The sequence below is a fragment of the Suncus etruscus genome, chromosome 14 (genome assembly GCF_024139225.1).
Source record: "Suncus etruscus isolate mSunEtr1 chromosome 14, mSunEtr1.pri.cur, whole genome shotgun sequence".
NCBI lineage: Eukaryota > Metazoa > Chordata > Mammalia > Eulipotyphla > Soricidae > Suncus > Suncus etruscus.
Window position 1 is genome coordinate 97,566,689 of NC_064861.1, and position 71,006 is coordinate 97,637,694.

Below are 71,006 nucleotides of genomic sequence, written 5' to 3' on the forward strand. Positions count from 1 at the left end.
TTTTAATTGATTCAGCTGAATTCTCTTTTGCTCTATTTTGGATCCTTTCCAACAAATATTTTTTAGTATGAGTGAGTGTTATGGCCATATTTTTTGTGAAGTCTGTGTATGTATGTCTTGTTTAGTGTCTGTCTGTTCTGCATATTTTGTATATAGTTTCCTTTTTCCTAACTTTATCTTCCCCAAATTAGTCTTCCTTATCATTCCTTCTCTCTTCCTAGTCCTTAACATTTTAATTTTCAGGATTTCACATGTGCAACCCATCTCCTTCACCCACAACTACAAGCTTCCTGATCTCGGCGGGAAGAAGAAATCCATGACTGTTGGAGTTTTACACCATATATGCTGCAAACTTGTTGGAAATGAAGCCACCTGGGATTTGTGTCACAATGTAACACCAGAGAAAAGATCCATGGACAAGACCCACAGTCTCTGGATCCCAGTTAAACTGTGCTATCTGAATTTCTGGTTTTCCATCCACATACAAAATGCTATTGTTGACCGTTTCTACAATGGCTACCCCAAGATTGCACCGATCCCAAAGGAAATACAGAAGCCCAACCAACTTATGATGTAATGATGTAACGCTTGGGGATGCCCCAACACATGGATGACTGTACTGGCCTTCCTTCTTCATTCAGCTTGATGTTATCTCCTGTACAAGGCTTCAACCGGCTTTTCCAGACCCATCAAGTGTCTTCTGCCGGTCTTTTTGGAGTTCCAGACCCCTCATATTTACACATTGGTATTGAACTCTGTAGAAATTACATCTGTTGTTTTTCCTATAACTGTAATCCTTTGAAGTTATGTTTGGTACTTCGCTTCTTTTGACTATCGTAATTAATGTTTTTTTATTTTAGTTTTTAATATTAGGAATCGATGTTGTATTACATTAAGGTTTTGCTTTCTTGACTTTAGGTTTGTGAGTTATATATTATTGTCTATAATTTCCCAAATGATATTTTTGTCTGTTCTCAGGGTTTTTTGCGTGGGCGCATCATAGGCAAAATACTAGGTTTATAGAAGGTTCCATCCATTTTGGATGGGCCCTCAAGTTGTTTATTTACACAGGGAGGGTCTCTGCCTTAAACATTTTGTTTTGGTTTGTGACTTAAGCTCCCATCTATAAATAGTCGACATCAATTTCAGACATCTTATGGACTTCAGACCGGATTAAGAACTTGGACTAAGTTCAGATACCTATTGATCATCATTGCAGTGGCTCCCCACTGTGCAGAGGGTGTATGTGCCACTTCTTCCGAAATAAAGGCCTAGTTCAATGCCCTCAAAGATGGGCTTTCTGGTCTACCTGAACTTGAATAAAAATGGAGCTGGAGAGATAGCATGGAGGCGAGGCGTTGGCCTTTCATGCAGAAGGTCATTGGTTCAAATGCCGGTATCTGCCAGGAGCGATTTCTGAACGTGGAGTCAGGAGTAACTCCTGAGCACTGCCAGGTGTGACCCAAAAACGACCACCACCACCACCTACAACAACAACAAATAAAGAAAAGGTGCTTCTTCTTGCCTGCTACACAACCTTTCTGGTGTCTCTTCGAAAGATCTATGTACGTCTTAGATTTATCTTCTCAGGAGCTTGTAGTTGATTCCTTGATACATGTTTCTGGTTTTAGACACCCTGTGCTTAGGTTAGAAGTTTTTCTTTACATTTTCCTGTGATGCGCTTATGCAAACAGCCGCTCTTTTATTATTGACTAATTTTTCTTTTAATAATTGTAGACAATATTGTTTGTTTACTAAAAACAAAAGGGGGAATTGTTGTGTATGTAAATATTTTGGGGGATTACTATGTTGCTCACCCTAATCTGATTAGGTGATTGTGCCCTACCCTAGGGTGTGACCTGGCATTCTGCCCCCACCCTAGGGTAGGACCTGATTCTGCTTCCACCATTGGTTGGTATCTGATCCCACCATTGGGTGGGACCTGACTCTGGACTATAAGAGCAAGGGTCTGTGGAAGGCGAGAGGCTTTTGGCTGGCTGGAACTGAATCGGAGTCTTTGGACTTCAGTTTTGTCCATCCGAATAAAGCAAATATTTCCACGAGCCTGATTGTCTGCGAGCTGTTTACCCGCCGTTTCACCTCAGAACCGTGGGCTAGACAGGGTGGCAGACACGTGCTACGAGCTGGAAGAAAAGGGCCTCATTCTCCATCCCTCCATCAGTCAACCTCTTCAGGGGCTGTCCTGCTACAAGCCCATAGCCAAGAGTAACCCCGGAGTGTCACAGAGTGTGGCCAAAAAGGAAAAAAAGAAACAACAGCTGAAAACTACTGCTCCAGAATGTTCCTTTTCATGTGCTGGGGGATTAAAATCTAGGATCTGGCACATGTAGGGCATGTACTCGAATGAGCTCCTTCCCCCTAGTCCCTAGAAAGAAAATATTGTGGAATTACCTGTTAGTTTTTTTTTTGGGGGGGGGGGCCCACACCCGGCGGTGCTCAGGGGTCACTCCTGGCTGTCTGCTCAGAAATAGCTCCTGGCAGGCACGGGGGACCATATGGGACACCGGGATTCGAACCAACCACCTTTGGTCCTGGATCGGCTGCTTGCAAGGCAAACGCCGCTGTGCTATCTCTCCGGGCCCACCTGTTAGTTTTTTTATAAGAGAAAGTGTTGAACTATTTTTTCAGGGTCCTCTCCCAGTTTATTGAAATTTCTGAGGCCAGAGAGATAGCATGGAGGTAAGGCATTTGCCTTGCATGCAGAAGGATGGTGGTTCGAATCCCAGCATCCCATATGGTCCCCCAAGCCTGCCAGGAGTGGTTTATGAGCATAGAGCCAGGGGTAACCCCTGAGCGCTGCTAGGTGTGACCCAAAAACAAAACTTTCTAGCTTATTAGTTTTGTTTTTGGTATTACTTCTTGTTATTCTTTTCTTCCAAGTGGTTACATTTCTTTTTTTTGGTTTTTGGGTCACACCCAGCAGCACTCAAGGGTCACTCCTGGCTCTATGCTCAGAAATCGCTCCTTGCAGGCTCAGGGGACCACATGGGATGCCAGGATTCGAACCACCGTCTTTCTGTATGCAAAGCAAATGCCCTACCTTCATGCTATCTCTCAGGCCTCCCAAATGGTTACATTTCTTTTTTTTTTTTTTTTTTTTTTTTTTGGTTTTTTGGGCCACACCCGTTTGACGCTCAGGGGTTACTCCTGGCTATGTGCTCAGAAATTGCCCCTGGCTTGGGGGGACCATATGGGACGCCGGGGGATCGAACCTCGGTCCTTCCTTGGCTAGCGCTTGCAAGGCAGACACCTTACCTCCAGCGCCACCTACCCGGCCCCCACCAAATGGTTACATTTCAATCAGGCTATTCTCACTTCTAAATGCCACTGATCTGAGTTCCTCACAATAATACTGTATGCCTTTATATTGTGGCCACTTGGCATAAAATCTCTGCATTCATATTTCCTACCAGTGGCATAGTAAAGGGCAACCTCTTTACCCTAAAATCTGTTTTTTTCTTAATCTTGATCTATAACTCAAGAGAGATGAACTTGGTACTACGGAAATCTTTACATACTGGCACTTAATAGAATTAAATGCTAAATCCTTTAACTATATTATATTATTATATTATATTATATTAGTGGCCAGAGAGTATAGCAGGTAGGTGTTTGCCTTGCAGGCAGCCAACCCTGATTCTATCTCCAGCATCCCATGTCTTCAAGCTCTCCAGCAGTCATTTTTTTTTTTGGGGGGGGGGTGAAGGGTTAGGTCATACCGACACTCAGGGGTTATTCCTGGCTCTGCACTCAGAAATCACTCCTGGCAGACTAAAGGGACCATATGAGATGCCAAGAATTAAACCCGGATCTGTCACCGGTCGGTTGCATCCAAGGCAAATGCCCTACCACTGCGCTATCACTCCAGCACTCTGGCAGTAATTCTTGAGTGCAGAGCTAGAAGCCCTGAGCACCACCAGATAGTCCACAAACACACACACACAAACACACCCATGTGAAATGGCTGTGACTGGGACTATAATAGACCATAAACTGAAAAAAGCAGTTTTTAGAAACCTAAATCTACCCAACCTGGTGGTATAGGGTTGAGGCATATGAAATAACAATATTATTAACTCTCAAGTATGAAGTCGTTGATGATGAGCAAGATGTACACTTTGCCTGAAGGCTTTCCCACAATCTTTACATTCATAGGGTCTTTCTCCAGTATGAATTCTCTTATGGAGCGTCAGATGTGCAATCTGGCTGAAGGCTTTGCTGCATTCCTTACACTTGTAAGGTTTCTCGCCAGTATGAATTCGTTGATGTAAAGTAAGGGATTTACGATAGCCAAAGGCTTTCCAACAAACATTGCATTCATAAGGTTTCAAACCTGTATGACACCTTTGATGACAGATAAGGGAAGCCCTCTGTCTGAATGCTTTTCCACATTCAAGACAATCATATGGTCTTCTGCCAGTGTGAAGTCTCTGATGTTGAACAAGATATGAACCATCACTAAATGCCTTCCCACATTCAATGCATTCATAAGGCTTTTCTCCAGTATGAACTCTTTGGTGTTGAACAAGGTGTGCAATTTGACTGAAGGCCTTGCCACATTCCTTACATTCATAAGGTTTCTCTCCAGTATGTATTTTCTGATGTTGGATAAGGTGTGCATTCTGGCTGAAGGTTTTTCTACAATCCTTACATTCATAAGGTTTCTCTCCAGTATGAATTCGTTGATGATAAGCAAGGTGTGTGCTCTGCCGAAACGCTTTCCCACACTCATTACATTCATAGGGCTTCTCTCCAGTGTGAACTCTTTGATGCAGGGTGAGTGAGCCACGATGACTAAAGGCTTTCTCACAGATACCACATTCATAAGGTTTCTCTCCTGTGTGAATTCTCTGATGTACAGTCAGAGATGAGCCATGGCTAAAAGCCTTTTCACACACACTACACTTGTAAGGTCTCTCTCCAGTATGAATTCTCTTATGCTGAATAAGCCCTATGTGATCTGTGAAAGCTTTCCCACAATCAATACAATCAAAGGGTTTCTCTCCAGTATGATAGTACCTGCGATGACGTATAAGAGAGGCATTCTGTCTGAAAGCTTTCCCACATTCAATACACTCAAAAGGTCTTTTCCCAGTGTGAATTCTTCGATGATGAGCTAGGGATGAACAATCACTAAAAGCCTTCCTACATTCATTACATTCATAGGGTTTCTCTCCAGTATGAACTCTTTGATGTTGAGACAAATGTGCAAGTTGGCTGAAGGCTTTATTACACTGCTTACACTGATAAGGTTTTTCTCCAGAATGAACTCTCTGATGTTGAATAAGGTGTGCATTCTGGCTGAAGGTTTTCCCACATTCAGTACACTCAAAGGGTTTTTCTCCCGTATGTATTCTTTGATGTTGAGCTAGGTGGGCACTCTGGCTAAAGGCTTTCCCACATTCAATACATTCATAGGGTTTCTCTCCAGTATGAACTCTTTGGTGGAGAGTAAGTGTGGAGATTTTGCTAAAAGTTTTCTCACAGTTATTACATTTCAAAAGTTTCTTTTCTCCAAAAACGGTCCTATCTTTTTTAGAAAATGAATGGGTTTTTAAGCCTTTCTTATCTGCATCAAAATTATATAAACTCTCTTCCATCGGCAATATCTGTTTTATATAAGATAATGAGTTCATTATGTCTCTTTCCTCAATAGGAGTATTTTTTTGAGTGAGAGTCTCTTGCTTAAAATGTGTCATATGACTTACCCTCTCCCTCTCAAACCAGTCTTCACATTTCCAATCTCCTAATGTAAAACATTCAAGATCATAGCCTGACAGTCTTCCCATAATACCAACATGAGGTAGCTTTTCTTCATAAACATTTTTGTTTGAAGATAGTTCTTTGAACATTTGGACGTACTCCAAATCTGAAAAATAACAGTAAAGCATGCTGCTTTTATTGAATTCCAAAAACCCAGAAACTTCCAAAATAAAGCCATATGAATTAAAGTTGCCAAAACCTTCATGGATTCTTCTGACAGTTCTCTTTGGTTTGGAGGCCACACCCAGAGATGCTCAGGGGTTTCTCCTGGCTCTACACTCAGGAATCACTCATGACAGGCTAGAGAACCATATGGGAGGCTAAAGATCAAACCCAGGTCAGCTGCATGCAAAGCAAATGCACTATCCACTGTACTCTTACTCTGGTCCCAGTTCTTTTGACAGTTCTTAGATGAAGCAGGCATTAGTACAATCATTCTTGCACTTCTTTAATAAACCCAAGTTTTCTATGACTTCTTAGAGGTATGCACCCATACTTAAAGTTTAGATTTGTGAAGACATTGATAGTACAGCTGGCAGGGTGGCTGCCTAGTATATGGCCAACCTGGGTTCAATTTCTGTCATTAAAGATGGTCCTCCAAGTCTTCCAAAAGTGGTCACTAAGCATTGAGCCATCCTGAGCACCAATGAGTGTGAACCAAAACCAAAAATAAAGAAAATTATCATTTTAATCTTAGAGTATAAATATAAATATAAAATATAAATTTTGGTTTCTCTTGAATTTATCTTGTTCTTTTCTAGCAGTTTGACTGGATACTTAGTTCATTAAACTTTTTTTGTTAGTCTTCATTTAGTATATCTTAAGACTACAGGTGAAGTTCTAACAATCATCTTCTTGAAACTGAGAACAAAAGCAGGAAAAGGGCCCACACCAGGTAACAAAACAAGCTCTAACCAACTAACTTGAGCCTTGTTTCACTATCATATGTATGCACGGGTGTAGGTTTCTGGTGCCAGGCACCCCGATGAGGCTGATGCAAGGGTGGGTAAGGGTCTCTTCTAGCCAATAGCCTCGGAGGCTAGGCTGAGGAAAAGAAGGGAAGACTACGAGCCACAGACAGCTCTCAGGGAAGCTTTGTCAGAGCAATGGGCTTCGTTTATTAAAGGTAGGAACAAGGCTTTTTTTTTTTTTTTTTTTTTGGTTTTTGGGTCACACCTGGCAGTGCTCAGGGGTTATTCCTGGCTCCAGGCTCAGAAATTGCTCCTGGCAGGCACAGGGGACCACATGGGGCGCCGGGATTCGAACCGATGACCTCCTGCATGAAAGGCAAACGCCTTACCTCCATGCTATCTCTCCGGCCCCAAGGAACAAGGCTTTTAAGGGTAAACTTTAGGCAGGAAACAGAATATGGGTAATATAGTTTAGACATTACAGCAATAAGATAGTATGCAGCAGAGATAAGTCACAAGATACATGGCATCATTGATTTAGATAGTATGCAAAGATAGCGGTTACAATGCCCATGGCATCATTAAATCAGGAGTCATGTAAAGATATCGAAGCAATGCTCATGACATCATTAAATCAGGAAGTATGTAAATATAGTGACTGCAATGCTTATGGCACTATTAGCCTAGACAGGCTGTTTTTTTTTTTTTTTTTTTTTTTTGTTGTTGTTGTTATGGGGCCACACCCGGTGGTGCTCAGGGGTTACTCCTGGCTGTCTGCTCAGAAATAGCTCCTGGCAGGCACGGGGGACCATATGGGACACCGGGATTCGAACCAACCACCTTTGGTCCTGGATCTGCTGCTTGCAAGGCAAACACCGCTGTGCTATATCTCCGGGCCCTAGACAGGCTGTTTTACCTGATGACTTTCTCATGCACTCATAACAGCAGGGACACAAATCTCTAAACAGAGACTTTCTTTTATATCCAAGGCCAGCTTGCAGAAATCCCCTTATTTCCCAGCCTCTCCCCCACACATAGGCTCTTGGCTAGATTATCAAACCAAAAATAAAAAACAAAAAACACCCTCCAACAATACAGGGGAAAAATACAAACATAAATTTGAAGAAAATAAATCAGACCAGTAATCCCAATAATAATTAAGTAAGTTATGGGGAATAAAGGAGAGGTTAAAACATTTTACTTTTTTGGTTTCTGGGCCACATTCAGCTGTATTCAGGACTTAACTCTGGGCTCTCTATTCAGAGATCACATCTGGTGCTCAAGGTACTATGTTTCACCATATCTGCTGTACTACTACTCCAGGCCCAACAGAGGAAAATTTTTTGAGTTAATTTGTTTTTTACTTGGCACCAAAAGATGATATTTTAAATTTTAAGTGAGTAAACCTGCTTTTCTTTTGTGAAGGGGGATGGAGGGTGAGGGGACATACTTGGCAGTGCTCAGGGGTTATTCCTGGCTCTTGCAAAAAGGAACTACTCCTGGCAGTACTTAAGGGACCATATGCGATGATGGAGAGCGAACCTGGGTTAGCTGCATGCAAGGCAAGAACCCTACCAGCTTGTACTATTATTGCTCTGGCCTCCTCAAGAGGATAAATTTTAAAATGCAGATTAGAAGATAACAACATCTTCTAATATTTTTCTTCTAGAAAAAAAGTAACATAAACAAAGCAAGAATAAATAACAGCAGCAACAAAAGGAGAAAGATATTACAGTTAATTTCAATTTGAGAAAAGCCTTGTTTAAAAAAGGAAACTATTTAAATCATTAAAAATTAATACCACAGTGGTAGGGCGTTTGCTTTGCATGTGGCCAAAACTGGACAAACCCCAGTTTGATTTCTGGCATCCCATATGGTCCCCAAGCCTGCTAGGAGTGATTTCTGAGCACAGAGCCAGGAGTAACCCCCGAGCACCGCCAAGTGTAATCCAATCCCCCCCCCCAATTAATACATAGCTGGAGCGATTGTACAGTGGGGTAGGAAGTCTGCCTTGAACATAGCCTACCTGGGTTTGATCCCCAACATCCCATATGATCCTCCAACCCGCCAAGAGTGATTTCAAGCTCAGAGCCAAGAGTAACAACACAAAATTTCTTTTTTTTTTTTTTTTGGTGGTTTTTGGGTCACACCCGGCAGTGCTCAGGGGTTACTTCTGGCTCCATGTTCAGAAATTGCTCCTGGCAGGCACGGGGGACCATATGGGACGCTGGGATTCGAACCGATGACCTCTTGCATGAAAGGCAAACGCCTTACCTCCATGCTATCTCTCCAGCCCCAACACAAAATTTCTTAAGTAAGTCAGGTACTGTTGAATCTCAAGGATGACTATAAAAATACAGTACTTGAGTATAACTAAGTAGGTTTCTATAGAACAAAATAAAATTCAGAAACTAGTATTTGTGGAATTAGAAAAATTAAAGGTAGCAAAAAAGACCAGTAGAGAAGAACCATTAAAATATACGGATCTTCCAAGTTTAAATTTGAAATGAATTTTAAATTTCTAACAAGCATCAGAGAGGGAACAGTCTAAAAATAATTTTTCCAGGGGCTGGAGTGGTGGCACAAGCCTGCACTAGCCTAGGACAGTCGATCCCCCAGCGTCCCATATGGTCTCCCAAGCCAGAGTGACTTCTGAGCGCATAGCCAGGAGTGACCCCTGAGCATCAATGGGTGTGCCCCCCCTCAAAAAAATTGCCAGACCTAATTATCCTGAATTTATTGGGGGCACAGACCTCTTATTATCTCTCCTTTCATCGTCCATGGTGCTTTACCTTGCTCCAGTAAGGAAATCACATCAGGTTTTGAAATGCAAAGACCTGTGTATAAAAAAAAAAATTAGTTATACTGTGAAAATTCCAGAGTTATGACCCAGTTCAAAGGGTATTTAGGGAAGAGGGACATTGTAGAAAATTGTTAAAGAGGCAGAAAAACTCTTGCAAAGGCAAAATGAACAAGATATTCTTACCCACAGAAACCAGGTTCCTGTAGTTCTCCAACATCACCTTCTTATACAAAGTCTTTTGTGAAAAATTCAGCCGTTCCCATTCATCTTGAGAGAAGTTTATAACCACATCAGTAAAAGATAACAATTCCTGAATGACACAAACACAATTTTGATCAATCACTTTTCAAATCCCCATTTAGCTAGCCCTTAACTGAAAAGTTATGCCATTCAGACTTTCAGACAAAAACACTAAGTCGGGCAAAGCGATACCACAGTGGTAGGGTGTTTGCCTTGCACGTGGCTGACCCAGGACTGACCTGGGTTCGATTCCTGGCATCCCACATAGTACCCTGAGCCTGTCAGGAGTGATTTCTGAGTGTAGTCAGTAGTAACCCCTGAGCACTACCAGGTATGGCCCCAAAACCAAAATAAAGAAATACTGTCTTAAAAAATTAACTACACTGAAATCTAAATATGACCCAAGCCAGGCAGCTCTTGGGCTTTTCTGCTGATTTAATTTGTATATATTAAAAGAAAAATAAAAAGGAGATACTTCATGTTCTTTGAGAATTTACAATTCACATTCTGAGAATATATTTTCTTATGAAAAAAATTTTATTGCATTTAAATAGGGCTGATATCAGCAAGTAGCAAAGCACCTTAGGATAGGATCCTTCTATATATGCAAAAATTAGGACTCTAGGACTATAAGGTAAAGATGCAAAGGATGCGAAAGGATGCTGAAGAACATGATTTCAAATTCTACAACATATTCTATAAAATCTTAGTTTCCTTGGGTCCGGATAGGGGTCAAAGAGAGAGTACAGCAATACAGAATGCAGGGTAGTTGCCTTGCATGAGGCTGATCTCAGGCACCCCAAATAGGGAGGGACACATACACAGAGTCAAAATCATTGATAAGTGAAAAAAATAAAAAACAGTTAATTACAAGAATGATTACCACAACACTCTATTCGCAACAGTTCATCTGCTGACCAAGACACTAATGAAGTTATAGTGTTATCTTCCCAAAAAAAGGATGCAAAAACATTCCTTTGCATTTTAAGGTGCAACATCTTTCCCACGGTGAAGTGAGAAACTTCTATACTCTGGTCAAATGGCTCATACCTCATCTGGGCTGCCTCTCGCCACTTCCTTCCTTCCTTACACACTTACTCAGTGAGATCCACTCTTTTCCTCCAGCAATAAGAATACGATAGTGCAGATTATATTGTGCACAAAGTTCTCTCACAGAGGAAAGAAAAAGAAGCTAAAAGAAAAAAAAAACCTTCTTGCCAGATTGTCTGGCCTGTCAGAGATGACCAGTACAGAAAAAAGAGTGTCTTTTTCTAATTCCCCAATGGAATGAGGATGAATGGCCCACCCCGTCCACTCCAAAAGAAGACTACTATCCTTGCACCGGTGGGCCAGAGAGATCCTCAATGGCTGAGTACATGCTCTGCCCCAGATTCTATATCTGGCAAGGCACGGCCCCCTGAGCACTGCAGGAGTGGGCTCTAAGCACCACAACGTGAGCCAACCCACCCCCACCAAGAAAGGGAAAACAAAAATTTAGAAATTTTGGCTGCTATTTCACTTGCCCAGACAATAAGCTCACTGAGAACCAGAACTGGCAACAAAGGACTTGCCAGATAGTAGCTTTCACATCTTCTGAAAAGAGTACGTTTCTGGGCATTTTTTCACACCATGGATTCCCCCTTGAACATATTTTTCTTTTATTTGGGGGGGGTGAGCCACACCCATTTGATGCTCGGGGGTTACTCCTGGCTAAGCGCTGAGAAATCGCCCCTTGGGGGGACCATATGGGACGCCAGGGGATCGAACCACAGTCCTTCCTTGGCTAGCGCTCTTAGCACCACCTCTCCGGCCCCGAACAAATTTTTCTCTCTCTCCATCGCATCCTCAACTCCGAAGACCTTCCTCTTTGTCTAATACTTGTTTTGCTTCACTTAAAAAATGTGGCTGATGGGGCCAGAGCAGAAGCACAGCGGTAGGGCTTGCACGCAGCTGACCCAGGACGGGCATGGGTTCGATCCCCAGCATCCCATAGGGTCCCCCTAGCCAGGTGCCATTTCAGAGCACAAAACCAGGAGTAACTCCTGAGTGCCGCTGGGTGTGGGCCTAAAACCAAAAAGAAAAAAGAAAAAAAAAGTTCCTGTACTATAGATGTTTATTTTAAAAAATATATAGGTCGGGGCCGGGCGGTGGCGCTGGAGGTAAGGTGCCTGCCTTGCCAGCGCTAGCCTTGGACGGACCGCGGTTCGATCCCCCGGCGTCCCATATGGTCCCCCAAGCCAGGAGCGACTTCTGAGCACATAGCCAGGAGTAACCCCTGAGCGTCACCGGGTGTGGCCCAAAAACCAAAAAAAAAAAAAAATATATATATATATATATATATACATATATATATATAATATATATGTATATATATATATATATATATAGGCACAAGAGATGAGCTCAAACTGGATCAGCTTTTTAAAATAAAGAATAGGGACTCGCAGCCTCGTACAGCTAGTAGGGCATTTGCCTCGCATCCGGCTGCCCCAGGTTCGATCCTCGGGACCCCAGACGGGAGAAATTCCTGAGTGCAGAGCAGCCCGACCGCCACCCCCGCCGGAAAGCCGAGCAGCAGCTCCAAGCCGGCTGTGGGAATCTCTCCCGTCCATCGTCCGCCGTCCGTCCGTCCGTTCGCGAGGCCCCGGACGGCAGGAAGAACGCGGCACGTTCAGAAAGGCCCCGACGGCCCCACGGAAACGCGCCTGCGGGCAGGACGGAGACGACTCACCCGGGACATGGCTTTCGGGCGCCCGCTTCCCGTCGCCGGGCCCTCTCGCGGGCGCCTCACTCGGGGGCTTCAAAGGCTCCTTCTCGCTCCCTTCGAGTTCTAGCCGGAACTGCGGGGCGGAGGGGGAAAGGGAAGCCAAGCGCCTTCTCCCTTCGGGCCCTCGGCTCTCACGGCTCGAGAAGACGAGCACAGCCCCTCCTTCCTTCCTTCCTCCCGACCGTGGCGCCACGGCCGTCGAGCGCCCAGGAGCGCTTCACGCCTCACGCATCGCACTCGCCGCTCGCCTCGGCTCGGGCTTCGGAGCGAGGGGCCCAAGACCGGAGGCGCCTCTCGAGGGCCGCGGCCCGGCTCGCACACCCAACGGCGACGGGCGGGCCGTGCTTCTCCGCCCGGGCTCGCGCTGCCCGGGCCGGGCCGGGCCGGGCCGGGCGACGGGCAGCTTTCCGGGCGACGGCCGGGCCCAGGGAGCGGCCGACGCGCTCGAGCGCCGCAGACGCCCGCCGGGCCGGGGCCCTCTCGGGAGACGCGGGCCCGAACCCGCGCGGGGCCCGGACGGCGACAACGGCCCAAGAGCGTCGGAGCCCGCTCGCGCGCACCCGGCGCCACCCGGCGACGCCCTCGGCCGCGCCCGCCCAGCGCCCTCCCGGAAGTGCCGCGGCCCTCGGCGGAGGGCCCGCCCCGGAAGTGCCGCCGCCGCAACGCCCCCTGGGAAATGCAGTCCCGGGCCGCGGCAGCCCTCGACTCGCCGGCCCCTCTCGCTCGCCTGCCCGCCTCCGCGCGCCTCGGCGCCCCCAGCCAGGGACCCAGCGCCCTTCTGCTCGGGCCGACCCGTCCCAGAGCCGGAGAGGGCGCTCGGGGCACCGGAGGGCCTGACAGCCCCTGCTCAGACCTTGGCATGCAGGAGTCCGGCTCACACCCCTTGCCTGTCTGCGCTTCACGGTTTCTTGGCGGCCCGCCGTCTAGTCCACGTCAGCCCACGAAACAGGCCTGCGAGCCCGAGGCAGGGCCGTGTCCTCACTGCACAAGTTCGGCACTTGGTAGGGTCTCCGTCGAGCCGGACCGGTGATGCCAGGGATCGCTCCGGGGCTGCTGGGGGGCCCTGTGGGGTGCCAAGGATCAAACCCCAGTCGGCTGCTTACAAGGCAAGTCGTTGAGTGTGTCCTCTCTGTGGCCCCAAGGGTGTCAACACTTCTTAGAGACTTGGATTTTTTGTCCGGGGAACCATAGGAGGGACCGCGTGGGATGCCAGGGACGCCTGCAAGACGAAAGCCCCACCTGAAGCACTCTCTTTCCGGGCCCTTCACTTAACTCTTAAAGCTTTGCTTCTCTAGATCTTCATAACCAATTCTCTAACGCCAGCTTCGACCACCAGCTAACATCCTGCAGATGGAAAGATGGCTCACATAAATTTGGAAGTTTACATTTTGAAAAACAAGATACTGCACACTTTTAAGGAATGGAACAAAAGTAGGATGTGAAAAAAAGGTTGCTTTAATGGATCAGCAAAAAGCAGAAATGGAGAAATGGATTTCAAATACTTGCAACTCAGGCATGAAATTCCACATGTCACCTGGCAGGAGAATCCCTATCAATCAAAATAATTCTGACTGGAAGAAAACCTTTGACCACACTCAACAATAGCCCTTCTGTTGGTCCCCCGTGCCTGCCAGGAGCTATTTCTGAGCACACAGCCAGGAGTAACCCCTGAGCACTGCTGGGTGTGGCCCAAAAACCAAAAAAAAAAAAAAAAAAAAAAAAAAGAATAGCCCTTCTGTATCTCCAATTCTTTTATTTTTATTGATTTTGGGGCCACACCCGGTGACGCTCAGGGGTTACTCCTGGCTATGCGCTCAGAAATCGTTCCTGGCTTGGAGGAACCATATGAGGCTCCGGGGATCATCCTGGTGGACAGCGTGCAAGGCAAACGCCCTACCACTGCGCTATTGCTCCGGCCCCTATAGCTCCAATCTTTTTCTCTCTCTCTTTTTTTTTTTTTTTTTGGTTTTTGGGCCACACCCATTTGACGCTCAGGGGCTACTCCTGGCTAAGCGCTCAGAAATCGCCCCTGGCTTGGGGGGAACCATATGGGACGCCGGGGGATCGGATCGCTGCTGTCCGTCCTACGCTAGCGCTTGCAAGGCAGACACCTTACCTCTAGCGCCACCTTCCCGGCCCCTATAGTTCCAATTCTTACGGGCATTATTATATATGAGTTACATGTGAATGGCAGTTTACCAGACCCAATATAAAAGTGTTAAAGACAAAAACATTTCAAATACTGAAAATATATATACAAGTTCATGTACACGTACATATAAACGTACCATATGTAGTATGTACATATAAACATACCAAATAAACATGTACATATAAACATACCAAATAGGTTTACTATCTAATGACTATGAGATCACTATACACATAAGGCTCTGCAAGTTACATATCTGATACTGTAGAATATCAACTCAGTTTAGGAATACTTGGAGCATAACCTCTACTAACTGGACAATAATACAGTATTGGATTGTCATGTTAGTTAATCCATCTGCTTGGCAGAAGACCAAAAATCCTATTGTCATGATTAAAACAAATTTCCAGCAAACATTTATTTACATCCATTTGTTCTGGTGGGATACAATTCCTAGAACTAGAATCAGTTTTTTTTTTAATCATACATGTATAATGTTGACAGACCATACCATAGGAAATAAACTGCTAAATAGCAACTACGTATGTAGGCAGCATCCACAACAGGTACCATCCAGTTTAACTTTGAACCCATCTGAGGACCGTGGAATTCAATTGCACTTTTGTTTTACAAACTTAAGACTCAGGTTTTATTCATCTGTATATGCCATCAGTGCCATGACTCAATACGCATGGTTTAATTTTTGTCTCAATGTTTTAAATGAGTGATATTCAGCATACACTGCAAAAGTGCTACCAATGGTTTACAAACTTTTGGGGGGGCCCCACACCCAGCAGTGCTCAGGGATTACTCCTGGCTCTGCACTCACAAATCGCTCCTGGCAGGCTCAGGGGACCATATGGGATGCCAGGAATTGAACCTGGGTCTGTCCCAGGTCAGCTGCATGCAAGGCAAATACCCTACCACTGTACTATCTCTCCTGCTCCTGGTCTACAAACTTGACCTCTCACTTTCTTCTTTGTGTCTTCTAGGACTGATGTGTTTTTTTGGTTTGGTTTTGGGGCCACATTCAGTAATGCTCAGGGGTTACTCCTGGCTCTGCACTCAGGGATCATTCCTGAGCTGTCAATGCTCTGGAGACCATATGGGATGCTGAGAATCAAACCTGGGTCAGCCACATGCAAGGCAAATGCCGTACCTGCTGTGCTATCCACCCTGAGTCCAGGACTCCATGTTTTATTTAACAAAGCTTTTCTTTTTTGCTTCCCCCTCACATTTTCATTCATGGTCATAAATATTAAATACAGCTGTGTTAAGTTTCTCTGTTAAGTTATAAGGGTGCTTCTAATTTGAGGAGGAACAGTAAATTACAAATGTTCCAAAACATTATTGCAAACACAAAATGACAATTATATACCAAAATCTGTGCGGGGCCAGAAAGATAGTATAGCAGGTAAGATACTTAACTTGCAAGTGGCTGACTAGGATTTGATTCCCAGCATTTCATATAGTCTCCTGAGCAAGCCAGGAGTGATTCTTAAGTGCAGAGCCATAAATAAGTCCTGAGCACTACTGGTGTGGCAAGAAAATAGCAAAATCATGTAACATATCATAAAAAATAGTGGAAATTCAACTGTGAGCTATACATTACTGATTCCCATTGAGTTCCTTAACTGTATTACAGAATTCCTAAGCCCAGAAGAAGTGAAGCATAATATCTCAGTAGATTTCCTGACTTCCGCCTGTTCAAACACTACATATATTCTTTTTTTTTCCATTGTTTTGGAGCTTTTATTCTAAGCAGCCTAGTGAAGTGCTCTCTAGATCTATTGTCAAATATATATCCAAAAAAGCCAACTTTCTCACTAACAAGGCCATATTACCATACTTTTACACAGATAAAATGGAAAGTCATAATTCAACTTAAAACTAATTTTAAACCAACATAGGGAACATATACTTGATTTTTTTTCAGCTCCTGATTTATAATCTGGTTTCACTTACCCTTATTCCATGAATCACTTTTATTCTAAACACAGTATGTTAACACATCAGTAACTAAAATGTTTTTAAAATGCTATATTACTGGGGCTGGAGAGATAGCATGGAAGTAAGGCGTTTGCCTTTCATGCAGGTCATCGGCTCAAATCCCAGCGTCCCATATGGTCCCCCGTGCCTGCCAGGAGCAATTTCTGAGCCTGAAGCCAGGAATAACTCCTGAGCACTGCTGGGTGTGACCCAAAAACCACAAAAAAAATGCTATATTACTGAACACTTAGAATAGACCAGGCACTATGCTATGCGTGTCTTACGTGTTAATCAATTATAAGATTTCAATGTAAGTTTGACATGGATAAATAGCATTTAGACCAAAAGAAACCTGACAATGGAAGAACGAGCATGTTAACACAACAGAGAAGAGCCCCCTTTTCAGACAACTGCAGAGTTCTGGCTGAAATGTGTAATTCAAACTAGGGTGATGGGAGAGAGAAATTTAGGAAACAAACCTACTGGGTTTGATGTGGGTGGTAAGGAGGGGTGGGCGGATGACTCTCCAGTATGGATTCTTTGATGAGCAAAGTGTGAGGATTGCCTAAAAATTTTTCTGCCTTTCTTGTAATTGTAGGATCTCTCTCCTGTATGGACTTGTTTGTGTTGATTAAGGTGTCCAATCTGGATGAAGGTTTTCCTACATTCCTTGCATTCATATGGTTTCTTCCCAGAATGAATTCTCTGATGGACACTGAGAGACTGACGATGGCTGAACGCTTTGCCACACACACTACATTCGTATGGTTTCTCCCCAGTATGACTTCTGTGGTGACAGATGAGAGACGACTTTGTCTTGAATGCCTTCCCACAGTCAATACACTCATAAGGTCGTTGGCCTGTGTGCAGCCTCTGATGCTGCATACAGGAAGAGTTGTCGCCAAAGGCCTTGCCACACTCAGCACACTTATAGGGCTTCTCCCCAGTGTGAACCCGCTGGTGCTGAATGAGGTGTGTGGTCTGGCTAAAGGCCTTCCCACATTCTCTGCACTCGTATGGTTTCTCTCCCGTATGTGTTTTCTGGTGTTGTGCCAGGTGGGCTTTCTGCGTGAAGGCCTTACTACACACCTTACACTTGTACGGCTTCTCTCCAGTGTGGATTCTCTGGTGCGTGGCCAGCTGAGAGCTAATGCTAAAGGACTTCCCACACTCACCACACTCAAAGGGTTTCTCTCCAGTATGAATCCTTAGATGACTGGCAAGATGGATATTCTGCCGAAAAGCTTTCCCACATTCCTGACACTTGAACGGCTTTTCTCCAGAATGTACTCTCTGATGCTGAGTAAGTGAGGCATGATGGCTGAAGGCTTTCCTACATATATCACATTCATACGGCTTCTCTCCGGTGTGAATCCTCTGGTGCACAGTAAGGGAAGAGCCATACCTGAAGGATTTGTCACAGACGTCACATTTGTAGGGCTTCTCCCCTGTGTGAATTCTCCTGTGTTGATTAAGTCCTATGTGGTCACTAAAGGCCTTCCCACAATCAGTGCAATCAAAGGGTTTCTCCCCTGTGTGGTAGTACCGCCAGTGACGAATAAGGGACGTGTTCTGTATGAAGGCTTTCCCGCACTCAACACACTCGTAAGGCTTCTTGCCAGTGTGACATCTTTGATGACGAGCAAAGGATGAGCCATCACTAAAGGCCTTTCCACATTCCTTACACTTATAGGGTTTTTCTCCTGTATGAATTCTCTGATGGACTGTAAGGGAGGAGCTCTGAGTGAAAGTTTTCTTACATTCATTACATTTGAAAAGCTTTTTTCCTGCATAGATTCCTGTATGTTTTATAGCCATTGAATTTTTTGAAAAAGTTCTCTTAAGGTTATCATGATTATGAATGCTCTCTTCTGAGCCCTCTAGATTGAGCCATCTTCCAGGTTTGTTATAGAAACACTCTCTTTCCCTAGTGAAGGATTTGTTATGAATGAATGTCCCCTGCTGGAATGCTATGTCCTCACTTACCAGTGTCCTTTCAAAGGAACCCAAGGAAGAAAAATTTGCTCTAAATGTAGAAGATTCCACAATAGTACTTGAAGTTTTGTCTGTTACTTCATCAAATACATTCTGCTTAGGACATAATTCCTGGATCTCATATATAGACTGTTGGCCTGAAAAGATATTAAGGAAACAAATATTTACTTTATCATTTGCTAGAACAAAAGGAACCTAACAGGAACACCGTGGTTGGCACTCATCTATTGGTAAATTAAACTATAAAATTATTTGCCTTTATAGGCGTCTCCACTTGGGCCAGAAAGATGGTTCAAAGACTCTGCATGTGGGAGCCCCAATTTCCATCTCCAGCACCACTGGAACTCACCCCAACAACCTGGGCACTATGGGTGTGTCTCCCCTCCCTCAAAGTAAAGACTATTATATTTGAGCACAGTCTTCAACGTGTGTAAAGAAGATCCACATAGAAGTCTCACAGGAACCTTTGCAAGGTGAGTAGAATAAAACATGTAAGTTAGTGGATACAAATTCCAAGCAAGAAGTCAGAATCGGGCCGGGAAGGTAGCACTAGAGGTAAGGTGTCTGCCTTACAAGCGCTAGCGTAGGATGGACCGTGGTTTGATCCCCCAGCGTCCCATATGGTCCCCCCAAGCCAGGGGCGATTTCTGAGCGCATAACCAGGAGTAACCCCTGAGCGTCAAACGGGTGTGGCCCAAAAACTAAAAACCAAAAAAAAAAAAAAAAAGTCAGAATCAGAGCAGTGAGGGACATGCTCCCAATGACTACCTCTCAGAAGACCAGTGCTGACCCTATCAGCCTCCCTCTCATTTTGTCTGCTGTGCTTGGAAAGGCAGAATCATTCCTAGAATTGCATCAAACACAAAAAAGACAAGATCTAGGGTACTCTTTAAATTTATCTCATGACTCTGGTTCAAATCACTGACACCTCATATCATCCATTCCTCAAGCTCTCTTAGGAGTGATTTGTGGGCACAGAGCCTGAGCATGACTAGATGTGACCTAAAACTCAAAACCCAAAATCATCATCTATCTATGAGAAAAATACTAGAGCTCATACATTTCTTGATGAAAACTCTTGCAGGCTACACACAAAAGTCAGCTATAATTCTATACAATAGGAATTATTCCGAAAACGTAGTTATAAAAAATATTCCATAGGGGCCGGAGAGATAGCATGGAGGTAAGGCGTTTGCCTTTCATGCAGGAGGTCATTGGTTCAAATCCCGGCGCCCCATATGGTCCCCCGTGCCTGCCAGGAGCAATTTCTGAGCCTGGAGCCAGGAATAATCCCTGAGCACTGCCGGGTGTGACCCAAAAACCAAAAAAAAAAATAAATAAATAAAAAAAATAAAAAATTCCATAAAAAATGACTTTAGAGGCCAGAGAGATGGCATGGAGGCAGGGTGCTTGCCTTGCAATCTGAAGGACAGTGGTTCGAATCCCGGAATTCCATATGGTCCCCCAAGCCTGCCAGGAGCTATTTCTGAGTGTAGAGCCAGGAGTAACCCCTGAGTGCTGCCAGTGTGAACCAAAAACAAACAAACAAAAAAAATGACTTTAAAAATAAATTATAAAATAATTAAATTAAAAATAAATAAATAAATTACTTGGGGCCAGAGCAGTCATGCAAGCAGTAAGGCATCTGCCTTGCCCGCACTAGCCTAGGACGAACCATGGTTCAATCCCCTGGCATCCCATATGGTCCCCCAAGCCAGGAGCGATTTCTGAGCGCATAGCCAGGAATAAACCAAGTGTCACCCCAAAAAGATTAAAAAAAGAAAGAAAGAAATGACTTGAGCAGCATGGGGTTCGGCAGGCCTCCGCCATGCCAGAGGCCTCCTTAACCAGGCCTAGGGGGAGTGCGGGACTTGGGAACCCCAGCACCCCTCTACCGCCTTGCTCCAGATCTCCAGGGTTTCCCCGGGCCACATGCCTGGGCAAGCCAGCGAGTTGGGTCTCTTGGTGGAGCTTCAAGGTACCCTAGGCTTTCCCCCATTCGGCTCCTTGGGGGGGGTCTGGGTGAGGCTCTGAACTTCTGGCCTCCCAGCTTCTTGGGAAGTCACTGGTAATCTATTTCCAGTCTATATTTCCAAAATCGCTCGGGGGCATTAGCACCAGATGCACCAGATAATGCACCAGATGCATTAATAGTACTTACTATCATTGAATTATGTTTTTATGTATGCAGAATATCCATTTTGTACTCTGCCCTTTCGCACACCCCTACAAAAGATCATTTTTCTTTTTAACTCTCTTAACCCCTATCATCATTATTCCTTATTTACCCTTTTTAACTTAAGTACTGTAGAGTCCTAAGTCACAGACCAAAGTGGTGCCCTGGAGTTAACACCCACCCAACTATTCCAAAAGGCATAGAAAGGACATGTATGTCTTTTCAACATTTTATGTGTGTTTTTTTGATGGCTATAACTTTTGCTGAATATTCTCTTATACAGTGACAATCCCCCCCTTTTTTTTATCTTCTCTTTGTGAACTGTTCAATATGGAATTTGGTGTGAAAGAATCCCTCAGTTTAATGCTTATGTTTGAACCAAGTCATGGATATTGTTGGACGTGTTCTTATGCCCCCATATACTCTGATAATGCCACGTGGCTTTATTTCTTGTTTGCTTAGGCACACTAAAACGGGAAAATACTATACATACAAATAAGTTCTTATCTAATAGAGATGGGAACACACAAATCTTGTAGTGCAATGGAACCTTACACCCTGAACATGACATAAAGACCTGACACAGGCCTCAGAAGAATGGGCATTCTCCATTCACCCCTGATCTAGAGAAGACATCTACGAAACATCCAAGGTTGTCTATAACATCCCCTGGAGGCAATTCTCTACCAGGGAAAATCCTACCACTGCTCTGACATCGACCTACTCAAAAGAGACTTCCCTTAACACTGAGAAGACTTAACAACAACAATGACCTGCTTACTGGACAGGGCTTTCTGTATTGCCCCTTAATTGTGAGGTGAAACTAGAGGATACTCCACACCAGCCTGACTTCAATGTAGGATGTGCAGATTCCAGGATCCTCAATACAGAAACCTGATGCCAACAATAGGACTGCGTGAAAAATAAAACTGTATTGGCACTATAGACAATGACTTGGATTGAATAAACTAGTTTGCCTGGAGCCTAGAGTTGGTCTTATGCCAGGAAACTTCAGGGGTAGGAGTCTCCTTGTATTTAGACCAAGGCTTTTCCTTTCCATGTCCCCCATATTTTGGTGGGCCTATGCAAACAATATTTGCCACTCTAACACCGTTTTTACTGTGCCCTTTTGACTCACCCTTAAAAAAAAAAACTCTTAAACTTTTGATGTTAACTTAAACTAATATGTATGTGCATGAAAATATAAAAAAATACTATGCCTTCAATGTTTAAGGAGTCACATAAATCTCATAGCTTTAGGTTGCTTTGTATACTGCTAAGAAATGTTATAATGTACTACAATCTGGGGACTTGTGGACAAAGTAATTGTACATGGGTTCTGCCTTCTTAATGTTCTTTGACTGTAAGTTCAATATTTAGGCATCAGCAAGGGGATTTCTTCTGAGAACTCTGTTTATGGGTGATTAATGTTCTTTGACTGTAAGTTCAATATTTAGGCATCAGCAAGGGGATTTCTTCTGAGAACTCTGTTTATGGGTGATTATCCTTTCTTTTTTTTGTTTGTTTTTTGGTTTTTGGGCCACACCCAGCATTGCTCAGGGGTTACTCCTGGCTGTCTGCTCAGAAATAGCTCCTGGCAGGCATGGGGGACCATATGGGACACCGGGATTCGAACCAACCACCTTTGGTCCTGGATCGGCTGCTTGCAAGGCAAAAGCCGCTGTGCTATCTCTCCGGGCCCCAGGGTGATTATCCTTTCACTGTAACTTTACCTTGCCCTCTTTGCATCATTTTTCTCATAATTAAAAATTAAAAATTAGGGCCCGGAGAGATAGCACAGCTGCGTTTGCCTTGCAAGCAGCCGATCCAGGACCAAAAGGTGGTTGGTTCGAATCCCGGTGTCCCATATAGTCTCCCGTGCCTGCCAGGAGTTATTTCTGAGCGGACAGCCAGGAATAACCGCTGAGCATGCCGGGTGTGGCCCAAAAACAAAACAAAACAAAACAAAACAAAATTAAAAATTAAAAAAAAAATAAAAACAAACAAAAAACCATCATTGTCCATTAATGGTATATTGAATAAAAGCACTCTGTGCATATCTTAGAATATTGTTAAAAAAAAAAAAAAGGAAAGAAATGACTTAGAAATAAGTTTACCCCAGAGGAGGAAAGAATATAGGCTGAAACTGCAGAGGCCTAAACAAATAAGATGGCATTCTAGTTGTTAGCTGTTACAATGCTGATACAATCAATCACAGTGATAGTCTAAAGAGTCACTTAGATTTGATGTGTCCATTCAGAATCTTGGGGTCTTCCACACTCAGAAATTAAAACCATCCTAACGCAAGGAGTTCAATTAGCCAAAACAATCTGGAATACAAGAGCAAAGCTTGAAGGACTTTACTTCCTGTTTTCCACCTCTATCACAAAGGTACTGTAAGTAAATCCATGAGGAAATGGCCTGAGGTCAGATACACAGATGATAGAATAGATGTCAAAGGTCAATATATTTTTTAAATAAATCCCAATTTCACTGTTTTTATTGAGAATGTTATTAAGCTGATCCCACTTAAAATTCATTAACGTTCTGTCCATAGGTTTTTTTTTCCCATGAGGGTGACAAGAGTAGTCAATGGGAAACCAATAGTCACTTCAATAAATGGCACTGGGAATACTGGATATGCATAGGCAAAAGAACAAAAGTATATATCTCACAACTTTAGCAAAATTCAACTCAAATGGATCAAATACCTACCTACCTACATGAGCTAAAACACTTAAAAACACTCAGTTAGGGCTGGAACAATAGTATAACAGATAGGATGCTTGCCTTGCACACAGCCAACCTGGGTTCAATTCCCAATTCCATATGGTCTCCTAAGCCTATCAGGAGTGATCCCTGAGCACAGAGTCAAGAATAAGCCCTGAGCCTCTGCTGGGTATAGCCCAAAAATCAAACACCCCCCCCACAAATCCACACAGGTATAGCTCTTTATCACTCCTGATATGGCAATAGATTCTCTGATATAATACCAAAAGCATTAGCAAAATAATAAACTAAATAAAAACAATTCATGGGGATCAGAGCAATAGGGAAGCAGGTAGGGCACTTGCATTGCATGTAGCTGACCTGAGTTTGATACCCAGCATGCCATATGGTTCCCCACAAATACAGAGCAAGGAGTAAAAGTATGACAACCAAAAAAATTGCAAATGTATGTATCTGGGGCAGAGGAGATAGCTCAAAGAGCTCATAATTATACTCTGTATATAGGAGGCTCAGATCAGATACCTGATACCACCTGCCATCACCCCAACACTTTACCAGGAGTAACCCAGAGCACCCAGTGGTGGTCCATAACAAAAAACTCAAGAACCCAGGAAATAAGAGATGAGATACCCCTCCCCCAAAATATACAGAGATAATCAATACAGCCACAGAGCATAAAAAAGCATTTGCAATTCAGGTATATATATATATATATATATATATATATATATATATATATATATATATATATATATATATATGACAAAAGAGTATTTTCTAAGAATATGTAAGTGCCCTTGTATCTCAACAATAAAAAGATAAACTGAACTGAAAAATAAAAAACTTGAAAAAGACGTTTCTACAAAGCAAATGATCACCACGTATGTGAAAGATGCTTATTGCCATTAGTCATTAGGGAAATGCAATGAAGAGGGAAATCAGACTTTACACATGCCATGGCCAGAGTTCAAAACAAAACAAAACAAAACAAAACAAAACAAGTTAACCAGGAGTTGACAAGGATGTGGGCAAACTGTTCAGGTGCAGCTGCCAATGAAATGGTACATCCTTAAGTTGGAAATACCAGGATTCTTTGGTGCACAGCACAAATTACAATGGACATTGTAGCAGAGCCCAGCACATATGCTCACAGCAGCACTACTGTCATGACTCCAAAGGTGGGAAGAAAGCCAATGTCCATCAAAGGAAGGATGCATGGAAAAATAAAATGTGGCCTGTGAATAAAGCCACAGGCTCCAAAATCAGGGGTTAAGAATGGGTTTAGGAATTCCAATACCCAAGCCTTTTGCTCCTAAGAAGGAAGGCAGCTTACTGGAGGAAGACTGGAGAATGAATGCCCTGCCTTCCTGAACCCCATTTTTTTTTTCATTTTATTAGAAAGAATCAGACTACACCCTAGGGTGAAGAATGAATACTGAGTAGAGAGGGACTCAGTAATCTAACACCAGATCACTCCCTGGGATGGAGAATGAATGAATACTGAGTAGTGTAGGACTCAGTAATACAACAGTGGCCCATCTGTAGAGAGATCACTCGATCATTAAAAGGAATCACATGGGTGAAAGGTGGAAAACAACAGCAGCACAGCGGGTCAGTTCAAGGTCACATAAGGACACAGACACCAGAGCCTGAAGCTGGCCACACTGTGAGAATTCCAGAGAAAGGTGTGGAGTAGGAGGAAAAGCTGGACTCAATTCTCTCTCCAGACCTGGCAGACTTATTGGCACTTCCTTGTGTTGATCAAGTACTAGATTCCTGGGGTGAAAACATGACTCTAAGCTGCAGTGGCCTGTCTGCAACAGCCTGCCAGACTCACCTGAGAGCAGTCCTCCTGTCAGCATTCTTTTCACCATCCAGGGATCCTTCTTCCCTTGCTCCAGTAGAGAGATGAGGTCTGGCTTAGAAACACAACCTAAAAAAAAAGAAAAGAAAAAAAAGAAAAAGAAAAGAAAAAAGAAATACAACCTATATGTGGAAAAATGGGAGGGGAGGGGGAAATCGTCATACTCTTGTGGGGAGAGGGGGCCCTCAGGACTCACTTCTGACTTAGTGCTGAGTCACGCTGGGAGGTGCTTGGAGGACAACATGTGTGGGGAGAAACCTAGATATACAACATGCAAAGAAAGTGCCTTCCCCACTGTGCTATCCAGGCCTGCTTTTGGGCTTCTTAAATTCACAATCGTACCTTATTTGTTTAGGTTTTTTTTTTTTAACAGGAAGGAAGATGAGTAAAAAGGCACATGTCAGAAAGATGTTTTTAGTAGTATAAAGAAGAAACCAACTTTCACCTACAAATGTTGCCCAAATTCACCCCCAACTCTTGGGAAGACCCTAAGTGCCTCTTCCACAATTCAAAACTGGGAAATAAAAAAGGAACTCATGTAGATGAATTCACAGTTGGGATTTTGTTTGCAGTTTTTTCGTTTTTTACTTTGGGGTAGGGGGTAAGGGTGGAGGTCAGAGGTGTTAGCAAGCCCAGTGGTACTCAGGAATCAAACTATTGTTAGCTGCATACAAGGCAAGTGCCTTAATGCTTTGCCTATGTCTCAGGCCCAACTCCAATCTGGGAGAGATGCTTCCTTACCAGCTGTCACCAGATCACCACGGCTGTCACACAGCATACTCTTATAGCAAGTTCTTTGGGCTGGGGCACGCTTCTCCAAAAACTTACTGGTAATGGTCACCATGCCCTAAAAGGATGACAAGTATGTTTTCCTATGAAACCCACCTTTGGATCCTAGGGATCACCACACATTTGATAATGGTGACTGGGTCCTTCCTATATTCAACACGCGTGATTCTATAAGTCTAGAAGTTCTTTCTTCCCTTATATAAAACATGACAAAAACGAGTAGCTCAGTGATAAGCACTTTTAAGTCCCCTTCGCACACATACTCACATACTTGCCTACTCATCCCCACTCACATTCATATTTTCACACACACATATTCATATAACTGCCCCAGGTTTCTGTATATGTACTACTTCTGGGGAGACCACATTCTGCTTCTAAGAACCATCATCTCTTTTGTCTTGGGGTCACACGCAGTTGTTCTCAAAGCTTACTCTTGGCAATCTGGGGATGAGGAAAAACCATATGAGGTGCCAGGGATGGAGAATCCAAGAAGCATCACATTCAAATGGGAATTTCTGAATTTATTGTAGTCATAGCCTCTATCCTCAAGGGTATCCTTACAAAGTGGATCTATTTCCTAGCTTACCAGCTGCCTCTCCAACAGAACATCGTAAGCCCAGTGCTCCCTTAAGCTGGAGCAATCCGAACTTGAGTCAGAGAGTCTCTCCATCACTGCCTGTGCCAGCTGGTCTTCATGGAAGTCCTTCTTCTTCCACATCAACTCCTCCGTCTCCTGCACAACCTTCAAGTCTGAAAATGTGTGTTAAGAAAGTCAATCCAGGGCCAGAGAGATAGCATGGAGGTAAGGCGTTTGCTTTCCATGCAGAAGGTTGGTTGTTCGAATCCCATATGGTCCCCTGAGCCTGCCAGGAGCGATTACTGAGCATAGAACCAGGAGTAACCCCTGAGTGCTGCCGGGTGTGACCAAAAAAAAAAAAAAGAAAGAAAGAAAGAAAGTCAATTCTAGGGCCAAAATGATATCACAGTAGGTAAGACTTTTGCCTTGCAGCATGCAGTCAACCTGGGTTTGATCCCCAGCATCTCATCTGGTCCCCAGAGTACTACTACAGGTGATTCTTGAGTGCAGAGCCAGGAGTACCTCTGAAAACTGCTGGGTGTGGTTCAAAACAGAAACAAAAAAAGCAAATCTCTCGTTTATTATGGATTTGATGAAGAACACTCCAAAAGGGTAACTGGATGACTTAAAATCTCTAAAAATAATGAGCCATAACAATAATACAGAAGAGAGGGGTATTTGCCTTGCATGTGACTGACCTGGGTTTCAATTCCCGGAATCCCATATGGTCCCCCAAGCACTGCCAGGAGTAATTCTTGAGCACAGAGCAAGAGGTAATTCCTGGGCACCACTGGTGTGGCCCCAAAATAAAAATAAAGAAATCTCCAAAAAAAAATCTCCAAAACAACATATTGACCCAAGCAACCTCATATTCCCAAGCATTTCCAGCTAAATCTCTAAAAGGGGAACTAGAGAGATGATACTGGGGTGATGCCAGTGGTCTTGCACACAGGTGACTCGGGTTCCATCTAGCACCCCAGAGGGTTCCAAGTCCCACCAGGAGTGATCCCTGAGCACTGTTGGATATGGCCCCCAAACAAAAAGCAATCATCTAAGTTGTATACATGTCTCATTACCTCATGAGCTGGTCCATTTTAGAGGCTGGGTATGGCAGTTGGACTTAGACATGCCCCTTGGATACCCCCACTGTAATGACTGTTGAACCTGGACACACACCTTGGATATGCCCCCTTGCCATGCCGGTATAAAAAGAAAAACTTGGGGGGCCAGAGAGATAGCATGGAGGTAGGGTGTTTGCCTTGCATGCAGAAGAACGGTAGCTTGAATCCCGGCATCCCGTTAGATCCCCTGAGGCTGCCAGGAGCGATTTCTGATGGTAGAGCCAGGAGTAACCCCTGAGTGCTGCTGGGTGTGACCCAAACCCCCACCAAAAAAGAGAGAAACTTGGGACTGGTGGGGGGTCCATAATAGTGAACAGAGCAGTATCTGCTGGCTCGTGGGGGGCCAGAGATAAAGCATCGGAAAACTGCTGCCTGCTTTGCATCAATTTGCTTTTCTATCTTTTTTGAACTTGGGCCTCCCTTGGCAACCTCTGGCTGGTGAATTTCCATCTAACTCTCTCTCTCTCTCACTCTCTGGAACCCCTGGGCAGGGTGGCAGGCCTCAGACACCAGGAAGAATAAAACATATACTTAGTTTCTTCTCTCTCTCCTCTCTCTCTCCTGGGTGGGAAGTCACTACAGTTGGGCACTTCCCAAGCAGTGCTCAGGAGGTCAAGGGGCCCCCACCAGTAATTCCAGGTCCAGCAGGTGGGGCAAAGCATGGGGCATACTGTGCAGCTTGGGTCCTGCTGTGCCAAGCATCACTAGGCCACCCAATAGTGTTTAGGATCTTCAGGGTTGCACCTAGCTGATGTTGACAATGACCCTGGGTCCAACACACACAACCCTGTTGCTGTCTTTGTCTCCTGGCCCTAGAGAGATGCTCAACTACCAACTAGTAGCTGATAGCCTGACTCATCTATTTAACCAAAGTTGATGAAAGTGACACTGGTCTGTGACCTGACCCTGGTTTGGGTTATGTGTATCAGAACATATAGCTATGGAGAGAGTAGGAACAAGGATATGGCTCTGGGAGAAGAGAGATGTACAGTACAGGGGTTCAGCAGCCTTCCGCCGCACCCCCAGCTCCAGGCCAAGTGTAGAAAGAACCCACAGAGGCTGCAGAGTTGCTGGGCTCAAAAGCCACACTCACCAGGGGCCTTGCCACAGGCCACCATCCACGGCTCCTTCCGCTGTTCCAGCAAGGATATCATAGTGGGCTTTGAAACGCAGAGTCCTGAGCATGGAAACAGGGTGGTCAGGCAGTGGGCTAGCATGCCGGGCAGCAGTGTGGGACAGGACACTCACAAGAGTGGGGGGGACAGAATATGCATGGGGATAGAGGGCACAGGGAGTACTTGGGGACAGAGGGGTACAGGACATGCAGTGTCTGTGAGGCAAGCTCACCCAGAGAAGCCAGGCTCCTGTAGTTGTCGAGCATCACCTTCCGGTGGAGACGCCTTTGTGCAGGGCCCAGCTGCTCCCACTCCTCCTGGGAGAAATCCACGGCCACATCCCTGAAAGTCACCAGGGTCTGTAGGACAAACCCAGAGCTAGTGGAGTACACTGTGTGCCATCCCCGACTCATGTGTCACCTCTGCCCCAGGTCCTCAGCATGATCTGTACATTGTACATGGAGATGAGTAGAAATGTTTAAAAGGGGGGAGTGGTGGAGCGGTAGCACAGCAGGAAAGGTGTTTGCACAACCAACCCAAGTCCAATGCCTGGCATCCCAGAGTCCCCAAAGCACAGCCAGAAGTGATTCCTAAGTGCAGAGGGATGGACAAAACAAAAACAAAAACAGTGGGGATGGGGCAGAAAGATAGTGCAGCGGCATGTGGCTGACTGGGTTCAATCCCCAGCATCTCATATGGTCCCCCAATAGTACCAGGAGTCATCCCTGAGCAAAGAGCCAGGAGAAAGCCCTGAGCCTCTACCAACAGGTGTAGCCCCAAAACAACAAAACCAAAACAAAAGATCCCATCGAGTTTCCCATCAATGCTCAGCACCAAGGGGCAGCTCCACAGACATGGGTTAGTTTTAAGACAATGGATTCAGAGCACACAGTTGCTGATTTTAGGGTACAACTGTGAGACACAGTAAAGTTTTCTGCCAAGAGCTACTCCCAGTGCAGTGCTCCAGAGTGAGGTGGGTCAGGGACTGGTTGTGCCAGGAATTGCACTCACATGCAAAGCCTATGTTCCATGCCTCCATGTTCCCAGCAGTGCAACTAGAAAGTGCTGCCTTTCACAGAGCTGGGCCTTTTCCCCAATGCAATGACACTGAACTGGTAACGTTTCTCTCCACCATGACAAGAGCCACCAAGGCAAACTGTCTCTAACGAAAGCCAGTGGGCTCAGTCAGACCTGAGTAAGCACCAAATGTGCTCTGACTCCAAGGTCCCGGGGTCTCTCAGTCATGGTGACCATTGAGACAGAACCTACTGAGTGCTTTAGCTGGATGGGTTGAGACACTGTAACACCCGAGAACCCACTTTACCTTCCAGTAAAGCATTTCTGTGTGTGTGTGTGTGTGTGTGTGTGTGTGTGTGTGTGTGTGTGTGTGTGTGTGTGTGTGTGAGTGAGTGACAACTGACGGTGCTCAGGGGTTACTCTGGCTCGGTGTTCAGGAATCACTTCTGGAAGGCTTGGGGAACTCGTGTGTGTGTGTGTGTGTGTGTGTGTGTGTGTGTGTGTGTGTGTGTGTGTGACAACTGACGGTGCTCAGGGGTTACTCTGGCTCGGTGTTCAGGAATCACTTCTGGAAGGCTTGGGGAACTCGTGTGTGTGTGTGTGTGTGTGTGTGTGTGTGTGTGTGTGTGTGTGTGTGTGTGTGTGTGTGACAACTGATGGTGCTCAGGGGTTACTCTGGCTCGGTGCTCAGGAATCACTTCTGGAAGGCTTGGGGAACTCGTGTGTGTGTGTGTGTGTGTGTGTGTGTCTGTGTGTGTGTGTGTGTGTCTGTGTGTGTGTGTGTGTGACAACTGATGGTGCTCAGGGGTTACTCTGGCTCGGTGCTCAGGAATCACTTCTGGAAGGCTTGGGGAACTCTCTAGGATGCCAGGGATCGAACCCGGGTCAGCGACCTGCAAAGCAAACGCCTTTCCCTCTGTGCTCTGGCTCCAAGTCCCAGGAAACTGTCAGTGACATGATCCTCGCCCCCTCGGGACCCAAACCGTCCCCCAGGTGGGGCTGAGACTCACCCGGGCTGTGGCCTCCTGCAGGGACTTCTCCGTGGGCAGCGCTGCGGGGACAGAGAGCGGCTAGCGCCCGGCCAGGGACCCCCAGCCCCTCGCTCCCCCGCTGGGGCCCCGCGGCAGGGGGTGGGGACCCCCCGGGAGCGTGGGGCGGCCACGCAGGGGCAGGGGCGCGGGGTGCCCAGGGAGCGTGCGCGAGGCCAGGCCCGGAGCCCCTGCTCCCTCCCGGCGGCTCCGCACCCCCGGCCACCGGTCCCCGCGGTCCCCGCGCCCGCAGAGGCCACGCGGCCCGGGGTCCCTGTTGCTCACCTCTGGGCTCCCCGCTCGCCGTGCCCCGACACGCGAGGCCCCTCGGGGTGCGCGGCCTCCCCCGGGCAGCGGCGCGGTCCGCGGCCAGGGCCCTTGCGCGCGGGGCGCCGAGGCGCGGCGGGGACCCAGGCCCGGGGGCCCGCGCCCTCCCGCGCCCCCGCATCCAGGCCCCGCGCCCCGGCCAGTGCGCCCGCCCGCCGCCGGGGTCTGCACCACGGACCGGGCGCCGGCGGAGTGCGCGTGGCCGCGCGGCGCCGCCTGGGAAACGTAGTTCCCGCGGCCACAGGCGGACGACCGCGCCCGAGGCCGGCAGGTGCTCGGCGGAGCCAGCACCAGCCCACGGAGCGGCTCTTCGACTTGGAACAGTCCGGGCTTTTTCGGTGGGCGTTGGGGCCACGACCGGCGGCTCTCAGGGCTCACTCCTGGCTCTGTTCTCAGGAATCCCTTCTGCTCAGCGAAAAGAGAAAACAAGAAAAACCAGAAAAGAAAAATGAGTAACAACAACAAGGAATCACTGCTGGCAGCTCCAGGTACCCTCTGGGGTGCTGCGGGTCCAGTGCCCTCCACGCTGTGCTCTCGCTCTGACCCCTGAAACGTGCTGTCCACTTCCGAGCGACTGGACATCCGCAGAAGAGCACCAGAGTCCCCGGCATGTCCACCACCTAGGCGAGGAGCTTTCATTAAGCATGTTGCGACCTAGCGGAGCTGTTCGTGCCTTTTCGCTCTCTGCGGCATACTTCTGCATGTGGGCGGCTAAAGTCCAGCTCCTGGGATAGCTTGCTCGGCTCAGACCGACTCCTGAGCAGCTCCTAAATACTGCCAGGCATGCCCCTGCTCTACACGCAAACTGAGGCGAAAGTGGGCTTCGACATTTCCAGCTGGATCACTGCCCCATGCCACTTAAGCAAGCTACCTCTCTACTGGCACAAAAAGGTGCTTCTGCATAAGTAAATCCCCTACCCCGGCAATGGCTGCCCATTCAAAGATGTTCGAAACGGAATAGCCTACGAGGACTGACTGGAAGAGAGTGAATGCGAATAGCTCGACAGTGGTGAAACTTCCACTGAAAGTCTGCACGGACGCATCTCTTGACTCAGGGCCCACACCGTAAGCAAACAATCACACTGAATCTGGGGCTCGCACTAACCTCAGAGAAGTCGGAAAGGCACTGTACTCTCCTTATACCAATATATATAAGGGTACATAATTATAGGTATATATATACCGATATGTACCTTATTCTACCGAGCTTTAGACATGCTGCCATGCTACTCCTCATCAGCCTTACAACGAGGTTTGGGCTCCAGATTGGTCATGAGCTCTTGACACTGACAGACGCTTTCCTGAGTCCACAGCTTACAAGTAATTTTAAAACACACTTAAGAGTCCTGACCTCACACTTGCTGAGCGCCAATTCTCGCTCACTACTCTCACCCACCCCGGCCCGGAGCACACGCGCCTCCAGCCCTCGACCTCACTCTCCCAGGCGCAGTCCCGGTCCTCGAGGCAGGCGCGGGCTCCCAGTGCGCAGGCGCGTGGGACCTCGGTGGGCGGAGCGAGCGCTCAGCCGTCGGAACTGGGCGGGGCCGAGTCTGCGCATGCGCGGAGGGCCCTGCTGGAGACCTCCGCGTCCCTAGTAAAGAGCAGGGTGGGAGGATCCCGTTGGGCTGACTTGTCAGCAAGCCTGGACCTTGGGGGTCGGGTGCCGACGATAGCAGATCAGGGCGTTTCTCCTTTGCAGACGGCAATACCATTACTGTGATATTATTGATGAGGAAAAATTTCTTAAATGTTTTTAGGTCATATATATTTTAAACTTTTCTTTTCCAAAAAGACTGCCCCCGTTTAGAATTGTAGCCTGCAAACAGAAACCCTTGCAGAAGAGCGGAGAGCCGCAGAGACAAAGAGGCCTCAGACAGTTAGCTCGAATTAAGATAAGCAAGTTCTGCTCTCACAGCTCCCAAGGACAGCAAGCCTGGGAGATAAAGACTTGGACATGTGGGATCAAGGCCCGTTTATACTTACTATTTTGTTATAGCTGCCACTTTAAGTAAGTTTTAAGTTTTATAGGATATATATGTATATCAATAAGTTAAGTTAGTCGTTAAGTACTCTTATATTATTGCTAATAATTATAAGCCTAGAGTGATTTCAGCAGAGGGGGCTCTCGGCGCCAGAAAGCTTCTAAGGCTAACGTATGTGCCACTCTGTACAAAGGAATCTAACAATTAGCTACATTTGAACCTTGAGTGTTACTGATCCCCTTTCTTCTCTGTAACTAGCAAGGCCAGGTTGCTCCCATCCTGGCCCACTGTGATAAGCTGACACCTGCAATAGGTAACACTAGGGTTGATAAGTTTTAATGGTCATCTCTTTGATCACCGAATGTCTCTCTTAAAGCTATGATATCTTTTTGTAATGTAAGCCTTTGTTCACAGCTCCGTCTGTGACAGATAAGAAAAAAGTGTTGTCCTTGCTTTGAAAATTCCTATATAAGCTCTGCAGAAAAGAGCCTCGGGGTCTCTGCTCTGAGATCCATCTCGGCAGATGACCCTGACCGGCCAGAATAAAACTCACCTGTTGCTTGTGCATGGTCTGCATCTCTTTGGGACCCTCAAGGCGCTGAAAGGACAGTGGGGGCTCATTGCCCCGGACCCTATCATTATTACTATGTCGTATTATGTTATAGTTTTGTCGTTATTATCTCCGAGAAGACGACGGCTCAAGGGGAAGCTGAACCCCCCATTCTGACCCAATCAGAGTGAGAAAATCCTTCTGGGGGCTCGGACATCTCTAGAATTACAGAGACAGGGGACAAAGCAATGCAGTGCGGGGCCAGAGGGATAGACAGCACAGAGGGAAAGGGCGTTTGCCTTGCAGGAGTGATTCCTAAGCACGAGCCAGGAGTGCCCTTGCATGCCACCGGGTTTTGGTAAAAACAAGAAACAAACAAAAATGACCAAAAACACAATGAACAGGCTCAGAGCAGAGACAAGCAAAGCAGGCAACTTCTGCTCTTGTCTAGTGACCTTTATCTGGGTTCTTCCCCATACTCTCTCATACACACAATATTTCACACACAGCACTAATTCACATACCCTCATGCACACACACACACAGTGCCTGCCGGCTTGGGGGTCCCTCCTTTTGCTCCGTAGTTACTGTAATGTTGGGGAAGAGGGGAGCCCACCCAAGACCAAAGGACCCACCAAACTCTAACCCGGCTCTATGTATTTTCATTTCTTAGTTTTGGGGCCACCCCCCGGGGTGCTCAGCTCTCTCCTGGCTGTGCTGTGCTCAGGACCACTCCTTCCTGGCTCTGCAATCCTTATTCCAGAGGGCTGGGTTCACGGTTGATTCTCGGCAGCACGGCGCCATCTGCTGGACACCCGGCCCGGCCCTAAGCGCCTCCTTAATTTACAAGCGGCGTCTTCTGCATTTAGGGAAACTGCTCCCCAAAGAACCAGCTCGAAGCGGGGGGGTCCTGGTTCTCATGCCTGGGTCTGACTCCCCGATGCTGGCGGACTCTGAAGCTGACTCGCCAGCCGCTGGGAGCCACTCCCAAAGGGCCCTGCAGAGACGAGTCAGGTCGGGATGGGCTTGGAGCAGGGTGTGGAAGGAAGGAAGACTCTGCAGAGATGCTCAGAGACCCAGACTAACCGCAGCCTCTCTTTTTCTGGGGGGGGGGGGGGGGAGGAGCCCATATCCAGCGGAGCTCGGGGGTTCCTTCCTGGCTCTGTGCTAAGAAATTAATCCTGACAGGCTCAGGGGACCATACAGGATGAGGGGGATCGAATCCCAAGTTGGCCTGTGCAAGGCAAATGCCTTCCCCGCTGTGCTATATATCGCTCAGTCCCTCCCCCAAAAGTTTCTTTAAGGACCACAGCGGCTGTGGCCTGTAGAAAATGGTTCACATGGGCAGGTGGATCTAATCAGGCACCACCTGTGGAACACAGAGATTTTGGGGAGAGGACTCTTCGCTCCAGTTGCCAGCATGCACGTTCTGTATGAAACATTTTTACAGGGTTGGAGAGGACAGCAGACAGAAAGGTTGGCTGCCTTGCAACCCAGTCCACCGGAATCTAAGCTAGGATTGATCTTTGAGCACAAAGCCAGGAGTAAGCCCTAAGCACTACCAGTGAGGTCCTAACCCCTCCCCCCAAAGTCAACTTAACAGAAAAAAAAAAATCAACGTATTAAATAAGGACCAGCTAAAATGCTTGAGATTGAAACAAAACAGAGGGGCAATATCATATCGGTTCAGCATCTGCCAGTGGGAATAATATACCTGCAGGCCATGCTTAGGCCCAGCCATCAATGATTCAAAGGGGACAGGGCCTCACCACGTTTCCACCAGCAACCCCCTTCCACCTGGGGAATCTCTGGGTAACCCCTCAGCTCATAAAGTAGGTACTAGGAGCTGAAGTCATAGTCCAGTAGATACAGTGCTTGCCTGACATGAGGACGACCCAGGTTCAATCCTAACAAGTTTCTTGTAGATGCGGAAAATCTCCCCCCCTCCCCCAAAGTTCCACAGATTTCTGGAAAATTCTGACTCTCCGGGAGAATGCGTGGGCCACTGTGAGCTCTGAAGGTGAAGAACCAATCAGCTTCAAATATGTTCAGAATCTAGGGTAAGACACAGAGGCTGCCCAGGAGATGGGAAGAAGACTGGATGCTAAGGAGGTGAACGAAAATCTGATCCTAAAGAAGCTATGTAGCCCCAAACCCTCGGAAATTCAGAAACGAGCCTGTATATCTGGGTTGTCTCAGGTCACGAAGAAGTGAAAAGATAACTGTGGCAATAACTGCTGCTTCACTGTTTTCAGAGTTATTTTCCTTTCAATGGTTCTCTCGATACTTGGGTAATAGGCATACTCCTTTCTGGCTTCCTGAATAGCATATTTCATGCATATGATGGCAATCATATTTTGGTGCCTTAAATGTATCTAAAAGTCATTACAATTCAAGTAACTTTACTTCCTTGTCTCCTAACATGTAAAACAAACAAACAAAAAAAAAAACTCCTCTAATCATTTCATTTTGTTTAGGGGCTACCTACACAGGCAGCACACAGGGGTTATGCCTGGCTCTGTGCTCAGGAATCATTCATGGCAGGCTCAGGCACCATATGAGATGCCAAGATGGAACCTGGGTTGGCCGTGCAAGGCAAATGCCTTCTCCGCTCTCATAGGCCCTGCCCTTAATCATTTTCATCAAAATTTAAATTTTTGTTTGCTTGTTTGGACTACATTGGCAATACTTAAGATTACTCCCAGGGCTGGAGTGATAGCACAGCGGTAGGACATTTGCTTGGCAAACAGCCAACCCAGGAAGGACCTGGATTCAATTTTCGGCTTCCCATTTGGTCCCCCGAGCCTGCCAGGAGCGATATCTGAGCACAGAGCCAAGAGTAACCCCTGAGAGCTGCTAGGTGTGACCCGAAAACAAATAAACAAAAACCAAGGTTACTCCTGGCTCTACCTTCAGGGATCTCCCCTAGCAGTCATCGAGGTACCATGTAAGGATCAAACCTGGGTTGGCCGCATGCAAGGCAAGCACCCTACCCACTGTACTATCTATCTGATCCAATAATTTTGGAGGTTTCTTAGCGAATCCAAGAGAAATTTGACTGTTTATTTTTCCCTTTAAAATTTTCTCAGAAAATTAGAACCTTTGGCCTATTAAGTGATAATAGTATAGTGAGAAAAAAAGTGTTCCTAGGGGCTGGAATGATAGCACAGTGGTAGGGCATTTGCCTTGCATGCAGCTGACCCAGGACGGACCTCAGTTTGATCCCCGGCTTCCGCAAGCCAAGAACGATTTCTGAGGAGTAACCCGAGTGTCAGAGGGTGTGGTTCAAAAAAAGTGAAAAAAGGTGAAAAAAAAGGAAAAAAGTGATCCTAGAATACCCCACCCTTTCCTTCACAATCATAGTCTAAAACAATGTGTGTCCCCAAACCCTCTTCAGTCCTTATAAATATAAATATATATGTATACACACATATGCATAAGCCGGCTGCAAGAGCCCAACACCTTCTGGCTAGGTGGACCTGCTAGTGTGTGGAGAGATGCGACACCTGCTGGGAGGCGGCCGCACACATTGCACAGGTAGGGCTTGTAGCCCGTGTGGACCCACCAGTGTTGTAGCAGCTGGGAGCCCATCCGGAACTTCCTCCTGCAGACGGGGCACGTGTAGGGCTTCTCCCTGCTGTGGATTCATTGGTGTCACAGCAGTGTAGATGCCTGAAGGCCTTCCCACAGTTTGCATACACCTACAGCTTCTGGCCAGTGTGGAATGAGTGATGCTGCAGCATCTACACTCACACACTCACCTGGGCACAGGCTGCATGCCACCACTGTCCCCATCAGCCACGGTGCTTCCCCTTGCTCCAGGAAGGCCAGCACATATGATTTGGAAGCAGCGAACCCTAGGAGGGAGAACACAGCACCCAGCTATAGGGTTGCAGGCCCCGGAGCCAGTAGGGCTGGCAGTAGCGAAGATCATCCCCACCAGAACTCTCCCAGGGACACTAGATGGCCTTCATTTACAGCATGATGTCTCAGTACAATAGCTATTGCGCCAGCCCCAGCTGCTGCCTCTCATCTCGGGAGAAACCCATGGCCACATCAGCCAGCAGCTCGGAACCCTGCAAGAAAGGCAGTCACAGGGGGCCAGAGAGATAGCATGGAAATAAAGCATTTGCCTTGCATGCAGAAGGTTAGTGGTTCAAATCCCGGCATCCCATATGGCCCCCCAGGCCTGCCAGGAGTGATTTCTGAGCGTAGAGCTAGGGTAGAGCTAGGAGTAACCCCTGAGTGCTGCTGGGTGTGACCCAAAAACGAAAGAAGGAAGGAAGGAAGGAAGGAAGGAAGGAAGGAGGGAGGGAGGGAGGGAGGGAGGGAGGGAGGGAGGGAGGGAGGGAGGAAGGAAAGAAAGAAAGAAAGAAAGAAAGAAAGAAAGAAAGAAAGAAAGAAAGAAAGAAAGAAAGAAAGAAAGAAAGAAAGAAAGAAAGAAAGAAAGAAAGAAAGAAAGGGAGGGAGGGAAGGGAGGGAAGGAAGGGAAGGAGGGAGGGAGGGAGAGAGAAGGAAGGAAAGGAGGAAGGAAGGAAGACAGAAAGAACGAAAGAAAGAAAGAAAGAAAGAAAGAAAGAAAGAAAGAAAGAAAGAAAGAAAGAAAGAAAGAAAGAAAGAAAGAAAGAAGGAAGGAAGGAAGGAAGGAAGGAAGGAAGGAAGGAAGGAAGGAAGGAAGGAAGGAAGGAAGGAAGGAAGGAAGGAAGGAAGGAGGAAAGAAAGAAAGAAAGAAAGATAAAGAGAGAAAGAAAGAAAGAAAGGAAAGAGAGAGAAAGAGAGAGAGAAAAAGAGAGAGAAAGAAAGAAAGAAAGAAAGAGGGAGGGAAGGAAGGAGAGAGGGAGAAAGAAAGGAGAAAGAAGGGAAGGAAGAAAAGGAGGAGAGAAGGAAGGAAGAAAGAAAGAAAGAAAGAAAGAAAGAAAGAAAGAAAGAAAGAAAGAAAGAAAGAAAGAAAGAAAGAAAGAAAGAAAGGAAAGAAAGAAAGAAGAAAGAAAGAGGGAGGGAGGGAGGGAGGGAGAGAAGGAAGAAAGAAAGAGGGAGGGAGGGAGGGAGGGAGGGAGAGAGAAGGAAGAAAGAAAGACAGAAAGAAAGGAAGAAAGAAAGAAAGAAAGAAAGAAAGAAAGAAAGAAAGAAAGAAAGAAAGAAAGAAAGAAAGAAAGAAAGAAAGAAAGAAAGAAAGAAAGAAAGAAAGAAAGAAAGAAAGAAAGAAAGAAAGAAAAAGAGAGGCAGTCACAATAGAAACATTTGTGAAGATAGAGCTTGGGAGAAAAAAGGAGTGTGCTGGTGACAAGGAGAGACTTCAGTGCTTGGGGTGATGGAAGGTTTGACGGGTGGTGATGAGAAAATGAGCAGGTGCAAAATGCCCTTGAACACCCTATGGAGAGGAAAATCCTACTATTGTGGTTTTCCCGATGGACATGGAAGAAAGCCCGTTTCTCCCATCCTCAGATCTAGAAGGAAATGGAAACATGAGACCCTGTGAATGCTTGGGGCCCCCACAGAGCTTGGGACACCCAGGGAACTGCCTGTACATAGAAAACAAGATTATTCGTTTTTGTCAAGATACAGACTGAGCACATATCGCAGGTATTTTCCTGAAGTGAAAAATTCTGCCTTTGGTTTTCTGCTGTACAGTTTTCTGTCTGCCCCTCCTTTCCCTTCATATGTAGAGAGTGAGGTGGTTCCCCTTCAGCCTGCCAGGATGCCTTTCCCTTCCAGGATGCTTCACCCCTGGCTGACCAGCACCCAGCACCTGGACCTGCACTCCTCTAGCTCCTGAGTCGGAGAAGCGAACAGGGAGTGACCAGATTCTGAGCTCCTGTCCAGCCTCCAGGATGCCTACGCTGCAGCTAGACACTCAAATGCAGATCAGACAGACCAACAATAGCTTCCCAGTGTTTGCAAAGAGCCCCTTGTAAGCACCTGCCTCATTTCATTGAAACTTAGCTCCCCTTGTCTTATTTAAGGCAACAATTTCTGCTCTATGGATCACATCCCAGGAAATGTGGAAACAGAGACAGAAAAGTCTGCAGGGTCTGGGGATGGGAACCAGTGTCCTTTTCCTCCTAATATGGGGGTCTCCAGCCACCCAAGTTCAGCCCGAATACAGAATGAGCTTCAGGATAAGGGACACAAATAGTCACATGGTTCCAATACTCATATAGGCCATGACTTTGAGGATTTCAGGAGCGATGAATGTAGTACTGAGTCCTCTCTGAGGGCAAAGTTGGGGGAGCGAAGTACAAGCATGAGAGAGGGAGCTGCAATCAAAGTCCTGGGGCCTTTCCTGATACCACAAAAAGCCCCTTTCTCCTTCTTGATCAGAGAATTCCACCCCACACAAATCTAGGCTCAGGCCCATTCAAAAGGTTTCTGGGCACTTACTGGGCAGCCTGTCCAATAAGCCAAGCCAGAGTGAAGCACTCCTGGAGCCTCACACTAGGGTTCTCCCTCGTCCACAGTGTCCCGTTTCATGCATACATCCCAGATCTAAAAAAGTGTCCACTACTTGAAGCCTGTTGGGCACCCCTTTGTGGACCCTGCCCTGAATCAACAAAATGTTCATAGTTGGGGGAAAGATCAGAGCAGACCCTAAGCTCCATCATTAGCACAAACAAGTGTCCTGGTGCAGGCAGAGATGTGCAAAGCTGTTGGCTCCAGAGTATCTACCAGAAAGAATGGAGTTAACTCATGAGGCCAGGTAGCTAGATGTCTTGGGGCAAAGCCAAGGCCCAACATCAATGAACATGTGAGACAATGTTAACAGATAACAAAGGGCATTTACACGAAGGTCCTCTGTACAACATAATGGCACAAAAGAAGTCAAACAAAGGGGCTGGAGAGATAGCATGGAGGTAGGGCGTTTGCCTTTCCTGCAGGAGGTCATCGGTTCAAATCCCAGCGTCCCATATGGATCCCCCGTGCCTGACAGGAGCAATTTCTGAGCCTGGAGCTAGGAATAATCCCTGAGCACTGCCCATATGATCCCCCGTGCCTGACAGGAGCAATTTCTGAGCCTGGAGCTAGGAATAATCCCTGAGCACTGCCGGGTGTGTCCCAAAAACAAACAAACAAAAAAAAAAGTCAAAGCGGAGAGAGCAATGGTTAAGGCACTCGCATCACTGGAGCTTACCCAGGTCCAATCTCTGGTACCAGATAGGGTTCCCTGAAGCCCCCCAGGATTGATCCTTGAGCAGAGCCAGTCGTAAAGCCTGAGCACTTAAGGGTGTGGCCCTTAAAACAAACAAAACAAAAACAAACAAACAAAACAAACCCCACAAATACACAGGTGTTTAGTAATGTCATCTACTTATGACAGTGAGTCCAGAGCAATTCCAGTGGGTAGGGCACTTGCCTAATGCAAAGCTATAAGGTTCTGTCCCTGGTACCCTGTATGGTCTCCTGAGCCCTGCCAGGAGTTATCACGAGTCAGAAGTAAGCCCTGAGCATAGCTGGGTGTGGCAAAAATAAATAAAAATTTGGTGTGTGAATGTAATAATCATGAACTGTAGTCTTACAGTCCAGCAGCAACCAGCCCCTTTAAATAAGACCCAAATCATGATTGGCTGCTGTGTCTATAAAACCCTACCCAGAGTTGGCAGTTGGAAGAGACAGCTGGAGGAGCAGGAAGATAATTAGTTGTCAGTTGGGAGAGAGTTGAGAGAGCAAGGAGTTTGTTGGCAGTTGGAAGAGACAGTTGGAGAGTCCCAAACCCAGCTCTCTCTCCCTCTTTATCTCTCTCCAGACCTAGGGGGTTTGTTATAGGCCCCTGGGCTTCTCTAATAAAACTGAGATCATTTGTCTGAGTCTTGCCTGGCTCAGGGGTTACTCCTGGCTGTCTGCTCAGAAATAGCTCCTGGCAGGCACGGGGGACCCTATGAGACGCCGGGATTCGAACCAACCACCTCAGCTCCTGGGTCGTCTGCTTGCAAGGCAAACGCCGCCGTGCTATCTCTTCGGCTCCTCCGGGATTCGAACCAACCACCTCAGCTCCTGGGTCGTCTGCTTGCAAGGCAAACGCCGCCGTGCTATCTCTTCGGCTCCTCGAAAGGATGTCTTAAGAAGCTGCCAAGGTCGAATCTGTTTGTTATGGGGGGGAGGGGGGGAAGGCGCCAGATCTTTAGGGACCTTGCAACTCTGAGAATTTCATCACAGAGAAGTGAGTGTAGATGGAGACACAATTTAAAAGGTGGGGCCGGAGCGACAGCACAGCGGGAGGGCGTTTTCCTTGCAGGCGGCAAGCCCAGGCTCGAGCCTCAGCACCCGCAGGTCCCTGAACTCTGCCAGGAGTCGCCCCAGACTACCGCCCGCTGTGGCCCAAATAAACCAACCAACAAGGACGCACTCGGGGGAGGGTTTCCAGGGGCTGAGACGCCCCACCCGCCCGAGAACCCTGGACTCGGAGGGAAGGCGTGGGCCGCTGGGAAATGTCGGGCACCTCGGAAGCTCGGGAGCCTTCACGGCCGCCTGCTCGGCCCCTGCGCACCTCCAGCCCAGAGCAATCCTTCCTTGGCGCCGAGGGACAGCCGCCGCGAGCCTGAGAACGCGCATGCGCACAGAGCGCGTCGCGATTGGCCCGGCGCCGCGGTCGCTTCGGGGAAAGGTAGTTTTCTCGAGACCAGAGTCAGGCGCTCTCCTGGGGCCTGAGAACGCGCAGGCGCACAGCGCGCGTCGCGATTGGCCTGGCACCGCGATCGCTTCTGGGAAATGTAGTCTTCTCGAGACCGGCGCGGGACGTGAGCCAGCCTCGTGCCCGGATCTCGCGATGTTTCTGGGCGGGGCCGGCCGGCTGCTGGGGAGCTGCAGGACACGGTGCCCGGGGGCCGGTGAGTGCGCGCGGGTCGCCCTGAGCGTTCGCGTGATGTTCGGGGCTGACCCCGCAAGCGGACTGGGGGTGCCCACACGCATCTCCCGGAGCAGGCGCGTGGGCGCCGCGCCTGTCGCGCACTCGGCTGCCCGGGAGGAGGATGTGCGCCCAGCCGCGCGGGCCCTGTCCGTGGTGCTGCCCGGCCCGCTTTGCGCTGCCGCGACTCTGGTCCTGCTCACGGGGTGCCCAAGCGTGGGGAGGATCCAGACACGGGCAGGGGCGGAGCAGCGCAACGGGAAGGGCCTTTGCCTTGCACGCGCCCGACCCGGGTGCGATTCCTGGCATCCCATATGGCCACCAGCAGTTAGTTCTGAGCTCAGAGCCAGAGTAAGCTGGAGAAAGCAAGCCAACAAACCAACCAAAACGTCTGTCTATGGGTTTGATCCAATGAAAAGAACAATAAAATCTCCCCCTTCGAAGCTTTCGCCAGGTCAAGGGCCGGAGAGAGTGTGCAGCAAGAGAGTGGGTAGGGCCGTTTTGTGGCCTAAAAATACAGCAAAAGAGAAACGGGCAAGTTGAGAGTAAGAAAGAAAATGTCAGAGCAGCCAGTGGTGCTGTGAAGAAGTCAACGCTGGAGGGGTAGCTGAAAATCTCTCGCGATCGTAACTCCGGGGCACTGGCTGGTCAGTATCAGAGCCATAGAAACAATTAGAAAGTGAACGGGTTTTATAAGGGTGGCAAGTCACGTTAGAAACTGGATTCTTGGGCCCAGAGAGATAGCACAGCGGTGTTTGCCTTGCAAGCAGACGACCCAGGAACTGAGGTGGTTGGTTCGAATCCCGGCGTCTCATAGGGTTCCCGGTGCCTGCCAGGAGCTATTTCTGAGCAGACAGCCAGGAGTAACCCCTGAGCACCACCGGGTGTGGCCCAAAAACCAAAAAAAAAAAAAAGAAAAAAAAAAGAAAAGAAAAGAAAAAAGAAAAGAAAAGAAAAAAGAAACTGGATTCTTAGGAGCCAGAGTGATAATACAGCCGGTAGGAACTCTTGCCTTGCACGCAACTAGCCCAGGTTCAAATGATGGTCTCCTGAGCCTGACAGGAAAATAAGACTTGAATATTGCAAGGTGTGACCCAAATACAAACAGAAAAAGTAATAAATCACTTTTCAGGATAAAGGAATAGTTGGGAAAAAGAGAAAATTGAATTTGTATTTAACATCATGCATAATTAGCACCAGACAGATGTTAATGCACTTTGCACTTCACATACACTATGGTGCAGACATTTATCCTCTCCCTGGGTTTGTACCCAGAACGAATGAAAACTAATGGCTGCATCACCGTGGCATGGGTAAACTGGGCTTTCCTTTTTTTTTGGTTTTGGGTCACACCCGGCAGCGCTCAGGGGTTAATCCTGGCTCTACGCTCAGAAATCGCACCTGGCAGGCTTGGGGGACCATATGGAATGCCGGGATTTGAACCACTGTTCTTCTGAATGCAAGGCAAAACCCTACCTCCATGCTATCTCTCCAGCGCCGTAAACTGGGCTTTCTGATAAACGAGATGGTAGGGCCTATGGGTGGGGAAAGGCTGTTTCCCCTTCTGTGTGAAACCAGGGAGACATGTGCTTGGTGGGGTCATCTAGAGATATTCGGAGGTGGAGAATAAGGGGCTGAGAAAATAACCACCACAGAAAGCACTGGGCCACGGGCCTCCAAGAACTAACCAGAGGACAGATCAGTGCTAGGACTTAAGGGAGGACAGATTAGCACCAGGACTGATCAGAGGAAAGATTAGCACCAAGACTGACCAGAGAACAGATCAGCCCAGGACTTCTGGCCAGTCCAAGGCTGAATCATAAGGCAAATGTATGACCTAGCCGAGAACAAACCTGAACTGGACCCTAAAGCCATACGGGGTCAAAGGCAAAGCACCACAGATCCCCAAGGAAGGGCCAGAATAGGCCCAGACCCCACAGTTCTTACTAGGCCCCTGTGGCTATGAAGTGCGGAGCTCCAAACCCCATCTGGTACAGGTCTTATTTTCAACCTGGTCCCTTGTAAAGCACTTTTATTAACAGAAAGAATGGCCTCTTGATTTTCCCAAAAACTGATGGAGATCAGTGTCGGTTTCACTGACATCTGTGATGTGGGGCCCTCACTCCTATGTGAGCAGGCATGCTCATCCCCAAACCCAGGGGTTCTAAGAGCATTGTGGGCTAGTGGGAAATAATGCTTATGGTGCAGTTTCTCATAGCAGGAACAGAAGCAGAAGACACCTGGCTCCAACACCTGTTGCCCTCCGCCCAGAGTCCCTCAGAAGCCAACCCTTGGAAAGATATTTTTCAGTGGCACCTTCGCTTTGGAGCCTCATCTTTCCAGATGGGAATGGGACCCTATTTTTGCAATACTGTCATCTTAAAAGACTGAAATGTCAGGCCCAGATTCTAGTCAGACTTTTAGTTGTTACACTGTAAAGTTATGGGTAATTCCCAAGTCTTGATGCCAAAAGAAATCCAAAAGTGAGAAGTGATTCTTACTCGATAGTGACATTCAGAAAAACAAATATGCTGTTATTATTTATGTGATAAAAATGACTTTGACACAGAAAGTTGATATTTGCCTTTTTCTTTTTTTTTTTTTGGTTTTGGTTTTTGGGCTACACCTAGCGGCACTCTGGTTACTCCTGGCTCTGTGCTCTGAAATCATTCCTGGCAGGCTTGGGAGACCATATGGGATACCGGGGATCAAACCTGGGCTGTCCTAGGTTAACTAGCCCCTTGCATTCTTTTTTTATTTGGGTGGGTGGGGGGTTTGGGTTACACCCGGCAGTGCTCAGGGGTTACTCCTGGCTCTATGCTCAGAAATCGCTCCTGGCAGGCACGGGGGGGCCATATGGGATGCCGGGATTCGAACCACCGTCCTTCTGCATGAAAGGCAAATGCCCTACCTCCATGCTATCTCTCCGATCCCCTATATTTGCATTCTTGAAATATAAAACACATGGAGAAAAGAATCATAAGAGCTGGAGCGAGCAATAGTACAGTGGGAGAGGGCATTTGCCTCGCACATGGCTGACCTGGGTTCTGTCCCAGCATATCACCTGAGATCGCTGAGCACTGCTGGTGTCACCCCAAAACAATTCATTGATGCCCCTGGTCTACTTCTGATGTGGGGAAAACGGGTGGCAAGGAAAAGTTTGGCTTCTTGACTGGTTGTGCTGGGAGCTGCAGGGTGGCCTGGCATCTGTTTCTTTCTTCCGCTATAGCTCTTTCTCGGACCTTGCCCTTTTCCAGACACGAGCCCCAAGGAGGAAGGAAGAGGAGAGTTCTCTTAGATTCTTAAAGCCATGTCCGAGGTAAGGGAGCAGCTTTTTTAGCCCAGGAAGTGCCTGGTTGTTCAGGATTTGTATAAACATGTTTGCCTTCTGAAAGTTCCACAGCTAACAGAAATCCATTTAGTGACCTGATCCTTGCATCAAAGGTGCAGGCCCTAAAACCGGTATGCTTCTCTTGCACTCGGTCAGGACTTCCTTCTCAGGAAGACTCAGGCCTCCAGTGGATTCAGGGTTCAGTTTGAAACTTGCAAGAAACAAAGAGACTCTCCTTTGTCCAGGGACTAAACGAAGTGTGGAACGTATATTCTTGTATGAAAAACTGATATATCAACAAACTGACCAGAAGTGATTCTTGAGCACAGAGCCAGGAGTAAGCTCTGAGCACCGAAGGTTTGGCCCAAATCCCCCCTCCTCTTCCCCCAAGAAAAAAGAAACCTTCATACCATTTTAGTGAAAACATTAAAATTCATTTAACAGTGATAGGGTGTTTGCCTTACATGTGGCCAAACTGGAAGGGACCCAGTTTGGTTCCGGCATCCCATATGGTCCCCCAGCCTGCCAGGAGTACCGCTGAGCGCCACTGGGTGTGGCCCAGAAACCAATCACTCAATAAAAATAAAGTTAAAAAAAAGATTCATTTAACAAAAAATAAGCAAAAAGTAAATAAAATATGGCATGTTTGTTTTTTGGGGGACCCATGCTTGGCAATGCTCCTAGGTGGTACTTAGGGAGCCATATGGGGTTCTGGGGATCAAACCCAGGGTAAGTATGTGCAAGGCAGTGTTTTACCTGCTGTAATATCTGACTGGCTCCTCAAAGACTACTTAAGTGGGCTGCTACCACGTGGCACTGCACAGCATCACCTGAACAGCTATTCAAATGCTCCACAGCATCTCCTAGAAACAGTGAAAATTTAGTGAGTACATATTTGTCTGAATGTCCATAGGGCTGTATGGACAGGCAAGGAACTTGCTTTGCACATGGCTGACTGGTTTCAATCCTCAGCATTCCGTATGTTCCCCTGAAGCAGGAGTGATCCCTGAGCACCACTGGATGTGCCATGCCCCCCCTAAAAAAAACAAATATTTTGTTATACAGATGTCTATTGTTACTAATGCATATTCATGTACTTATAAAATCACTTTTGTTTGATAACACTACTCTGTATAAGTATACCACATCTGAGTTAGAGAAACAGTACAGCGGGTAAGGTGCATGCCTTGTACACAGCTGATCTGTGTTCAGTCCCTGACCCCCAGCATCCTGTATGGTCCACCGAGTGACTCCTGAGCACAGAGCCAGAAGTAATACCTGAGAACTGCTCAGTGTGGCCCCAAAACAAGACCAAATTTGCTATTATTGGTACCCAGAGAGTAGAGCGCGGGTAGGGTCTAGTCTTGCACATGGCCAACTTGGGTTGGATCCCAGCAGCCCGTATCATCCTCCAAGTCCTCCAGGCATGAGTCCTGAGTGGAGAGTCAGGAGTTAGCCAAGGCTACCACTGGTGCACACTCGAAAAAGAACGTGTTGCTCTCCTTTCAGGATTTGGTGACGTTCAGGGAAGTGGCAGTCAATTTCTCCAGGCAGGAGTGGGAGTGGCTGAGCCCGGCACAGAAGCAGCTGTACAGGAAGGTGATGCTGGCGAACTACAGGAGCCTGGTGTCGCTTGGTAAGGACGTCGCCTCAGCTCGGACGCGCCTCTAGGGCTGGTGCCCAGGTAATGTCTGGAAACCCGAGTTCTTGGAATTCTAGCTTCTGCCCACAAGGGAAGCTGATGTTTCAAGCTGACAGCTTCATTGGCTTATTCTGCAGAATTCTTCACATTGTCAACTCCCTCCACACTACTCTGTCTTGCTGCTGATGCAGCACTTGATAATCGTTTTCTTTTTATGCCATACTCAGCACTTAGTGCTGGCTCTAAGCTCAGGAGTCACTCCTGGCAGGGTTAGGGAACCAAATGTGGTGCCCAGGATCAAACCCCTGTTAGCCATACGCAAGGCAAACCCCCTACCCACTGTACTGTCTCTCTAGCCTCTTCCTCCTATTTCTGGGCCTGGCTAACTCCCTTTCATTTCTTGTAAGCAGGCGTTTCCATTTCCAAACCAGATGTGATCTCATTATTGGAGCAAGGAAAAGAGCCTTGGATGCTGAAGATGGCGCAAACAAAAGGCCCACTGCCCAGTAAGTGAGAGAGAATTTAGGGAGGTAAAAGCAAATGCAAGAAAAAACTGTACTGGTTTTGAAATGTTCTTGCTCGTGATCGACCCCTTGAGGTAGTTTAAGGCTTGTGCCTGGGAAGAAATTCTTAAGTGTCATTACTGTGGGCTCCCTAACTTATTCTCATGTTATATATTTTTCCACTTGTCATCATCTTCTCTGTGATAACCTTTTCCTGTTCCATGGGTCCAAATGTCAAAATGCTTCCTTATTCTTTTTAGTTTTGCACAAGTTGTTCTATCATATTTAAAAGAATCCAAATACAATGCCTTTTTAAAAATTTATTTAATCTTATACCAAGATTCATAGTTTCTACTTTGAGAAAAGCATTCTGCTGAATTCTTGAGATTATTCAGAGGTTTATAAACAATCAACCCCCCAAAATTTCCAGTTGTCGGTTCAAGTATGTGTAAGTGGGACATGTTAGTATTTAGTATAAACAAGATAGAAACAGTATGTTGGGTTGGGGAAAGATTGATTTATATTGGATTTGGGACATGACTCATGTTTTAATGAAAGAAGGAAATTTTAGGAAAATAAATGCTCCATATACTATTGTACATATAATAATTAAGAGTGGAAAATAAGAAAGAAATGTGCACTACAGTTGGAGAAAGAGACTCAGGGAGAAAAATAAATTTAGAGATTGTATTATGAATGAGGGAGATCACTAATCTTAAAAAGAATAAGAGAGGGGCCGGCGAGTTAGCATGGAGTTAAAGCATTTGCATTCCATGCAGAAGGATGGTGGTTCAAATCCTGGCATCCCATATGGTACCCCGTGCCTGCCAGGGGCAATTTCTGAGCGCAGAGCCAAGAGTAACCCCTGAGCACTGCCAGATGTGACCAAAAAAAAAAAAAAAAAAAACAAAACAAAACAAAAAAAGAGTAAGAGGGGGCTGGAGCAATAGCAAAGCGGAGAGGGTGTTTGCCTTTCATGCAGCCCACCCAGTTTGATCCTGACATCTAGCATTGCTTGGAATGACCCCTGAGTGCAGTGCCAGGAGAAACCCTCGAGCGCCATTGGGTGTGGCTCAAAAACAAATAGTGTGGGAGGAAATCCTGCCTGATGGGGAATTGGATTGATGGAAACTTTCTCAATCTCTTCTCTAGTTTCTGTCTTGAGTTAAATTGCCATTTTTTTTTAAATATAGTTATCCTTTTTTAGGTATCAGATTTATTTCCAAGGAAACTCATTTATTTTATTCCTTTCTTTCTGTTTTGGGTCATATCCAGTGTTGCCCAAGAGCTTCTCCTAAGCAGTGCTCTAAGAGGATTCTGTCGTGTTGAGTTGAAACTAGCCTTTCACACCCAGAGTGTACTCTCCAGTGCTCTGAAGATCTCCCTGCCTGTTTTCATTTATTAAGGCTGTTTACATTTATAAAATGTTAGTTTGCATTTTTGATTTCTTACTTTATATAGCTATATTTTTGTTGTGTCTTGGGACCACATCTGGCAATGCTCAGGGCTTCTTCTTGGCTCTGCACTCAGGGATTATACTCTTCCCGGACTCGGGAGCATATTGGGTGCCACAAATCACACCCAAGTGGACTGTGTCCAAGGCAAGTGCCCTACCAAGTGCATACTCTCCAGCCCCAACATGCCTGTATTTTTTAAGTTGGGGAGGCCCTATCTACAGAACTTTTAGGAATATCTTTTTGCATTATGTTTTCATTATTGTGATACAACAACTAATACCCATAATGTGGTCTCAAAACTAATAGCATAATAGCCAGAAAAACAGCTCATTGAGATGAGCACATACTTTGTACTATCATTCCAGCCGAAATTCTTAACTGTCTTACACATTTCACTTACTGATTTTTGTTTTAGAAGTTCTTCTCCTTTTTTTTTTTTTTTTTTTTTTTTTTTTTGGTTTTTGGGCCACACCCGGGTATGCTCAGGGGTTACTCCTGGCTATCTGCTCAGAAATAGCTCCTGGCAGGCACGGGAGATCATATGGGATGCCAGGATTCAAACCAACCACCTTAGGTCCTGGATTGGCTGCTTGCAAGGCAAACGCCGCTGTGCTATCTCTTCTGCCCCTAGTTCTTCTTTTCTAATGAATAAATGCAAAAACTGAGTTGTTTCTATGTTATCTTTTAGATTGGGAATATTCATTTACAAACAGTGAATCTTCATCAAGGCAAGTCATGTATGAAGAATTACCCAAAGTATTGTCAATGGGAAGAAGCCATCTTGGTTACATCCTTGACTGGCCCAGTTTGACAGATTATAAAAATAAGAAGAGGTGTCAGAACCATGTGGGAAGTCAGGAGGTATGTTCGAGTGAACTGATCATTACTCATAAAGAAATCTTAGCTGAAGATCAAAATAACAAATATGCTAAATCTTGGCAAACTTTGCATCAGGATGCAATGCTGGATATAAAAAAGAGTTTTCCCATCAAAGCAAGAATTTATAAGTGTGAAACACAAAAGAGAAGTTATCAGAAAAAAATCTGTTAAAATGAAGCACACAAAGGTTTATGTAGAAAAGAAACTTTTGAAATGTAGTGAATGTGAGAAAGTCTTCCATCAGAGTTCATCTCTGACTCTTCATCAGCGAATTCATACCGGAGAGAAACCCTACATGTGTACCGAATGTGGCAAAACTTTCAGTCAGAGTGCGAACCTCGCACAACACAAACGAATACACACTGGGGAGAAACCTTATGTATGTAAGGAATGTAGGAAAACCTTCAGCCAGAATGCACACCTCACTCAGCACCAGAGAGTTCACACTGGCAAAAAAACCGTATCAGTGTAAAGAATGTAAAAAAGCCTTCAGCCAGATTGCACACCTGACTCAGCACCAGAGAGTGCATACTGGAGAGAGACCTTTTGAATGTGCTGACTGTGGGAAGGCCTTTAGAAATGGCTCGTTTCTTGCTCAGCATCAGAGAATTCATACAGGAGAGAAGCCTTATGTATGCAGTGTGTGTGGCAAAGCCTTTAGCCACCATGGATACTTAATTGTGCATCAAAGAATTCACACTGGAGAAAGGCCTTACCAGTGTAAGGAATGTAGGAAAGCCTTCAGCCAGTACGCACACCTAGCTCAACACCAGAGAGTTCACACCGGAGAGAAACCTTTCGAATGTAAAGTCTGCAGAAAAGCCTTCAGCCAGGTCTCGTACCTTGATCAACATCAGAGGGTCCATACGGGGGAGAAACCATATGAATGTATTGAATGTGGGAAAGCCTTTAGTAATAGTTCATCACTGGCACAACATCAAAGAAGTCATACTGGAGAAAAGCCCTACACGTGTAAGGAATGTAGAAAAACATTCAGCCAGAATGCAGGCTTGGCACAGCACCAGAGAATTCACACTGGGGAAAAGCCTTATGAATGTAATATTTGTGGCAAAGCCTTTAGCTACAGTGGGTCTCTTACTCTACATCAAAGAATTCATAGGGGAGAGAGACCTTTCGAGTGTAAGGATTGCAGGAAATCTTTCAGGCAGTGTGCACACCTTGCTCATCATGAAAGAATCCATACAGTGGAATCATTCTTGACTCTGTCCTTTCCCTCACACCCCATGTCCAATCAGTTGCCAAGACCTATAGGTTTTATCTCCTGAATAATTCCTGGAATCCAATTACTTTTTTTCCCTTTACATCTCTTCATTTTTGTCCAATATGCAATAATTTATTTGAGCTGGACTATGGAAATAACTTTCTAATTGGTCTTTCTATATTTAACAATTTCTCTGTACTTTTTTCCAAATTGCAGCTGAACATGCATTTACATGTTTGTCATAAGCAGGGGAGAATGCTCAGGTGATAATGTATGAGGCCCCAAGTTTGATCACCAGTGAGGAATGTCATCCAGTGTTGCTGAGTGTGGTCCTGATGTGCCCTAGCACCAACAGGTGGGATCCTTGTGTATTAAAAAATTGATCAAGTCTCTTCTCTCTCATCAAAGCCAGTTAGTGACATATTAGAGTTTATAGGTTAGAGCACATTCCAAAAATAGCCCTAAAACATCCCTTTCCCAGTACTACTTTCCATCTACCTTCCAAACTCCTATATGATGTCACTATCATTTGTTTAAAATCTTAGCCAGAATTTAAAATTCACCACAGCATCAAATAGGTTTGATTCCAGTCCTTTTCCATTTTTCTAGCCCTCTGATTTTTTTTTTTTTTTTTTTTGGTTTTTGGGTCACACCCGGCAGTGCTCAGGGGTTTTTCCTGGCTCCATGCTCAGAAATCGCTCCTGGCAGGCACGGGGGACCATATGGGATGCCGGGATTTGAACTGATGACCTTCTGCATGAAAGGTAAACTCCTTACCTTCATGCTATCTCTCCGGCCCCTAGCCCTCTGATTTTAGGGAAACATTTTGCCGTTTGTTATGGCCAGTTTTATATATGTGCTGGGAGTAATAATGGTACTACCTCAAGTTGAAAGGACTAAATTAGGTAGTGCAGCAGAGTGCCTATGATAATCACTCATTAATATAAAATAAAGATACTGTATGAAGGGAGAGCTGAGCACCTGAGAAAAGTAGCAACAGATCAAATACTCAAGATATTATAAAGATTTTGAAATAAAAACAAGAATCATTTCAGGAAAGGGGAATAGGGGGACTTAGAGCCCTTATGGTGCTCAGGAGCTACTCCAGACCTTGACTCTGCCCAAGGGACACTCACTCCTGATAGTACTTTGGGTTTATATGCAGTAACAGGCACAAGCAAGCACTTCACCCCTGTACACTCCTGCCCTGCACTGAGTTTTAAGTTAATATCAATACTTAGAGGTAAGCAATCCCCCCCACCAAATTGTCACAATTCCAACCACTCCCTTGTCCCATTTGACTTGTTTCACACTTTAAACCACTTCCTGATTTCTGAAGACTTTGAGAATCTGGTCAGTGTAGTAATCAATTTGCATATAAGTGTGGTACAAAAAAATTATAAAAATAGCGCAGTGGTAGGGCGTTTGCCTTGCATGCGGCTGACCCAGGACAGACCTGGGTTTAATCCCTGCCATCCCATATGGTCCCCTGAGCCAGGAGCGATTTCTGAGTGCATGGCCAGCAGTAACGCCTGAGCATTATTGAGTGTGGCCCAAAAAACAAAAACAGAATAAAGGTTTTATGGATGAAAAGAAAACTTGAAGGCGGAGCGATGGCACAGGGCATAAGGCATCTGCCTTGTGCACGCTAGCCTAGGACGGACCAAAGTTTGATCCCCCAGTGTCCCATATGGTCCCCCAAGCCAGGGGCGATTTCTGAGCATATAGCCAGGAGTAACCCCTGAGCGTCACCAGGTATGGCCCAATAAAACAAAAAAGAAAAGAAAACTTGAATAGACACTTTATTCTGTAAGGAAAGATTTGGTTATACAGATGTTAGTAAGCCCAAATTACAGATTCCTTGTACCTGGCAAGATCCTAAGAACTTTTTTTACCCAATTCTAAGAACTTTCGAAGCTTGAAACACTAAACATGCATGTGCAAATATATTCCCAATGAATATATAAGGGTCACAGAGTAAGGATATATGACTCAGCACCCTCAAAGTCTACATTTGAAGGGATAGTTCAGAAGGGAGGGCACTTGCCTTGCACATGACTGATCCAAGTCCAATCCCTGGAATCCTATATGGTCCTGAGCCTGCTAGGAGTAACCTAGGAGCACCACTGAGTATGGCCTCCAAACAAAACAAGTTTCTGTATGTGACTGTATAGGGATATTACTAAGACATCAACAACAGGGGCTTGAATAAGTAGGGTATAGTCTTGCATGTGGCCAACTAGGGTTTGATCCCTGGCACCCCGTATGTTCCCCTGAACACCACTAGAAGTGATCCCTGCGATAAGGTTCTGAGCACTTGTGGGTGTGGGCAAAAAACAGTACAAGTGGGGCCGGGAAGGTGGCGCTGGAGATAAGGTGTCTGCCTTGTAAGCGCTACCAAGGAACGGACCGCGGTTCGATCCCCCGGCATCCCATATGGTCCCCCCAAGCCAGGGGCGATTTCTGAGCACATAGCCAGGAGTAACCCCTGAGCGTCAAACGGGTGTGGCCCAAAAACCAAAAAAAAAACAAAAAAAAAAAAACAGTACAAGTGCCAGTTTTTAAAATATTACAGCTAGAGGGATGGAGTAATAGCACAGTGGTAGGGCATTTACCTTGCATGCAGCCAATCCAGGATGGACGGTGGTTCGAAACTTGGCATCCCATATGGTTCCCGAGCCTGCCAGGAGCAATTTCTGAATGTAGAACCAGGAGTAACTTCTGAGCGCCCCTCCAAAAAAAAGCTAGGGAGGCTGAAGTGATAGTACAGTAGGTAGGGCATTTGCCTGTACACAGCTGACCAAGGTTCCATCTCTGGTGGCCTATAGTTCTCTAAGCTCACCAGGAATAACCTCTGAATAGCCCCAAAACAAAACAAAACAAAACAAAAAAACTATTGAATCTAGAGAAAATTGGGGCCAGAAAGATAGCATGAAGGCAGGCCATTTGCCTTCCATGCAGAAGGATGGTAGTTCAAATCCCGGCATCCCATATGGTCCCCCAAGCCTGCCAGGAATGATTTCTGAGCATAGAGCCAGGAGTACTGTGTGACCCCCAAAAAATCTAGAGAAAATTGTTTCAACAGTCTATCAAATTCATATCCTTAACAAAACAGTCTGGTAAATCACTTACAAAATGGATCCTCTATTTCCCTATGCCCAAAGATGATGAGGCAACAGGTGACTGATGAACACATGATAGGCACTATGTCTCAGGATCAGAAGAAGTACAAGTCAAACTAATTGTTTTCAATATCAGGTTGGAAAAGACTGAAAACAGAAAAGGAGACTTTTCTGAAGTGATGTGAGGCAATGTACCTTTCTGAGAAATATCAACATCAGTTTTCACTGATTGGAGGCTTGAAAAATTGCACAATGAGTAGGGTACTTGTCTTGCATGTGGCCAACCCAGGTTCAACCCCCAATACCCTAAACTCACTAGAGTGATCCTTGAGCACTGCCAGGTGTAGAAAAAAAAAATATATATATAACAGTACCTACAAATTAATAAGTAAAGGAATACTAAACGAATATAAACATGAAACATGAAAGACTGCACAAATTACTAAATGCATGTGGTCAAAGTCCCTACTTTACCTAGGACTAGAGATTTAAATCATGTAATATAAAAAATTGACATTTATGTGAATTATTTCATCACTGTCATTTTGGAAGCAAAGAAGTTTAAAATTTTTCACTTACAGGCGTCTTTGGAGGTCAACAATTAGCACACTAGAAACTACATTTAATTAATTGAAACTACATTTCTATTAATATAGGGATGACTAGACATACTAGCAACAATTTAAAAAACAACCAATATAATTCAATTAAAACACATTAATTAGGGCCGGAGCTATAGCACAGCAGTAAGGTGTTTTTCTTGCACGTGGCCAACACAGGAAGGACCCAAGTTCGAATCCCAGCATCCCACATGGTCCCCCTAGTGCCACTGGGTGTGACCCAAAAACAAAAACGAAAGACACTGATTAGGGACCTGAACGGTGGCACAAGTGATAGGGCATTTGCCTTGCACATAGCTAACCAGGGATGAACCACGGTTCGATCCCCCCGGCATCCCATACAGTCCCCCGAGTCATGAGTAATTTCTGAGCCCATAGCCAGGAGTAACCCCTGAGCATCACCAGCTGTGCCCCTCCCCCCTAAAAAAGACAAAATGTATAAGATTAAAGGAAATTCTGGACACATTCGACTGGTAAATTTCATCTGGGGAGAGTCATAGGATTGGATTATAATAATTTAAAATTGACTATAAGAGGGGGCCATAGTGGTAACACAGTGGGTAGGGCATGCATGGGTTCAACCCCCAGTATCCCATATGCTCTCCTAAGACTGCCAGGAGCAGTTTCAGTGCAGAGCCAGAAGTCCGAGCCATGCCAGGTATGACCCCCCTATATAAGTAACTATGAGAAAGATAAATTTAGAGAGAACAAGAGAATCATTACAGTGGGAGTTGAAAACCAAAATCTAAACCTTTTGGACTTAGAGTAATGCTCACTGATTCCAAGATCCTCTCATGCAGAGATTTAAGTAAGCTTTCCAATGAGAAAAATATCTGCACTGAAATAACACTCTGAGGACTATCTCCTGTAGAAAGACAGCTTAGGATCATGCATAAATTAAAATCTGATGATAAAATCAGGATATGAGATAACACTAAAATCCAGTGTGGAAAGTTTGAAAAAACTGGAAGTGTTAATCTGAAAATTGAATGGTGCATTTGGAAAGGGTGAGGGAATGTTTTCATCACACCCAGCATTAACATTTCCCTCATGAATTCCCCAAAACCAAAAGGTATGGCCCAAAGTGCGTGCACGCGCGCGCGCGCACACACACACACACACACACACACACACACACACACATCCTAGACTTTCAGAAACTTTGGAATAAAGGTGGGCTCAGATAACAACTTCCTTCTACTAAAATTAAAACAAAACATGACAGTATCATTAAAAGGGGAAAATACCATCGTACAGTACTCAATCAAAATATGCCTTCTTTTAATCAATATTTTATCCATGGGAAGAAAAGATGGTTAAAAAAAATTAAGGCATAGATCTATGCCAAGGGCAACACTCCAGGGCTCAAGAACCAATGCTTGGATTCAGGCTCTGGCACTACTTGGGCCTCTGAGCACCAACAGGTGTAAACCCAATTCTCAAAATTAAAAGGCCCACTGGGGCCACAGTGGGGAGGGCATTTGCCTTGCATGTGCCCAACTTGGGACAGACCTGGCTTTGATCCCTGGCATACCATATCGCTTCCCCGAGCCTGCCAGGAGCAATTTCTGAGCACAGAGCCACAAGTACCCCTGATCACAACCGTGCCCCTCCAAAAAGGGTTACAGAGATAGTACAGCACATACTGTACTATCTGTGTGGACCCTGCACACAGTTGACCTGAGTTTGATCTCAGCACTACATAGGTTCCCCCTGAGCACTGCCGGATGTAACCCAAAGCCAAAAGTAAACTAAAAAAAGAGAAACAGTATTGACTGCTCTTGCAAAATGCTTATTTATTTGATTCTACACTTCTGGTGAAGATACAATTATTAGGAAAATATTTTCATCGGTAACACTAAAAAGGGAGACAAAATACATGAAACTTCTGTGTTCAAGATAAGAGTATCCAACAATGGAGAAGCTCTGAGAAGTGGAAGCAAATGTGGTGATCTCTATGTTTGGCCCAGGTGACTACATGGAAGATTTGTTTGATTTTGTTTTGGGACCACACCCAGCAGTGCTCAGGGCTTACTTCTGTCTTAGCACTTAGGGATCCCATCTAGAAGGCTTGCAAAACCATGTGTGGTGCTAGCGATCAAACCCAGACCATCTGCATGTGAGACAAGCACCCTGCCTGCTGTATTATTGCTCCAGGCCTCGAAATGGCTAGACTTTAAAGAATAAAATGTCAGCACAAAATAAAGCCAATAGCGGCAGAATTTTTACTATTTTTACATGAGTTGGTAAAGAGTAGTAAGTTTTTTAAAAATGAAATGGCTGAAGAGCTATTACAGCTACTATCAAAGCTATAAATGATCTATGGATGACATCCTATCTGGTCCCCCTGATCCCTCTCAGGAATAATGAAGAGAGCTGGAAGTAAGCATGTAGCATCACTGGGGTGTCCCCAATATATATACACACACATATATGTGTATATATATTATATAATCAATAAAGATCACTGGGAAAATCTCAAATGTTTGGACCTTAAATGTGTAGCCCAAAATTTTGTAACACATGCATCAAAACAAAAATAAAAAGAAATAGAAGTTGATAGAATCAAATGAAACTTAAGACACAGCTATCAAAATGTGAGATATAAGTAGAAGTACTTAGAAAATATGGTAACATTAAATATATTCCAAAAGGTCTAGTCAAATTTTCACTATAAGAAATGAAAAAAATTGGGGCCGGCGAGGTGGCGCTAGAGGTAAGGTATCTGCCTTGTAAGCACTAGCCAAGGAAAGGACCACGGTTCGATCCCCGGCGTCCCATATGGTCCCCCAAGTCAGGGGCAATTTCTGAGCTCATAGCCAGGAGTAACCCCTGAGCATCTAACGAGTGTGGCCCGAAAAACCAAAAAAAAAAAAAAAAAAAAAAAAAAAGAAATGAAAAAAATTGAGTGGTGAAAATCAAAGTTAGTATAGGAATGCAAAAAAAGGTTAGAAACCAATGAAATAATAAACAGAAAGAATAGGTCAGTTGTAGTATTTGGAATCACACCTGACAGTACTCAGTACTCCTGGTGGTGCTCAGGGAATTCTATGTGGTATCAGAGACCGAACCAAGGTTGATCATATGCAAGTAAGCACCTTACCCCTTGTTCTATCTCTCTGGAACCTGAAAGACATGGTCATGAATGTTTCATATACAAGAGATAGATGCAGAATAGTCTTCGCTCATCTATGGGTTTTAAGAAAAATAAAAGACATTTTTGCAATAATTCTCAGAGACAAAAGAGAGGAGGGCTGGAAGGTTCAGCTCATGACATGAAGCTGAAGTGCTGAAGTGGTGAGTGCAGTTAGAGAAATAACTACACTGAGAACTATCATAACAACAATGTGAATAAATGAGGGAATTAGAAAGCCTGTCTTGAATACAGGTGGGGGTGGGTGCGGAGGTGGGAGATTTGGGACGTTGGTGATGGGAATGTTGCACTGGTGAAGGGAGGTGTTCTTTACATGACTGAAATCCAACTACAATCATATCTGTTCAAGGTATTTAAATAAATATATTAATAAAAACAAAAAATTATAATAGGGTATATTACATGTTATACCTATAATATATGTGATATATTCAATATATGTGATATTTTAATATGATATATGTAACTTATCACTGATGTAATATAAATAGATTATATATCAATACAAAAAAAAGGAAGTTTCATATATTTCCTTTTGGCACTTTGTGGATGCCATGACATCCTCTAGCTCTCAGTGTTTCTGAGAAGTCTTCACCAATTCTTTACCTTGGTTCCTCTTTAGATCTTACTTTTTTTTTTTTTTTTTGGTTTTTTTTTGGGTCTCACTCGGCAGTGCTCAGGAGTTACTCCTGGCTCCATGCTCAGAAGTCGCTCCTGGCGAGCACGGGGGACCATATGGGACGCCGGGATTCGAACCGATGACCTTTTGCATGAGAGGCAAACGCCTTACCTCCATGCTATCTCTCCGGCCCCTAGATCTTACTTTTATCATTTATTTTCTCTCTTCCTTGAGATTCCAATTATTTCCCACAACTCTTGGATGCTATTGTGTGACACACATGAACCATTTATGTTTTAATTTGGATGATTTTTTTTTTTTTTTTTGGTTTTTGGGTCACACCCAGCAGCGCTCAGGGGTTACTCCTGGCTCTACGCTCAGAAATCACTCCTGGCAGGCTTGGGGGACCATATGGGATGTTGAGATTCGAACCAGTGTCCTTCTGCATACAAGGCAAACACCCTACCTCCACGCTATCTCTCTGGCCCCAGTTTGGGTGATTTCTACTGAATCCATTTATTTATTCTTTTCTTTTTTTTTTTTTTTTTTTGGTTTTTCGGGCCACAACCATTTGATGCTCAGAGGTTACTCCTGGTTAAGCGCTCAGAAATTGCCCCTGGCTTGGGGGGACCATATGGGACACTGGAGGATCGAACCACGTTCCTTCCTTGGCTAGCACTTGCAAGGCAGACACCTTACCTCTAGTGCCACCTCACCGGCCCCCATTTATTTATTCTTTCCTTTTTCCTGGCTTTCTGAAGGGTTAGGATACTGATGAGTTTATTGAAAGCATTGTCTTTGAAACTGTGCTCACTTCAAATATTTTGATTTCTTATAGTTCTAATGTACTTTTATAAAAAAAATCTTCCAACTTTTGTATACCTAGGATATTCCTGTTATTCCTTCAACATCATCAACCATCTCCAAAAGCAATCCTTGCCCTATGCATTTATTACCATGAAGTTGATTCTCCTGTTTTCTAGAAAAATAATACAGCAGGTAGAGCAATTGCCTGACACATGGTCAACCCCTAGTACCCCAAGCACAGCCAAGAGTAATCCCTAGAGACACAGTCAGTAGCAAACTCTGAGAAGAACCTGATATAGCTTCCAAACCAAAAAATCAATAAATAAAACAGAATTGAGAGCCACTGAGGATAAATCATAACCCATTTAGTATGAATTATCAAGTTCAACTTTGAACTGGGTCAACAGCAACTATTTCAAAATACAGTTTTTCTCCAAAACAGCTATTGTGGTAGTCTAATACAGTACAGAAAGAGTACAACTGCATATAACCCAATTACCAAAATATTCTCCTGGATTTCTTTCTTACATATTTTGCACAAACTGAAAAGAGGAACTGAAAGCCACACGGAAAACAGGTAATAAGAGCCTGGGATACAAATCCATAAGTAAGCTTGTTACATAGATCCATAAATTACTACACGTTGCCATACAAAGCACAAAAGCTATTTTTTTTACAGTTACAGAAGCTGTAAGTCTGAGTGAGAGGAGGATGCCAGCACAGTGGATAGAGATGAGAATCATTTTCCTTGCATGAAGACAGCTGCCTCCCACCTGGTCTTCATGGCAGATAGCACGTTGCTGGCATCCCTTTTTCTAAAGACACTCTTCTGGAAATGCTACTTTTCAAAGGCCTCATTTCCAGATACACTGAGAGCTAGATTGCAATATATGAATTTTGGAGGGACAAATTTAGTTCAAAACACTCCATAAACAAGTCACTTAATACACAACAATGTTCTTACATGAAAATACCAATATTTGTTATATAAATATAAATACTATTTTTTCAAAGGACACAAAAACAATTTCTCCCTGCTTTAAAATTTTTCTTCACAATCATAATTGATATCCCTATACATTTAAAGACAATTTATCTTTATTCTCAGTCATTAAATTCCATCAGCTTAACGTGGCACTCTGGTTTTCAGGAAGTCCCACATATGTGGTAGTTCAAAGTTCTAATGAATATATTATTCAGATTCAAAATCCCATCCACAAAAAATAAACTTCACAGTTTCACTTTTTTACAAGACCAATGAGACATTAAAACTACATACTAAACATCAGAAAACATCAGAAATTCTTATCAAATGAAGAATGATTTTTACTAAAATGATTTTATCTTACTGCTTTAAAATTAAGACATAAGACATACAGTAAGATCATCATCATCTCAGCTGATTTCAAATACTTAGGTCAAAAGTCATCAATAACTTTTGCTCTTTGGCTTTCAAATTGGGACATATTGTCAAACAATCCCATTTTAACAAAGTGTTAAAATTTGCATTTTCCATGCTTCTGTGGCCACCAACTTTTTTTACAGCCTCACTCTTTGATTTTATTTATTTAAAGTGACCTTAGGCTTTTTCTTCAGAATGAGAATTCTGATGTCGAATCAAGGAAGAGCTCCGGCTATAAGCCTTCCCACACTTACTGCATTCATAGGGTTTCTCAGAAGAATGACTGCGCTGATGCCGGATAAGATCGGACCCACTGCTAAATGCCTTTCCACATTCATTACATTCATAGGGCTTCTCACCGGTGTGACTTCTTTCATGTAGAATAAGGGATGTGCGTTGACTAAAGGCCTTCTCACATGTTTTACATGTGTACGGCTTCTCTCCGGTATGAATTCTTTCGTGTTGGGCAAGGTGTGCACTCTGGCTGAAGGCCTTCCCACATTGATCGCATTCATATGGTCTGTCTTCAGTGTGAATCCTCTTATGTCGTGTAAGAGATATTCGATGACTGAAGGCTTTCCCACAGTCCTCACACTGATAAGGTTTTTCTCCAGTATGAATTCTTTGATGCTCAATAAGAAAAGATTGGCGACCAAACACTTTACTGCACTTGTTGCATTTGAAAGGCTTCTCTTCAGAATGAATGTTCTGATGTATTTTAAGGTTTGCAGTTCCAGAAAACATCTTCCCACATTCCTTACATTCAAACAGTTTCTTTTTCCTTGCATGAATTTTCTGATGTTGAATAAAGGATGAGTATCGATTATAGATCTTCTCACATTTATTGCATTCATATACTTTCTTGCAGGTTTTAGTTCTTAGGTGTAGAATAAGGGTTGAAAGTCGCTTGAAGGTCGTCTTACATTTATAACATTTAATGGATTTCTCTGACATGTGAGTTCTCTGATGAAGCACAATGGATGAAATCCTACTAAAGGATTTCCCACATTTCCTGCATTTATAAGGATTCTCGAATTGGAGAGTTTTCTTCTGTAGATTCTGACTTAAGGCTTTTTCTTTTTCAGGGGTTTTCTCTCCAGTATGACATCTTTTATGTCTAACAAGTATTGATTTCTTATTGAAGCGTTTTCGACACTTATTGCACTTGTGTGTTTTCTTTCTACTGTGAACTTTCTTATGCAGTAAAAAAGATGACTTATGAGTGAAGGCTTTCCCACATTTTCTACAATGGTGGGCATTCTCAACCACATGAATTTTCTGAGGTACAGCAAGAGATGAGTGACTCAAAGTCACCCCACACTCAGTTTCTCTTCCATTATGAGTTTTCCCATGTAGAATGAGAGTTGTTCTTTGAATAAAGTTTTTCCCACATTTATCACATTCATGAAATTTCCTTAAACTATGAATTTTCTGATGAATAATTAGGGATGATATCTGTCTGAAAGCTTTTCTGCAATTACTGCATTCATAAAGCTTCTCTTCAGTATGAGAATTCTGATGGAGTTTAAGAGATAAACTATTACTAAATGTTTTCCCACAGTCACTGCATTTTAAAGATTTCTTCCCTGAATGAACTTTCTTAGGTTTTAATTGAACAGAATTTTTTTTGCAGTCTTTCTTTCTCGTGGAAACTTTCTGTAGTACAGAAACTGGTTTTTGACAGATGTTTTGCCCATCTTTGCTGCAATGATTTGAAGGTAACTTCTTGGTCCCACCTTTAGAGCCTGAGTCTGAAAGACATCAGATTAAATTTTGTTTACCTGTGCTGAAGAATGAAGATTCCATGCAGTCATTATATAGTGATGATGATAAGTAGAACAAAAACTTTGGTTTTGTTTTGGGGCCACACCTGGCGGTACTGAGGGATGACTCTTGGCTCTGTACTCAAGGATCCCTCCGTTGGTGCTCATGGGATCATATGTCATGCCAAGGATTGAATCTATATCAGTCATGTGCAAGGCAAGCACCCTCTCCATTGTACTGTTGCCCCAACACACAAAAGCTTTTTACAGTCAATCTGGGGAGAGAAGTTGGGCCACATTCAGACATGCTCAGGCTTACTCCTCCTAGCTCTGTGCTCAGGGATCACTCTTGGCATTGCTCAAAGAATATCATATGTGGTTCTGGGGATAGAACTGGGGTAGTTACATGCAAAGCAAGTACCTTAATCCCCTGTATCAGCTTTAAATAAGTGGCCCTGATCTCCAGCTCTTTTCAGTGTATACTACATAATATAGTATATATATATAACTCTAATAATATATAAATATTTAATAACTGGGAATACAGGAAGTTTTCACTCTGAAATGAATAAAAGTTTGTTTATAGAATAAATTCATAGCATAGGTCATATTAAACTCTGCAGGCTATTCATTAAATGAATGTTGTTTTATTAAAATGTATAAAAAAGCCAAATGGTTGACTAACAATACATACAGAACGTAAATTTACCCACATACAGAAAGTAAATTAATGGTGGTAGGGATGGGGTTCAGTGTAAATGGACATAAGGGATTTTATTGAGCCTATAAAAATGTCCTAAAACTGGAATGTGGTATGGCTAAATTTTTGGTAAATTTATTTTTTAATTCTACATTTAAGATAGATGAATTTCATGACATAAAATATACTTCAACAGAATTAAAAATTTGGGAGTCAGGGGGTCTATCCGCGGTGCTTAGGGTTACTTCTGGCTGATGCTGGGGATCAAACCCAGGTTGGTTGATTGCAAGACAAATGCCCTACCTACTGTACTATCTCTTTGGTGCCCTAGAGTTAGACATTTAAAAAGAAGTCTTAAAATTATTAAAATAGGGGCCGGGTAGGTGGCGCTGGAGGTAAGGTGTCTGCCTTGCAAGCGCTAGCCAAGGAAGGACCGCGGTTCGATCCCCCGGCGTCCCATATGGTTCCCCCAAGCCAGGGGCGATTTCTGAGCACATAGCCAGGAGTAACCCCTGAGCATCAAACGGGTGTGGCCCAAAAACCAAAAAAAAAAAAAAAAATTATTAAAATAATAACTAGATTTCATTTTCTTGTGAAATAAGCTTAAATACTGCTGCTTCATCCTGCAAAAAGTACAAAGCCAAACAAACTTTTTTAAAATGGCAATCAGAGGACCAGAGAGATAGCATGGAGGTAAGGCATTTGCCTTTCAGGCAAAAGGACAGCGGTTAGAATCCCAGCATCCCATATGGTCCCCTATGCCTGCCAGGGGCGATGTCTGAACATAGAGCCAGGAGTAACCCCTGAGCACTGCCGGGTGTGACCCAAAAACAAAAATAAATAAATAAATAAATAAATAAATAAATAAATAAATAAATAAATAAATAAATAAAATGGCAATCAGCTCACCAGTTCTTCTTGGTTTCATAAGAGTCGGGAGGCCATAAGGCAAACTGATTGCCACCCAAGACTAAACACACAGATGAAGAAAATGCAGCTGTGGCTCAGAAGAGCAGGACTCAAAAGGGAAGTCTGTGTCTGGGCAGGGAAACCTAAAGTGAAAAATTTCTGGAGGCTTCCTGAAGTCTAAGACTTAATTGCAGTAGTCATACAGTGGATACCCATAATTTTGTAAGATTTAGTTCCAGGAGCTTAAATAAACCTCACACTAAATATCAGTGGAAGGTTTAGGGCTGCCAGCAGAACCACTCTGAAAAGATACTGATCTCACAGTGCCTTTTAACAAGTTTGCCTTGAGTAAAAACTGCAAGAATACAAATCGATGTTTCAGCTACTAGCAAAGTCTAACCTGAAGAAGCAAAATATCCAATTCCGGGGCCGGAGAGATAGCATGGAGGTAAGGCATTTGCCTTTCATGCAGGAGGTCATCGGTTCGAATCCCGGCGCCCCATATGGTCCCCCATGCCTGCCAGGAGCAATTTCTGAGCCTGGAGCCAGGAATAACCTCTGAGCACTGCCGGGTGTGACCCAAAAACCACACACACACAAAAAAAATCCAATTCCAACTGGTTCTCAACAGCCTCAATAGCCTGTCTCACTTAACAGAAAACAACAACAACAAACAAACAGAATCTGGGGCCAAGTAATAGTATAGCAGGGAGGGTGCTTGCCTTGCACTTTGACAACCAGACTCCATCCCCCACATCTCATACAGTCCCCTGAGCACTGCCTAGAGTAATTCTTTTTTTTTTTTTTGGTTTTTTGGGCCACACCCGGTAACGCTCAGGGGTTACTCCTGGCTATGCGCTCAGAAGTTGCTCCTGGCTTGGGGGACCATATGGGACACCGGGGGATCGAACCGCGGTCCGTCCAAGGCTAGTGCAGGCAAGGCAGGCACCTTACCTTTAGCGCCACCACCCGGCCCCTAGAGTAATTCTTGAGTGAGGAACCAGGAGTAACCCCTGAGCATTGCTGGGTGTGGCCCAAAAACAAACCAACAACAAAAAAGAAAACCCAAAATAAATTTTCATATACTGTGATGTCAATGAAAAATGCCTTTTATGCGCTAGTTAGATGACATGACAGGCAAAGAAAGAACAAAACAATTTTCCATATATTTCTTGAAAACTGAAAAACAAGGAGAGCAAAGACTGAAAACATAGAAACTGAGAAAGAGGAGAAAACTACATATGTAATGGAAATGAGAGAGAAATTAAAGAAGCAAAGACAGAATTTCTCCTAAATTAACAACTGATATCAAATCACACCTCCAAGTTCCAAATACACTAAGAAACTCACACATGGGCAAATCATATTGAAACTGTAGAAAACTATAGATAAAATCACCAAAACAATCAAAAGAAATGAGTTCACTCACAGGAATAAAAATAATTACATACAACTCCTCAAACCATGCAAGAAAAATGATTGTAAAATGTCAAAACAGAGGGATTTACCCTCTCACAGATTCACCTCTCACACATTCTGCTTCTACCTTTACATAGATTCTTTACTGAGCCCGAGTTTCTGTCACTCACCTGAGCCCCTGTTTCTTCTCAATGGCTCTGCCATCCATGGCGCCTTCCCCTTCTCCAGTAAAGTAATCACATTTGGCCTTCGAGAAACAAGTCCTGCACATGGAAAAAACATTAGAATTGGATCTGATGGGGGCACCTGATGTCAGAGTCCAGCTCTGTGTCAATGGAAAGAAGTTTGTGTATCACAAAGGGTTAGAGAATAGAAATGAGCAGTGATAACATCTCAAAGTCTACAAAGTGAACTATTTTCCTGGAAATAGAAGTTAATTTCTGAGATTAATGATCAAGTTGCTGTCTTTCAGTATAAAAAGCCAGGTACTGGGCCCGGAGAGATAGCACAGCGGCGTTTGCCTTGCAAGCAGCCAATCCAGGACCAAAGGTGGTTGGTTCGAATCCCGGTGTCCCATATGGTCCCCTGTGCCTGCCAGGAGCTATTTCTGAGCAGACAGCCAGGAGTAACACCTGACACCACTAGGTGTGAACCAAAAACCAAAAAAAAAAAAAAAAAAGCCAGTAACTATATTCACTCCTATCTCAGAAGACTGCGTTCCATCCCCTACGGACTGGAGTCCCAGGTTCTTCCCTTTGCCACCCAATCCCAACATGACAGTTAGTCCCTGTAATGATCTGTCACTTTGGCAGCTCATCACTTTAGTCGTCACCTACCATACCTGTCAAGTCAATTTTCTACATTGTTTTGAGTGCCAGAAACTAAACCAGAGCTCAAACATGCAACTCCCTGCCACTGAGTCTTTCAGTCTCAATCCTTAACATTCAATTCTCTCTCATCAATTGGAATGTGCTCAAGAGGTTTATATATAGGTACCCTGTAACTACCAGTTCTACTCCTAGGCATGAACCGAGAAATAATATAGAACTATGCTAAAACTTGGATGTGGAAATTTATTTAAACACATCTGTAGTGAAAAAAGCCCAAAGAGGGGCCAGAGAGATAGCATGGAGGCAAGGCGTTTGCCTTTCATGCAGAAGGTCATTGGTTCAAATCCCGGCATCCCATATGGTTCCCGAGCCTGCTAGAAGCAATTTCTGAGCATGGAGCCACGAATAACCCTTGAGCGCTGCCGGATGTAAAAACAAAAACAAACAAAAAAAAAGCCCAAAGAGTGAATAAATATGGGTTCTTCAGTCATTAAAAAGGTATCAAAATGCTACATGTAGGGGGCTGGAGAGATAGCATGGAGGTAAGGCGTTTGCCTTTCATGCAGGAGGTCATCGGTTCGAATCCCGGCGCCCCATATGGTCCCCTGTGCCTGCCAGGAGCAATTTCTGAGCGTGGAGCCAGGAATAACCCCTGAGCACTGCCGGGTGTGACCCAAAAAAAAAATGCTACATGTAGAAGACCCCTGAGAACACTATTAGTTGGGGAAAAACATACACAGGGGTTATACTAAGGTTCCATTTCTATTAAATGCCAATAATCGGCAAGTTCATAGACAAAGAGTAGATTGCCTAATCTGGGGGTAGAGATGATTGGGCCTGAGGAAATCAATGGAGACTCCTAACGGGAGTTATGTTTCTTTGGTTAAAAAAACTCTCCTGGGCCGGAGAGATAGCATGAAGGTAGGGTGTTTGCCTTGCACGCAGAAGGATGGTGATTTGAATCCTGGCATCCCATATGGTCCCCCGAGCCTGCCAGGAGTGATTTCTGAGCATAGAGCCAGGAGTAATCCCTGAGCACTGCCAGGTATGACTCAAAAAACAAACAAACAAAAACAAAAACAAACAAACAAAAAAACCCTCTCCTATAGGGGCCGGAGAGATAGTATGGAGGTAAGGCATTTGCCTTGCCTGCAGAAGGACAGTGGTTCAAATCCCGGCATCCATATGATCCCCCGAGCCTGCCAGGAGTGATCTCTGAGCGTAGAGCCAGGAGTAACCCCTGAGCACTGCCGGGTAAGACCCAAAATCCAAAAAAAATAAGAGTTAAAAAAAAAAAAAAAAAAGCAACTCTCCTATAAATGTCTGTAGTAATGATGGCCCCACTCTAAATACACTCAAGATCCCAGAATTATGTACTTTATTGGGCAACTTATAGTATATGAATTAGGGGCCAGAGAGATAGCATGGAGGTAAGGCATTTGCCTTTCAGGCAGAAGGACGGTGGTTTGAATCCCAGCAACCCATATGGTCCCCCCAAGCCTGCCAGGGGCAGATTTCTGAGCATAAAGCCAGGAGTAACCCCTGAGTGCTGCCAGATGTGACCCAAAAACCAAAAAAAAAAAAAATAGTATATGAATTAAATTTCAAGAAAGCTCTGGAGTGGCTTGTTTTCCTGTCCAGAAACCAGGATCCACATCCTTGCTGGACCAGCTGTAGGTTGTTGTGGAGCGTCTTACCCACAGAGAACAGGTTCTGGTAGTTTTCCAACATGACATCTTCATACAGTTTCTTCTGAATGGGACTCAGCCACTCCCATTCCTCCTGGGAGAAGTAGATGGCCAGATCCCCAAATGTCACTGATGCCTGCAATGGAAAATATTTCCTTTTAAAATGAGCCTGTTCTTCCACACTCCTGGGGAGCATAAGCCCAGTATCCCCAAAATAGCAGATATCCCAGAAATATATGGGGTTTTGAGGTCAAAAGGAACAGTTGGGGGCCAGAGAGATAGCACAGTGGTAGGGCATTTGCCTTGCATGCAGCCGACCCAAGATAAACGGTGGTTCGAATCCCAGCCTCCCATATAGTCCCTCATGCCTGCCAGGAGCAATTTCTGAGCGCAAAGCCAGGAGTAAATCCTGAGTGCCACCAGGTGTGACCCAAAAACAAAAACAAAAAAAGGGAACAGTTGATATCTATTGCTTATTGGGACCAATCATCTATATGGTTCTGTTTACTAAAATGTTATTCTACTTCACCTTAGCCAGTGATTGGGGATCAAAGCAATGTTCCTATTGAGGTCTTGGGGATCATGTTATTTAGTGTATCTAGTAAATGAAAAAGTTGGGGTTCATTCTAAATAGTTTGACTTCTAGCTCATGCTCATAGCCTCTAGTTCTCTAAAAAAGCATGTAAATATGTGTCATATGACAAAGGTTTTCAGCAGATGCAGTCAGCTAAAACTAGCTAATTTCAAAGCATGACAGATGTCCCACGTTATACAAATGGGTTATGCAAATAATTCAATGGATTCAATCACAGAAGCCCTTAAGAGTGCAGCTTGTGGGGCCAGAGAGATAGCACAGTAGTAGGGCATTTGTCTTGCAAGCAGCTGATCCAGGATGGATGGTGGTTTGAATCCTGGCATCCCATATGATCCCCCATGCCTGCCAGGAGCAATTTCTGAGCACAGAGCCAGGAGTAACACCTGAGTGCTGCCTAGTGTGACCCAAAAATAAATAAATAAATAAATAAATAAATAAATAAATAAATAAATAAAATGTATCTGGTGACAGAAGAGGATCTCAGAAAGGGAACTCAGGGAGATTAGGAGCTGGCATGGAAATAAACCTACTCCCATAAGCCTTTATGAAAGAAGGAAGCCACGAGGCAGACATAAGCAGAAACTGAATTCTGCCAATAACCAGTGAATTTTGAGGAGAACGACGTCCAGATAAAGCCACAACTGGCAAAAACTATACTCTAGCCTAGGACACAGAGGGAAGATCCAGCTAATATGCCCACGGTCTGTGAACTTGACTGTGTGTACCACAAATTGAACCCAGGGTGGCCTAACACATACGAGACACATTCTCTGCCCCTAACCCTCATCTCTGTACTATTGTTGTTTGTTTGTTTGTTTGTTGTTGTTTTGAGTCACACCCGGCAATGTTCAGGGGTTACTCCTGGCTCTATGCTCAGAAATTGCTCCTCGCAGACTTGGGAGACCATATGGGATGCTGGGATTTGAACCACTGACCTTCTGCATGCAAGGCAAATGCCTTACCTCCATGCTATCTCTCCGGCCCCTGGACTACTATTTTAATTAGCCAGGTTTGTAAGTTTATTACAGTACCACCTGTGCACAAATACAGTGAACGCAGACAAGTAAAGTCTCTGTTATGAGAAATTCCATTCAAACAGAATCAAAGAGGCACTTTGATCAAGTGACATGACGAGACATGCTTATTACAGGCTTCACTACCTTCTTACACCAGCTCCAATGCATACAACGGGAACACATGTTAGACTCTCAAAGTCAGTTCTGTGTCCCCGTTGTAAAGGCATGTATGAGGAAACAAAGCACAAACCCCTGGTAATGTCAGAGGCTAACTGTGGCATGAGACAGAGACTCCCTCTCAGCATCACAGCCACCTGGAAAATACAGTGTGTCTGGATATCCCCTGGGATGGGCTCTACTCCAAGCACCCACAGAGACCCTGAAGAAAAGGCAAACAGCCAGGTGCACACTGAGTGACCTCGTGGGTCACTGGAGTTCTTCTTCCCTCCCCACCCCCAACTTTCCACAGTAAGAGGAGGAAGTCAGGGACTGAGCCACAGTTGAGTCTTGTCAGGCAGGAGAGCAAATGGCTTGATGGTGAGGAAAGACTGAAAGCAGCAGACTCCTCC

The 71,006-nt window shown here is 45.1% G+C and overlaps 4 protein-coding genes across 7 annotated transcripts in view; 1 reads left to right on the plus strand and 3 right to left on the minus strand.

Moving 5' to 3' along the window:
• Positions 1–4,099: 4,099 nt before the first annotated feature.
• On the minus strand, positions 4,100–12,530 carry LOC126027980 (zinc finger protein 470-like). Of its 2 annotated transcripts, none has more exons than XM_049787017.1 (4): positions 12,470–12,530; positions 9,682–9,808; positions 9,488–9,532; positions 4,100–5,890 (listed from the first exon to the last, which is right to left on the minus strand). In XM_049787017.1, exons 1-4 carry the CDS (start codon positions 12,476–12,478, stop codon positions 4,101–4,103), a joined length of 1,971 nt encoding a protein of 656 aa, XP_049642974.1. In that variant the 5' UTR covers positions 12,479–12,530; the 3' UTR covers position 4,100. The 2 variants fall into 2 exon arrangements, with proteins under 2 accessions (XP_049642974.1, XP_049642973.1); XM_049787016.1 differs by having other exon boundaries at positions 9,449–9,532.
• A 4,375-nt stretch (positions 12,531–16,905) lies between these two features.
• LOC126027987 (zinc finger protein 28 homolog) lies at positions 16,906–26,913 on the minus strand. Its single transcript, XM_049787025.1, has 3 exons — positions 26,790–26,913; positions 25,385–25,480; positions 16,906–18,778 (listed from the first exon to the last, which is right to left on the minus strand). Exons 2-3 carry the CDS (start codon positions 25,419–25,421, stop codon positions 17,085–17,087), a joined length of 1,731 nt encoding a protein of 576 aa, XP_049642982.1. The 5' UTR covers positions 25,422–25,480; positions 26,790–26,913; the 3' UTR covers positions 16,906–17,084.
• Positions 26,914–50,983: 24,070 nt separating this feature from the next.
• LOC126028073 (zinc finger protein 583) lies at positions 50,984–52,063 on the plus strand. The gene has a single exon (XM_049787118.1). It carries the CDS (start codon positions 50,985–50,987, stop codon positions 51,855–51,857), a length of 873 nt encoding a protein of 290 aa, XP_049643075.1. The 5' UTR covers position 50,984; the 3' UTR covers positions 51,858–52,063.
• Positions 52,064–61,578: 9,515 nt separating this feature from the next.
• The window catches only part of ZNF667 (zinc finger protein 667), a 15,457-nt gene continuing 6,029 nt past the window's right edge, over positions 61,579–71,006 (minus strand). For all 3 annotated transcript variants that reach the window (XM_049787019.1, XM_049787020.1, XM_049787018.1), the window contains 3 exons: positions 68,836–68,962; positions 66,479–66,571; positions 61,579–63,268 (listed from right to left, as the gene is read on the minus strand). In XM_049787019.1, coding sequence (XP_049642976.1) covers positions 61,695–63,268; positions 66,479–66,571; positions 68,836–68,962 — 1,794 coding nt within the window. In that variant the 3' untranslated portion in view covers positions 61,579–61,694. The remainder of the gene's footprint in view (positions 63,269–66,478; positions 66,572–68,835; positions 68,963–71,006) is intronic.

What these genes read in the sequence shown, in the direction of transcription:
- LOC126027980 (XM_049787016.1), bottom strand. An exon ending in CAGGAACCTGGTTTCTGTGG is followed by an intron (nt 9,533 to 9,681) that starts GTAAGAATATCT and finishes TTTTATACACAG; the next exon opens with GTCTTTGCATTTCAAAACCT. An exon ending in GAAAGGAGAGATAATAAGAG is followed by an intron (nt 5,891 to 9,448) that starts GTCTGTGCCCCC and finishes GTTATTTTTCAG; the next exon opens with ATTTGGAGTACGTCCAAATG.
- LOC126027987 (XM_049787025.1), bottom strand. Translation starts at nt 25,421, where the DNA reads ATGGTGAAAAGAATGCTGACAGGAGGACTGCTCTCAG. An exon ending in GACAGGAGGACTGCTCTCAG is followed by an intron (nt 18,779 to 25,384) that starts GTGAGTCTGGCA and finishes ATATCTTTTCAG; the next exon opens with GCCAACAGTCTATATATGAG.
- LOC126028073 (XM_049787118.1), top strand. Translation starts at nt 50,985, where the DNA reads ATGCACACCTCACTCAGCACCAGAGAGTTCACACTGGCAAAAAAACCG.